We start from the raw sequence: 58,186 nt of genomic DNA, 5'->3' as shown, positions 1-58,186 counted from the left end.
GTCCCCCTGTAACACCCCCTTTCAACAGGTCTGATGCTAAATCCCAACACAACTAAGGAATTTGGTTTCTTTTAATGGCCGTTTTTTTTAAACACTTGTTCAGTTAAACAATGTAGGTTTTTCTTTTCTGATAAACTCACATATTTTAGTTATTTTCTGCTACCAAAATACTTTTAGATACACTTAGATGTATGCAACACTTAACAAAAGGGTATAATATGAACAAATGTATTTTCTTAAAGACTGTGACTCTTAAAGGCACTTGGGGATTTTAAGACAATCAAGTTTTCTGGAAATAACTTAAATGATTTTGGTTTTTTCTCCTACAAAGATACTTATAGTTACACTTTTTTGGATGCAAAACATTTTAACTTGGTAAAGTATTCTTTGATTTGTAATGAATTGAGTTTTCTTAAAGAATCAAACAATTGAGCTTCTTAAAGAATCAAACTAAATGGAGAGTTTGTGATTTTAACACTGTTTTCGATGAAACAATGCAGTTTTTGATAACTTGACTTGACTAACATTTCTTTTTTAAATATATGTTTTTTACATGACTTTACTGCTTTTTGCTTTTTTTCGGCTACCAAGATACTTTTAGACAGTTTGTTATCTGAAAACTTTACAACTGGTAGAATGTCAGTCACTGTCTAACACTTTTATTTTGTTAAAGACTGTGATTCTAAAAGGCAAGTTTATGATTTTAACACTTATTAACTGACACTAGGCAGATTTTGGCTTTTTTCTCATTCTTGTGTTACTAAGATACTTTTAGATACACTTTGATGTATGCAACACTTAACAACTGGTAGAATATGAAGTACTTTGTAAGGAGTTCGGTGTCTTTTAATGGCAAGGGCAGATTTTGGCTTTTTTCTCTTGCCAAGATTAGGGCTGTCAGTCGATTAAAATATTTAATCGCATGATTGTCCATAGTTAATTGCGATTAATCGCAAATTAATCGCACATTTTTGATCTTTTCTAAATGTATCTTAGAGGAATATTTTTCAAGTTTGTAATACTCTTATCAACATATGAGTGGACAAATATGCTTTATGCTAATGTTTAATATCATTTGAACAATGACAAATATTCTCATGTGTATGTGTGTGTGAGTGTGTGTGTGTGTGTGTGTGTGATGGATCGTTGGAGCTATGTGTAACTCAAGGCATATGCTCGAACGGGAGCTGCCTGGACGCTGCAATCATGTTGCGCGCACTATCCCTGCTGAGTGTGCCGACCTTTCGTACAATGTCCCCCACTGTCTGGCTACCTGCATAAAGTCAAGTGCTCGGCGCAGTTGTGGCGAAATGTCGCTCCTCTGTTTTAATTTAAACAGCTCCTTATATCCGTTAGCGCAGCTAGATAGCACCAGATGCTAACAACAACAACAACAATACACGTAAGGTCTCTCTCTCGCGCCACACATACACACACCCTCCCGGTCCTCCCGATGGCCAGTCGGTGCCTGCCGGTGAGCGTGGAAGTGTGGTCTGCCCATAGAGGGTCTGCCACAAGCGGGCGGCAGGAGCGGGGCTGTCAGCACAGAGTCCTGCATCGGGTCGGGTACCCGCGGGTACCCGACGGGTGACCCGCAAAAAAGATGATTCGCGGGTGGTATTTTTTCAAACACTTTTTTCCGGGTTCGGTTCTGGGTAAAACAAAGATGATGCGGGTCGGGTCGCGGGTGTTGCATAATAAATATATTTAAATAATAATAATTTAGTTTAAATCCTCAGACCTCTCCCCCGCGGGACCGTGCATAATCATAACCTCTGCAGCGCATCAATCTGCTTCTGAGCGCGCCACATTCTGAATGGCTGAGGTGAAGCTCTCTATAGCGGAGAATACAGCATTTTCCAACACTTCCTCAAGAGCGAAATTCAACGTCTGGGAGGCTTTTGGTGTCCTTCTAGATGGAGAGAATAACCAACATCCCACGCTTTTTGAGAGAAATATGCAACTGCGTGTGTTAATAATTGCACGTTTTCACTGCTCATATATTCGGGTTCGGGTCGGGTTGCGGATCCTGTGCCGACGGGTCGGGTCGGGTTGCGGAACTAATTGGTAATATGTGCGGGTAGCGGGGCGGGTTCGGTATTGCACGTCGCGGGTGCGGGGCGGGAGCGGGTCTTGAAAATCAGACCCGTGCAGGACTCTGTGTCAGCATCAGCTTGTAGATGGTATTTTAAACTTGATATGCTCTGAAACTATGTGGCGGCCGAGGAAAAAAATACACATTCGTTAATCGCGTTAAAATAATTAGTGGCGTTAATTTTGCGTTAACCTCTTAAGCCCTGAGCCTGTTTTTCAGGTTTCAGGCTCCAAAATGCCACTAACACAGCAAAGACTATATCTTCACTTCTAAAAGGGGTAGAATAATCTTTTCTCTCAAAGCAAGGTTACATCTGTGAGTTGGATGTAGAAATGTCAGAATCAATCTAGATGTTTTTATTTTAAAGTCAATTCAGATGGAACATAGTAAAAACATGTAAATTATAATGTCCGCCTAAAAGAAAACCATTACTTATAGTGAAAACCACTCTTGAATGATGGGTTAGTAGACTAAAAGCTTTAGGAATCCAAACTATAACATATAATAAGTACCCTGTATCAAGATTGATGCAAAACAAGTGAAATTTGACCTTTTTAGAGAGGTTTAGAAAAATAAAGTCCAGGCGGACTCACCTCTGGGTAATTTGGGAACCATCGGTTCCATTTGACCTTTTTCACTGTAAAAATAATTGTATTACTTTGAATTATCACTATAGGTATTTATTCCATTCAAATACAACTGTTGTGAAAAAATTAAAAAATTAAAAATTTCAAAAACATAATCTGTTATCCTCTTAGGCCCCACAATGCTAACAGTGAGCCTCTAGATTAGCCCCGAGCAAAAAATGCTAACCTATTACTTCACCGGAAATCACTCCTAGCTCCCTTATTACATATCCCAGCTGCACATCCAACACATCGTTTATGATCGTAAAGACACAGAATCTAACGGTGTCCACCTCAACACTGAAAGATACACACTTGCAACGTTATCAACAAAAACGTAAATCAAAAGAAGTGGCGCTAGGTAGCTACACAATGCTAACGTGGCTTACCTTTGTCTTTGTCTGGTCTAAACTGGTCTTCAATGGCATTAAAACAATAAAAACGATGATGTAGTTAATCCATAGGTTAATATCCAATGTGGCTGTGTCCCCTTTGAAATGTTCTGATAATCTATAAGCAATAAAACTGAAATTCCGTTAATTGCTGTCCGCTCTGTGCTCCGTGCACTCTGGGTCCTGCAATTCCTGCTTCCTTACGGTAGTAAACAATAAATGAAGTCGGCTGCGTAATGTTCTTACGCTGGCTGGCATTCTTCATACTTTACGCAGGACCATATCTCTGGAACCCATTGGTCGATTTGGGTGATTTACACCTTTTTCTTAACCAAAATATCCAATAGAATTGAGGGGCAGTTCCTAAATCCACGTAAACATTACCATAGAACCATATAATAGAGAAGCAAACAAAGCACATCTGAAAGTACAAGCCTGGACGGCAAAACTTTATACCCAGTTGTATATTGCCATAAATATGATGGTGGATTATCAGTAAAACATTCTACGTGACACAAAGACATTGGATTAACCTTGAGCGGCGTTTTTATTCCGGTGAACACAACTTTTGATCACAAATCCAAAAAGGTAAGACGTAATTATTGTAATATATTTTTAACCGGATGTTGTTTACTGTCCCTTTTCTGGCTGATAGCTCCGCAATTCGGGGTTCTACAGTGATGACATTACATGTGTGGAATCTGTGGAGTCTCAGCTTTAATCGGATATCTTGTTTGTGCAGTGACGATAAGTAATAAGCGCATTGCTACCGTGAGTGCTGTGCAAAAGTCTGTTATCATTAGTTAGCATTTTTTCGCTCCATGCTAATTCAAAGGCTTGCTATTACTCTTGTGTTTCTTTTAGCTAAAAATGGTTCATATTGTTAGTTAGCTGAGTTTCTTATCGTTAAAAGGGTATGGAACATTAATAGTTTCATAAATGTTAAGAAGTCTAGTGGACCCTCCCCAAAAAACGGTGGGGGGGGGGGTCCACTGGGGGGACCCTAGAGCTTAAGAGGTTAACGCGTTATTAACGCGACATCTCTAGCCAAGATACTTTTAGACACACTTTTGAGGTATTCAAAACCTTAAAACTAGAAAATGAAGTACATTGTCTGGTTAGAATTTTTTCTTAAAGACTGATTCTCTAAAAGGCAAGTTTGTGATTTTAACACTTTTTTACTGACACTCGGCATATTTGTGTGTAATTTTCTCACAAAGGAACAGTAAGATACACTTTTTATGTATGCAAAACCTTTAACATTTTTGAAAATAAAATACTTTGTCTGAATACATTTTCTTTAAAGGCACTTTTGATTTTAACGCTATTTCAGTGGAACAACCCATTTTTGCTAACATCAATGCTTTTTTCTCTTTTCTTGTGTTACCAAGATACTTTTAGATACAGTTTGGTGTCTGAAAACGTTACAACTGGTAGAATGTCAGTCACTGTGTAACACTTATATTTTCTTAAAGACTGTGACTCTAAAAGGCAAGTTTGTGATTTTAACAATTTTTTACTGACACTAGGCAGATTTTGGCTTTCTTTTCTCTTGCCAAGATACTTTTAGACACACTTTGAGGTATGCAAAACCTTAAAACTACAAAATGAAGTACATTGTCTGATTAGATTTTTTCTTAAAGATTGTTTCTCTAAAAAGCAAGTTTGTGATTTTAACACTTTGTTACTGACACTCGGCAGATTTGTGTGTAATTCTCTCACAAAGGAACAGTAAGATACACTTTTTATGTATGAAAAACCTTACACATTTTTGAAAATAAAATACTTTGTATGAATACATTTTCTTTAAAGGCACTTTTGTTTTAACGCTATTTCAGTGGAACCAGCTTTGTTAACATCAATGCTTTTTTTCTCTTTTCTTGTGTTACTATGATACTTTTAAATACACTTTGATGTATGCAACACTTAACAAAGGGTATAATATGAAGTACTTTGTAAGGATTGGGGTTTTCTTTAATGGATGCAAAACTTTATAACTTGGTAAAATATTCATTAATCTTTAATGAATTGAGTTTCTTTTTTTGATTTTCAACATACTATTGTACACAATGACTTTTCCGTATATATATATTTTTTCTGACAAACTATATATAGACATTTTTATTCATTGGGATAAACCCCTTGAGATGCACCATCTCGTTTTCAAGGGGGTCCCGACAATAGCAACAACTTACAGACATACATAAAAAAAAATACAAAATGCAAAGCATGACACACAAGACAAACCACATACAGTCTGTTCAGTGAAATTCAAGCAATGCACACAATCATTACAATTTGAGACGGTTGAGCAAATCAGTTTCATCAATATCAGTTAATAACAAGTACAGACCAGTTGAAAGTGAGATAACAATGCATGTTTAAATATACCCAATGTTGCAAGAGATCAAATAGCAGCAGGTAAAGTATTCCAGTCAGTTGGGGCTTTGAACATGAACGCTCTTCTGCCAATCAATTTTTTAGCAGAGGGGACAGAGAAATAAATCTGAACAGAATGTCTAACTTGATGATTTGGTGAGTAGGGTACAAAATACTGCTTTAAATAAGGGGGATAGTTAAGATAAATGCATTTAAATATCAGCTGAAGCCAATGCGTGTGTCTTCTTACATTTAAAGAAGGCCATTTAAGTTGGTTATACATTGTGCAGTGATGTGTACGAAAAGGACAACCAAGAACAAATCTGCATAGTCTGTTGTAGGCTATGTTGAGTGGAGCAAGAACTGATTTATGTGCATTTTGGTAGACAACATCACAATAGTCCATAATCGGAAGAATAAGTTGAGAAGCAATTCTCTTTCGGACACTGAGCGTAAAACAATTGCGAGAGCGGTGTAAAACACCGATTCCGTAATTGACTTTTTGTATTACATGCTTTATATGTAGTTTAAATGAAAGTTCAGAGTCTAGCAATACACCACGATATTTAAAGTTATCAACTCTATGCAGAGAAGTGCCATCCTTACATGTTATTACTACATCAGGTTTGGATTTGAGCTTCTGCCTGGTACCAAAGACCATGGTATAAGATTTTGTTTTGTTAAGCAGTAGTTTATTGTGTGATAGCCAGTCCTGTAATATATTAAAATCCGATTGAAGAGAGATCTGAATTTGTGAAGAATCTGATTTGGATGTTTATATGACAGTGTCATCCGCATAAAGGTGAGTACAACAATTAATGAGACATGAAGATAAATCATTTATGTAAATAGAGAACAGAAGTGGGCCCAGAGTTGATCCTTGGGGTACACCCTTTTTTTGGATCAACAGGTCAGACTGTTTTCCATTAACAACCACACATTGCTTTCTACTGTGAAGGTACGAGTTAAACCATAACACTGTATTATTAGAAAGGCCAATGCCGTGAAGTTTATCCAAGAGCAGATATCGATCAACGAAATCAAAGGCTTTTGTCAAGTCAATAAAAATGGCACCTGTAAGTTCACCATCATCTGCAGCAGAGTACAAGTCATTCGTAAATTTAAGTAGGGCAGTTGTTGTGGAGTGATTAGGCCTAAAACCAGATTGAACCGGAGATAAAATATTATAAGTATTGAGATAATGTGACAGTTGATTATAAATTATTTTCTCCAAAACTTTGGAAATAGAACAGATTATAGAGATTGGTCTATATATCAAGTAAATCACCACCTTTATGCAGTGGAATGATGCGTGCATATTTCCAAATAGTCGGCAACTCACAGGTGGACAAAGACAGGTTGAACAAATCAGCAAGTGGGTACATGAGAATATGGGACGTCAATTTTATGAACCTGTTTTCTATACCATCGATTCCTGCACTGCCATCCACTTTTAATTCTGTGATAGCATTATGAACTTCGTGTGGTAGAATCTTCTTAAAAGAAAAATAACTGTTGCCGTATGAGTTACTATTAGAAATACCAGTCGTCAAATAGGAGTCAGATAGTAGTGTGGAACATACATTAGCGAAATGCTGATTAAATATTTGGGCAATGGATAATGGGTCATGAATTATTGTATCAGCAGTTCTTATTTTATTAATAGAATGTTTACCTGATTTATTTAAAATAGATTCAATTTTAGTCCAAAATTGCTTGGGATTCTTAAAGTCCGATGTGAGAGATTCTTTATAGTAGTTCGATTTAAAATTTCGGGTTTTGGTTTTGCTCGGATTTCGAAGATGCCTGTATACTTCCCAATCAACTATAGTTCTTGAATGACGATATATCGACCATGCTTTATCTCTTTCCCTAAAGAGACTGATTAGTTCAGAATTGATCCAAGGGAGATGTTAACCTTTGACCTTAACCGTTCTCACAGGTGCATGTTTGTTCATGACATCAGTGAGCTCTTTATGCAGAAAATCCCAAGCATCTTGTACAAAAGGTATTAGCTGAAATCTGTCCCCATTAAGGGCAACAACATCATTAATAAATAAATCAACATTCAATTTTTTATATTGTCTGATTTGGACTAGTTTTGGAGGTAGTTTAATTAATTTGATTTTCCATACACAATAAACAATTGAATGACCGCTGAAGCAATCCGACATGACACCAGCTTTTAAGATTCTGTCAGGGTGTGACACCAGTATCCAGTCAAGCAGAGATTGGGTTCTGAGAGTGATACGAGTTGGCTCATTAATTAGCTGTTTAACATTTAGACTACTGAAAAGTTTTTTCTCTCTATCAGATGATTTATCCAACCAATTTTGGTTGAAATCACCAAGCAAGATTATTTCATTTCCGCAGGAAATGGAGTTGATAATGTCAATTATATGGTTAAAAGACTCTGCAGGTGAAGAAGGTGGCCTACCAATAGTTAAGCATTTATTTTCATGAAAAATAATTTTAAGAAAAATGCATTCAAAATGTAGAGGCTCTATAGAAGTAGCAATTAGCTCAGTCACAAGGTCAGAGGAGACATAAATAGCCACACCTCCACCCCTGCTGCATCTATCAGATCTGTAAAGCAAATAATTTGTGATTTCTAATTCACTATCGGAAATGATACTACTAAGCCAAGTTTCAGAGAGTGTGATGATTTTAGGTTTATGTAGAGCAACCCAAATCCGAAGTAAATCAATTTTGGGCAATAGACTCCTGATATTCAAATGAATTATTTGTATACCCTTTAATTCATCCAGTCTGGAAATAATAGCAAATAATGTTCCTGTCACTTGTTACACATACATGTGATTCATGATTGTAAAGATTGCAAGATACAACCATTAATGTAAAACAGACATACAAAACATTCAAACACAAAAAGAAAAATACAGAAAAACACAAAACAACCTTTAAGAAGACCCAGCAGCCCTGGACACCAAATCCCAGAGCATTACCATGAATAAACTTAAACATAATAAATAATTACACAGAGCTCAGTCTGCTTTACGAAGAGGATAAAGAAGTCATAGCTCAAAGAAATTCATCCGGACGAACCGGAACGAACACAAACATTATTTAGCAATAACAGCCACTCAGGGCAGTATTGCAATAGTAGTAGTGGGCTCTAACGTGCCAAAGAAGAAGAAGTGACGTCAATGTCAATGTAAAATATAAACAAACAACACAACTGAAAGAGCCAGGCGGGTGCCCACCTGTTATATTAAGTTATAATAAACACAAAAGAGAGTGTCAACAACATCTCAGCAGTCATGACACGTCACGTAAACAGGTCTCTGTTTTTAGAGAAGATGAGAAAAATAAAAGAGAAGAGAAGAGAGGAAACCGAGGAGAAAGTCAGTTAGCTGCACCATCGAAGTGGATCAACATGCTACCATTAGCAGCAGCCTCATCTCTGGGGATGTTCGTCACCCAGGAGAGTTTGAAGTAGACATGAAGATTGCCTCCGCGTCTTTGTGGGTAGAGAAGCGTTGTTGTGTGCCATCAACAACAACGCAGAGGGAGCACGGGTAGAGGAGAAAGTACTTCATGTTGAGTTCACGGAGCTTGCCTTTGACTGGATCGAAGCTCCGGCGTCTTCTGGTAAGCTCGGGACTGAAATTGGGATATATGCTGATGTGTTTCCCGTTGTAGTCCAGAGACTTTTTCTCCCTGGCAAGACGAAGGATGTTCACTTTGTCCTGGAAGTTCAGCAGCTCGATCATGATGGCTCGCGGGCTGGCACGGGAGTTTTGCCTGGCAGTCGGTGAGCGGTGTGCCCTCTCAATGATCGGCAGGGTAGGGAAGGCATCTGACCCCAGGAGCTGCGAGATGAACCGAGACATGAAGCCGATAATGTCACTGCCTTCAGCGGACTCCTGGATTCCTACGAAGCGAAGGTTAGAACGTCGGCTCCGGTTCTCCAAGTCATCAACTTTAGACATTAGGAAGGAGTTGTCTTTCTCAAGTTGCTTGACTCAAGCGACATACTCGTGTACATTATCCTCATTAGCCCCGACACGCTGCTCTAACAAATTGACCTGGTCTCCCAAACTAGACAGGGAATTGTGTATCCTGCTCAAGCTATTTTGAATGGGATCCATTTTTGAGTCAATGTGAGTCAGCATGTCGGTCTTGATTTGCTGAATCGCGTCCCACAAAGTTTGCAGAGACATGTTTCCCTCCATAGTTGCAAATGCAAAAAATACTATAATCCAGAGACCGTAGTGAGCCGCTTTACTATGTTATTAAAATGTTCATGGGTTCAGATCATGTGGATCAATGATATGAGCTTTAAAGAGTTAATTTAACAGCGACACACAGACGAGCTTGAGATGCGCTTACTCACGCTGCGACCATCTTCGAGATGTGCAATACGAAAAAGCGATTCAAGGTACTATACTTTGACTTTTTCCGTAAAATCATGACAAACTATTACTTATTCTTAAATTTCACCTCTTGCTGCTTGGTTGGAAATTATAAATGAAAAAGCTACAAAGCTTAAAGGACTTTTTAAAAACTCTCAATTCTACAGATGACTCCCCCCATTCAACGCAATAAGTCCCACCCTCCACTCAGTAAATCATCTAAAACGAAGGACCCCACTAAGACGACCGTTGAAAACTAGCCATGGATCTGAGAAAAACCAAGTCTCTCCCCGTGAGTTGCAGCCAGGAACAAACTCCTGGACTACCATCATCACCACCATTTTGGACACCAGAATCTTGCAGTACTACTGCTGCTGATGTTGCTCCTTGGGCCAAGACCTCTCTGTTTATGGACACAGTGAAATCGGTGTTGGTTGATATTGTGGAGAGGGTGATGCATCGGTACAGAGAAGAAATCTGCAACGGATGCCGAGTCAGTCACCCCGGCCAGAGGCAACACGATTTTCTGAATGACATGCCCGATTTTTTACAACGCATGAATGAAAAGACTTTGGCTCGCCGACTTCATTACTGAGATTGACCAGACTCTTAATGATAAAGACATTTACACAAATGAATGGAGGATCCAAGGCGCTTCGGAGGCTTTTCTGCACAATCTCAAAAACTGCAGACGCCTCAAGGAGGGACTTGAAAAGATCCATGCCGAGTTGGATGGAAAAGAAGAAGACTAATAACCAGTGGTTGATTGAAGCCAGGGATTTTTTTTTTCAATACATTGACTTTTTAAAATAAAAAGTAAAATAAAAATGGGGAACTACTATGCAAAACGCTCTGTATGTATTGATCAGAATGTAGTCAATACGCTTTTAATAAGTGTGGTGATGAGGACGATTGAAAACAGAATGAGTAGTGATCCCCGTGTAAACAGAATGGCTGAAGTTTGTAAACTGGAAGACATTTTGGATATTGTTCGTTCTGGCAGTACTATTCCGGGTAATTGGGAAACGATTGTAAACTAAACACTTTAATTTAAAGTGGTCCTGGAATCTTAATTTTCCGAAACATTCTGTAACATTACCGAAGAAATGAAACAAACATCAAAAGTGTATCATGTGCTCTCATTGTATGCTCTGTTTGTAGATGTAATGCATATTTGTGTCAAAAACAGCATACACATTAATATTTTGACTGAAGTGAAAAAACTCCATCATGGTATTTCCAGTAATCTGGGGAATTCTAAGCTGGATACGGTCCTGGGGATGTTACAGTATAACTATTGATTTTCTGTGTGAAAAAATAAAAACTTAAATAGGACATTTTTAAAGGATTTAAAAAAAAAGTGTTTTTCACATTTTAAAACTGTTGTCTTCATTATAGCAAGGGGAGCGTGTCTGATACATGTGTATTACAGTCCTTCACATGCACTGTTGTCTTCATTATAACAAGCGGAGTGTAACAGGGAAGATGTATGATAAATGTGTATTGAAACGTGCGTATGAAACACAAAAACACAGAAACACAGAAACACAGAAAACACAGAAACAAAAAACACAAAAACACTGAAACACTGAAACACAGACACACAGAAACACCGAAACACTGAAACACAGAAACACTGAAACACTGAAACACAGAAACACAGAAACACTGAAAAACTAAAACACAGAAGCACAGAAACACAGAAAACAATAAAAACACAAAAAACAGGCGTGTGTGCTAGTATGGTTTTTGAATAAACACATCAGTATTTAAAAAATCGATGGGAGACTGATGCAATTTGACTTTTTTAAATGAAATGAAGATACAGGAGGGCAAAGTACAAACACTCTGTTTCTGACTAAATTAATCCTGGCTGGTTTATGTAAAGTATAAGCGTCTTGTTCAGATAAGAAATCTTTAACTGCAGACACTTATACTAAAAGATATATATATATATATTTAAGCAATAGCTCACGACAGGCCGTGGTATATGCTCATTATATCACAGCTAAGGGGGTTGTCGACCCTCCGCTTCGCGTCGGGCCGAACCACGCCCCTTAGCTGTGATATAATGAGCATATACCACGGCCTGAAGTGAGCTATTGCTTTTATAAAACGGTTACCAAGTATGGCAATATGAAAGAAAAATACACACTCTAATTTAAATAGTTTTTATTAGTAAATGATGATGTTCAAAATAAAATAGTCCCTCCGTGGCCTTCTGCACAAAAGGTGGTTGCTATGCAACAACACTAACAGCAAGCGAACATATTAGACAGAGAGCGTTGATCCATTATTTGGCTGTTTATTTACATTAATGTGTATGTTGCTGTTTATTGTGCATCCACTGAAAAACTGTCCAGCATCAGTAGCATGGCTTACGTGGTCACTTGTATAGGTTGAGGTTGTTCGAGGCTGTTGCTTGGCATGGCGAGAATATTGCTCCACTTTCTCCGGTCCCCGAGATTAGGCTTCCAGTAGCTCTGGAGAGAGCTTTCGCACCTGTGGCCACTAACGGTCATAATTTCTCTGCTTTGTTTCAAGACCCGCATCAGAAAGCTTTTGAATGGTGGTACTTTTCCAGTTGGTCTACCTGCTCTTCACGTAGCTCTGCATGTCGTAGTTTAGGTGCTTTTTTTTCTGGAGATAGGCACTGCTCAATCCACTCCTCCATAGTAAGACCCCCCCGGAGTTCAAAGTTAATCTTAAATGTTTCAATTTTATGCTTTGTACGTTTGTTTCTTAACGGAAGAAATTTAAATATATTTATAAAACTGACAAGTCAAATCAAGCAATCTGATTGGTCGATAGCGTTTTTGCGGACCTCTTTGATTACAGATTTGAAAACATCGTTGCTTGCTTTAAAAGTAGCACAATTCATTATGTTAAACCTTCAAAAGTATCTAGATATCCCTGCCCTAATGCCAAAGGAACTGCACACTGAATATCTTTTGCTGTTTGATGTCTATGTCTGGACCGCTGCGTCAAAAAGGAGGGCTTCTGCCCCGTTACTTCTCCGCTGCTTTCTTGTTGCAGTATGAAAAGCAAACTGCAGGCAGTTTGCTTTTCAGCCCAACGGTATACTGTTTTTCTCAGACGCGGAGGGATACTGACTTGTTGTGAAAAGTAACTTACAATTCTACCCGTGGTATACGCTCAGTATATCACGGCTAAGAACCAATCAGATGCTTGATTTGACTTGTCCGTTTTATAAATATATATATACTGTATATGGAAAAGTCGTTGTGTACGTATGTTGAAAATCAAAAAAAGAAACTCAATTCATTACAGATTAATGAATATTTTACCAAGTTATAAAGTTTTGCATCAATTAAAGAAAACCCCATTACTTTCAAAGTACTACATATTATACCCTTTGTTAAGTTTTGCATACATCAAAGTGTATCTAACAGTATCTTGGTAGCAGAAAATAACTAAAATATGTAAGGTTATCAACAAAAAAAAAACTACATTGTTTAACTGAACAAGTGTTTAAAAACAAAAACGGCCATTAAAAGAAACCGAATTCCTTCCAAAGTACTTCATATTCTACCAGTTGTTAAGTGTTGCATACATCAAAGTGTATCTAAAAGTATCATACAGATGTAGCACTGAATTTCAGACTCCAGTTTACAGCTTCCTGCCTACGAACTGCCTAAGACCAGTATAGAGGAATGTTAAGCCCTCCCACTATTTTCCAAGAGGGCGTTGCCAGATTTTCAATTTCAGGTTTTAACCAGGAGATGGCGCTTCATTCACAAATATAGAAAGACAAGTTTCATGGACTTTCAGTTGTGTTTTGAAGAGCATTTGAACACATCAATATTTTAGATCAACTAAAGTATATCTAATCTTGTAATTCAATAATATATAGTCTTTATATATTAAATAATCATAATTATAATGTAAATGTTTACATTACACTTCTTCATTTGTTATGCTCATACTTTTACCTTTACAATCGTTTGCTTTAATATGCAGTATATTTTTGTGTTTGCTTCCTCCTGCTCTCTTTCGGACACATACTGTATGATTTATTATTATTATTAATATGAAGATATTATTAAGATAAGATGTTACTTTATTGATTGAACATTTTAGTTTAGAATGTGCTGTCCCACGGTAATTCAGCAGGCTCACAGGTCACATTCCGACCATTATTTAAAACAATAGGTGCTTTCACACCGTCCACAGTTTGATTTGTATAGAGGGCAGAGGCGCGGGAAGGTATTTTGAGTGGGGGTGCTGAGGTGCTGGACTCCAGTGAACACTATTACGGGCACTATAGAGCACGCACAAAAAAACTCCCCACACGCAAACACACAGTAAACCCGCGACTGTTACAATGAAGGCTCGATAATCAGCTCACGGCATATAGGCAGGGGTAAAGTACTATTTTTTACGAGTGGGGAGCGGACCTCACCTCCTCTAGGGGGGTCCGGGGGGATGCTCCCCCGGGAAGATATTTTTTAAATATTGAAGTTAAAAGCATCAATCTGGTGCACTTTGAGAGCAACATTAAGAGATCTATGGATACATCTCTCAACACCCAGATGAAACACAACTGTAAGCAGATGTTCTTTTTCTTTATGGATATTTTACAAATCACTCCCCTTTCAAACTGTATTCTTGTTTTACTGCCATATAGTATTTCATAACTGTTTTTCCTTTATTCTCTTATTTTTTTTATAACTATAATGATCATATGAAGGTGTGCCGTGGAAATAATCTTTTGAATGATTTTTTACCAAACCGTTTGAGACCCACTGAGATAACTTAGACTAAAGTTAACTATCTAAACACTCAGAGAGTCCTTTAGCTCACCTGAGCCTCTCAGTCTGAGAGGAGAGCTCTCCTCCAGCTTGTTGTGGAACAAACAGCTCCGTATGTCCGTTAGTGCAGCTAGCTAACCAGATGCTAACAACACGGTCCCTGCTGCTGGCACCGGTCCCTCTCTCTCTCCCCCTCCCTCACATACACTAAATGCGCTATTTCCGCACACACACAGAGCCGCGAGCTTGAATGACACAAGCACACTTTTATTTCCATGCAACTCTCTGATTGGTCTGGTGTCTTGCCTCTGTTGCATTCACTGAACACGGGAAATTACAGTCCTGTCGTCCTTTCTAGTGTCTTGATGAGGTTCACGTAAAGCACGGTTAATGTATTATATTATTGAGGTAGAATTGTCCGGGGCTACAGAAAAAACATTCGGGGCAGGCCAAAATATTATTTTACCAACAATGTAGAATTTATTGGCTACATATTACACAGATTATGCACAGCGGGAGCAACAATAACCGTCAAATAATAATTCAGACAGGGGAGCTCCGCATCCCCTGCCTGCCGCCAGGGGGTGCTGCAGCGCCCTCAGCACCCCCCTTCCCGCGCCCATGATAGAGGGACCTCTGTGGCTGAATGGCCAGATTAGGTGTGGCGCATTTATCATAGGTGATCAGAGCTAACTGCCTGCCGTCAGATTTCATTTAAAAAACAGATCTGATTTTAAGACTACTTCAGTGCTCATAAAGAATGATAAGAATAAGAATAATGCGTATTGAACTGGTTTCATTCATTAGTGAGTGTATTTAACACTAGAACCGCCAATCGGGTCAATTTGTGTGATGTGTGTTGTGTGTGTGCAATGTAACTTTTTTTCAATAAAATATTAAAGTCTCCCAGTCCGTGACTTTTACTGAAAGCACCCTATGTTGTTAAAAATAGCATTCTAATAGCGGGATTTGACAGGTTTAGGTAGGCCTACAAAAACCTCTGGCGGTTCTAGTGTTAAGGTAATTAGGTACAGTAGAAGCCCTTTTTTATCAGTAACGAATTTAGCAGTTGAACATAAAAGTCAACTAACTGAGGATCACTTGCAATGACAGTGTTGTGTCTAACTGTAAGCTTGTCACTCAGAGTAACTTACAGTTAATTTAGCTGCTGGAGAAGAAAGATCAGGGGGGCAGGGGGGGAGAGAGCTGTGGTTGATGGGCCATTAGTTGTGTAAATACACAGCTGAGAGCTGCCGTTTCATTCAGACTGTTTAAAAAATGGTAACAACGGACTATTTTTCTTAGCGGATGCATGTCAATTTAAATCAATACATACAACTATTTTTTAAATCAATACAACTATTTTTTAAATCAATAAAAACATTTTCTAAATCCATAAAAGCATTTAAATTAATATTGGGAGTCATGTCGTTACTTTGTTGAGAATGTGGCCGTGTAATAAGCGGGATAATTTGCAGCGACTTGTTCCTTATGGGGAAAATAACACCCGTCATGTGTTTGTAGAGGTGTGTGTGGTTAAAACACTTTCATGAAGTGAAGGAGGTTTTCCTTCTATAAAACGGCTGTGGGCAGCAGTGAGTGTCACGGACATGAATTCATAGATCAAGGCAGACTGGTGCACACACTCTCCTGTCCTGCCAGGCGACACGCCCGTTCTAAGCCGTGTCCCTCACTCCTCACATCCCAAGCATCCCCACAAGTGTATTATGTTGTTATATCGTTTCAGATGTTATGTTTCAGTTGTGCTCTGTCTATGTTCAGTGATGCAAACTTGTCACCTTTCGGCGAAATTCGCCGTTTTGAATCCAAAATAGGTCGTTTGTGTGATTCATGTAGATCTGCAATACAAATATTTTTGGGGTATGGGGGGGTCTGGGACCCGGAGTAATCTGCGGCCGTGAGCTGTTATGTGCCATCATGACACGCATGGTGTTCTTTTTTATATATATTATAATGAAGTGCGAGCTGTGTGCTCGAGTCTTCCTGCCTGTCGGCTCTGCTCATGGTGGATGTATAATAAGGCTCTGCTGCTCCGACATGATGGTCTAGCTTCAGCAGCTACATTACCTACGGGTGCGTTCGTTAATATTAACTGCGCGTCCGGAGTCACTGTGGCACAGACTGGACCGCTGGTGAACAGCTGTTAGAACGGGCCGTTCAGGTGTTCAGAGCAGAGCTCCCTGTCGGAGCGGCAGAGCGTGATGTGAACTGAAAAGTTTTTCTGTGGCGATAATATTTAAGGAATCGTTGAGCTAGCTAGCTAGCATACATTGTCACTATCTGCTAACGTTAGCTTTAGCCTTCTATTTCTAATAGTTTTTTTCTTAGGCTATAAACAGAGGTGGTATAAGTATATATATATATTGTACTTGAGTAAAAGTAGAAGTACTCAGATCTTGTACTTGAGTAAAAGTAGAAGCACATAGATCTTGTACTTGAGTAAAAGTAGAAGCACTCAGGTCTTGTACTTGAGTAAAAGTAGAAGCACACAGATCTTGTACTTGAGTAAAAGGAGAAGTACTCAGATCTTGTACTTGAGTAAAAGTAGAAGTACTCAGATCTTGTACTTGAGTAAAAGTAAAAGTACTCCGATCTTGTACTTGAGTAAAAGTAGAAGTACCAGAGTGTAGGAATACTCCTGCATTCAAAATGTTCCTCAAGTAAAAGTAGAAAAGTATTCTCATCAAAATATAGTGAAAGTAGCGACAGTAAAAGTAGTCATTGTGCAGATTGGTCCATTTCAGAATAATATATATGATATGTTTTATAATGATTGATCATGAAAGTGTTCTCAAAGCTGGTAAAGGTGCAGCTAGTTTGAATGACTTTTCATACTGCAGGGTAGCTTGTGGATTTACTCCAGGTGGAACTAAAGTCTGATTTAACACTTGATTATATTTACCATCATTCATCCACATCTGTAAAGTAACTAAAGGTATTAAATACATGTAGTGGAGTAGAAGTACACCATGTACCTCTGAACTGTAGTGGAGTAGAAGAACAAAGTAGCAAAACATTGAAATACTTAAATAAAGTACAAGTATCTCAAAATTGTGCCCAAGTATAGTACTTGTTGAGTTTATGAACTTAGTTACTTTACACCATGTGGCTATAAAGATAGAAAGACTAAGCCTTGCACAGAGGCATGAAAATACATTTTCAAAATGCTCAACAGTGCTGCCAAAATTATAAACTGACTGCTACACAATTAAAATAAATGCTTTTATATATTTCTATTAGATGTGACTCTTTGCCGTTTCTGTTATTATTAACACTGCTGCTTTAGTTGTTCTGCTAATATCCTCTGTTATTCCTCATTTTAAAGCCGATATTCCGTGGGGTGGGGGAGCCGGGCGCTCGGATCATTGTCACCTTTTTCATACCTGATGAGTTTGCATCCCTGTATGTTAAAAAGCCTCAGTCACCTTAATTCATGTAATAAAAACATCTCAGGTCAGTAACACTCAAAGCTAAATGTGCAATACCATGTTCAGCCATGTTACTATTTATAATGTTATTGTTGTTACATCAGAAGATGTACATATTGGAATGATTTCTTAACTTACAGTAGGCTATTTTTTACAATGTTTGTTGGAAGGATTTATTAAATTACTATGAATATTGTCATTGTTGAAGGCTTTTAGAGAAGGGTGAATTATAAGCCTGAATTACATAACATTTTATACCTAAAAACATAAAAGCCACAATAAACGAATCACAATTATTCTAGTTATTTTTACCTCCCGTATTGCTTTCAACCCACCAGCTTTTATGGTGTTGTTACGTCACTAACTGTAAGCTTGTCACATACAGTCTATGGTCACTCAGAGTAACTTACAGTTAATTTAGCTGCTGGAGAAGAAAGATCAGGGGGGAGGGGGGCGAGAGAGCTGTGGTTGATGGGCCATTAGTTGTGTAAATACACAGCTGAGAGCTGCCGTTTCATTCAGACTGTTTAAAAAACGGTAACAACGGACTATTTTTCTTAGCGGATGCATGTCAATTTAAATCAATACATACAACTATTTTTTAAATCAATAAAAAAAAATTCTAAATCCATAAAAGCATTTCAATTAATATTGGGAGTCATGTCGTTACTTTGTTGAGAATGTGGCCGTGTAATAAGCGGGATAATGTGCAGCGACTTGTTCCTTATGGGGAAAATACCACCCGTCATGCAGACCAAGATCCCTCCGCCACGCTTTGGGATCCTGATCTGCCGACGAGGCTCCATTCAAATATAAATATTTTTTGTGAATTACTGAGTTTAGGCACGTTAATAACGTTTTAATGAAGTTGAATACAGTATATTCATATGTGTCAGTGATTTCATGTCAATTCAGCGAACATAAACATAAATGATCGTGGTGAAGATGATGATTAAATTAGGATTAAAAATCGAGAGCCGGGCTGCATTTCCTCCCGTTCCTTTTTATCGACTAAACAACATTATTTTGTTAAATAACAACATGGTGATGTTTTGTAAATGATTACATGTCTCTTATTTAGCACAGAGTAAGATATTCGTGACATATGGATCTTAACAAAGTTCCGCTGTACATCCAGCGTACTGTATCTGACTTTATTTCACATGAGCTCCAGTGTGGAACCCCACTGCACCCCCTGGTGGATCAATGATCCATTGCAGCTGGCTTCATTATAATTACATTTATCTATCACAGGGGCGGTCTCAAGTCAAGCTGGAGGTTTTCCCTTGAGCGAGGGCAGATCACGTACCAATCACGGCCCTCGAGTTTCAAACTGTCTGAAATGAATCGCTACATCTGTAGTAACACAAAAAAAGAGAAAAAAAGCATTGATGTTAACAAAGCTGGATTGTTCCACTGAAATAGCGTTAAAATTAATGCTGTCAAAATTAATGCTGTCAAAATTATCGCGTTAACGGCGGTAATACATTTTTTGAATTAATTCCGTTAAAATATTTAACGCATTTAACGCATGTGCAGAATGGCCCGCCCCATACATCCCACCAGTGGCAGCGCCAGGGTATGGCTGGGGTAAGCTACACCCATACCAAGAAATGGCTTAGCCCCACCATGAACAATTATGTTAAGGTAAGCAAAATAAAGTACGCCAACTTGCGCCGAGAATTGCACAGACAGCAGTTAGTAAGATTGATTTCAGTAGCCACTTTTCTGGAAATACCGAAGACTATAAACGGTTTTGAAAACTTTTGTCACGTTGTGATCGTCTTCTCAATAGAACATCTTTGATAATGTCTTCTGGCCAATCAGAATCAAGATAACGGCGTGGGCAGGAAGTCCCGACGGAGAATACTTTTGCTGTAGTACAGGGGTGCACATAACTGGTATGCAGGTTATGTGCGTAATCTGAAATGCGTACCGTCACTTGTGTCACAAAGCGCATTTGAGTACCGACGTACTTGTGAAGCTTTTCCAAAAGGCGGTTAGATCACCGGACGACAGAATCGGTCTCTGTGTGCACAGACAGGGCTGCTGTTAACGTCGGTCTGTACAACGGAATTGTGCCAAAACTACGCCAACGAGCTGCGGAGGGAGACTCCCCCCCCTTCACTGGAGAACTGCGCTAAAACAGCTGATCACAACGTTCACACTCTGTGGTTACCAAGTACTCCACTCCCCCCTGTCGACTTTCCTGAAGTACTCCCCCGTTGATAGAAAACAACACGAAATGAATTAAGACCCCACGGTTTGATGATTGATAGGTGTGTGGGCTGTTTTTCATTTTTTTTTGTATGTTAAATGGATATATCCGCCTTCTTTCATTTACCTTTTCATTCCCACAACAATATACATAAAGAAATGGCATATTTTGGACATAGTTCGAATGGTGATTAATCATAATTAATTAATTTTTAAGCTGTGATTAATCTGATTAAACATTTTAATAGTTTGACAGCCCTAGTTAAAATCAAAGTGCCTTTAAAGAAAATGTATTCATACAAAGTATTTTATATTCAAAAATGTTTAAGGTTTTGCATACATAACAAGTGTATCTTATAGTTCCTTTGTGAGAGAATTACACACAAATCTGCCGAGTGTCAGTAAAAAAAGTGTTAAAATCACAAACTTGCCATTTAGAGAAACAGTCTTTTAGAAAAAACCTAATGTACTTTATTTTCTAGTTTTAAGGTTTTGCATACCTCAGTGTGTCTAAAAGTATCTTGGCAAGAGAAAAGAAAGCCAAAATCTGCCTAGTGTCAGTAAAAAAGTGTTACAATCACAAACTTGCCTTTTAGAGTCACAGTCTTTAAGAAAATAGAAGTTTTACACAGTGACTGACATTCTACCAGTTGTAACGTTTTCAGACACCAAACTGTATCTAAAAGTATCTTGGTAACACAAGAAAAGAGAAAAAAGCATTGATGTTAGCAAAACTGGATTGTTCCGCTGAAATAGCGTAAAAATCAAAAGTGCCTTTAAAAAAAATGTATTCAGACAAAGTATTTTATTTTCAAAGATGTTAAAGGTTTTGCATACATAAAAAGTGTATCTTACTGTTCCTTTGTGAGACAATTAGACACAAATCTGCCGAGTGTCAGTAAAAAAGTGTTAAAATCACAAACTTGCCATTTAGAGAAACAGTCTTTAAGAAAAAATTCTAATCAGACAATGTACTTCATTTTCTAGTTTTAAGGTTTTGCATACCTCAAAAGTGTGTCTAAAAGTATCTTGGCAAGAGAAAAAAGCCTAAATCTGCGTAGGCCATTAAAAGATACAGAATTCCTTACAAAGTACTTCATATTCTACCAGTTGTTAAGAGTTGCATACATCAAATTGTATCTCAAAGGATCTTAGTAACACAAGAAAAGAGAAAAAAGTCTAAATCTGCCTAGTGTCAGTTAATAAGTGTTAAAATCACAAACTTGCCTTTTAGAGTCACAGTCTTTAAGAAAATAAAAGTGTTACACAGTGACTGACATGCTACCAGTTGTAAAGTTTTCAGACAACAAACTGTGTCCAAAAGTATCTTGGTAGCTGAAAAAAAGCAAAAAGCAGTAAAGTCATCTAAAAATCATATATTTAAAAAAGTAATGTTAGTGTTAAAATCACAAACTCTCCATTTAGTCTTTAAAAAGCTTAATTGTTTGATTCTTTAAGAAAACTCAATTTATTACAAATCAATGAATATTTTACAGTTAAAATGTTTTGCATCCAATAAAGTGTAACTATAAGTATCTTTGTAGGAGAAAAAACAAAAATCATTTAAGTTATTTCCAGAAAACTGGATTGTCTTAAAACCCCCAAGTGCCTTTAAGAGTCACAGTCTTTAAGAAAATACATTTGTTACAAAGTACTTCATATTATACCCTTTTGTTAAGTGTTGTATACACCAAAGTGTATCTAAAAGTATCTTGGAAGCAGAAAATAACTAAAATATGTGAATTATCAGAAAAGAAAAACCTACATTGTTTCACTGAACAAGTGTTTTAAAAAAAAAAAAAACAGCCATTAAAAGAAACCGAATTCCTTAGTTGTGTTGGCGTTTAGCATCAGACCTGTTGAAAGGGGGCGTTAGAGGGGGACAAGTCTGTCTGGCTCTCTGAGGGATGGTGTGTGAGAGGATCACTGAAGATCAAACTTAGATCAACAGTTGTCGCAGAAGGTAGGATGTGTGTAAACTCCAAAGAGGGGAGGTTTTCACGCTCTATAGATAGGTTGCCATGATGGTACACTGATGGCTGGCTTACGCTGCAAACTTCATCACCTTTTAACAAGAGAGTAAGTATATAAAACGTTATTTTGGATATTTTACACATCATTTGATTTGTAAAATAAGCTAGATACCAACACATACAGTTTTAAATATATATATACTCACTTTCCACAGGGAATGAATCATATGGGGTTCCACCAAAAGAGTTAATCCTCTCTAATATTCCCATTCGTATTTGGTTCAGACTTTCCTGAACTGAGACACACACAAAAAAAGATTTGATTAAAAATCTACATCACATTATTTCTACATAGAGGGGTACTTTCCCAAAGCTTCTAAATCATTACGAGCCATAGTGCTGTTACAAAATAAATACAACAGATGCACAGAGGTTGTTTAACACACACCAAGCAACATAACATAATTACATGATTTTATAAAATAAAATAAAAAGTACTTACCAGAGTTTTTCAAGATCAGATCCAGGTCAAGAAAACGCAGAGAGGAAGTATGGTGCTGCCTCTTTAGCCCTCTCATTCTTCTTAGAATGATCCTGTGCATGTTTACAGTTGAACTCCTATCCCCTTATAAACCAAAATAACAATAGCCCTTAATTAACACTAATCATTTTAAAAACCTTAAACCTAATTTAGAGAGGACAACTAAAGTGTAAGGTGACTGTTTTAAACTAATTCCACCACTCTGTCTACTGGCATTAAAACAGCAGAAACAGAGAGATGGCAGGAAGGGGGAGACAGTCTCCAACAACTTTACAGACACTGTGTTTTAGAGAGGACAATACAAGTGTAAGGTAACTGTTTTTAAATTCTATCTCCCCTCTGTCTACTGATAAGATGGCAGGAAGAGGGGAGGAGGGGGTAGGGACAGGCTCACACAGTGTCACACACACACACACACACACACACACTCACACACACACACACACACACACACACACACACACACACACACACACACACACACACACACACACACACACACACACACACACACACACACACACACACACACACACACACACACACCTTCACAGACACTGTTTGAGACTCCAGCCCTTTATAAAGTAAAGTACTTCAACATTAGTTAACAGTCCCCCCACAACTTAAAAACCATTATGAATCATAGTGGTAATAGACAATAAATACAATATATACACAGAGGTTGTTTAACACACAACATTCAACATTTAATAATTATATGAAGTACTTACCCGAGTTTTTCAGGATCCAGGTCAGGAAAACGCAGAGAAGAAGTGCTGGGGTGGTTCATTATCTCCTTTCTCTTGCTGGAGAAACTAGATCTCCTTATAAACCCTGACAGGTCAATTGCTCAAAAAATGACAACCAATTTGTCTAATCTTTGCAATGTAGACAGAGACTTCCTCATAGCTAGTAAACTAATTAATTAGTTAACACAAATCATATTAAAACCTTAATCTAATTTAGATAGGACAATAAAGTTTGTATGGTGACTTTTAGTATAGTAGAGAGGGGGTGGCAGGGGGTAGACATATCACACACCGTCTACCTGCATCACCGCAGAAGGAAGGAGGCTTTGAAACAAGAGTAGATGTTAGCTTAGGTTCCCGTTAGAAAGGGCTGTCTGATGAAGAAGGAAAGTGGTAACATACATCAATACTATTTTTTATTATTATGTTTATGGTGGGCCTTTCTTTAGGGGGCTAAAATAAGATTTGATGTAGCCCCGGTTCACAGCAGGGAGGTAGGAGGAGACAGTCTCACACACACTATCTTCTGGCCTCACAGCAAAAGGAAGGGGGGTGTGACAGGAAGGGGTGACAGGCAGGGGCAAGAGGGGGACGGGGTGCTAGACAGTCTCCCACGCACACACACACACTATCTTCTGGCACAACTTCATAGAGACTGTCTACATAGATTGACATCAAAGGCTAATTTGATTGACAACAGTAGGTAGACTACAGTGAGGCATATCAGAGCGGCATGTTATAACACCTCGAACAGTGGGTTCATTATAGATAACACATCGAACAATGGGTCAATATGGGGGTCGTTATAGATAACACCTCGAACAGTGGGGTCATTATCGAGGTCATTAGCATACAAATGGGTCATTAGCATAAGTAGTAGCAGTTTCCGGCACCTGTCACTGTATAAGTAGTAGCAGATGTGTCCTTCTCGTCGCCTGTGCTTGTCGGGGCAACACATGACTGGTGAGAGGGGGGGGGCTGTGGGTCAGTAGTCTGCTGACCCCCCCTGGGATAGAGTGCACCTATGTTTTTCCCATGCTCCTTAGGGACCTGGGGAACATGATGCGCAGTAAGCTCCATACAGAGTCTTCCGCACAATATTTTCCATGCACACTCTACACGAGGTAAGCGTTTGTGAGTGTGGGAGGAAGTGGGGGTGCGGTGGCTGTTAACCAAAGGCCGGTCAGGGGCAGTGTGATGGGTCAATGTTGTTGGACGAAAGGGCGTTTATACATCAGGGCTCCACCCATTTCTTTAGGGGGCTAAAATAAGATTTAATGTAGCCCCGGTTCACAGCAGGGAGGTAGGAGGAGACAGTCTCACACACACTATCTTCTGGCCTCACAGCAAAAGAAAGGGGGGGTGTGACAGGAAGGGGTGACAGGCAGGGGCAAGAGGGGGACGGGGTGCTAGACAGTCTCACACGCACACACACACACTATCTTCTGGCACAACTTCATAGAGACTGTCTACATAGATTGACATCAAAGGCTAATTTGATTGAGAACAGTAGGTAGACTACAGTGAGGCATATCAGAGCGGCATGTTATAACACCTCGAACAGTGGGTTCATTATAGATAACACATCGAACAATGGGTCAATATGGGGGTCGTTATAGATAACAACTCGAACAATGGGTCAATATGGGGGTCATTATAGATAACACCTCGAACAGTGGGGTCATTATCGAGGTCATTAGCATACAAATGGGTCATTAGCATAAGTAGTAGCAGTTTCCGGCACCTGTCACTGTATAAGTAGTAGCAGATGTGTCCTTCTCGTCGTCTGTGCTTGTCGGGGCAAAACATTACTGGTGAGAGGGGGGGGGCAGTGGGTCAGTAGTCTGCTGACCCCCCCTGGGATAGAGTGCACTTATGTTTTTCCCATGCTCCTTAGGGACCTGGGGAACATGATGCGCAGTAAGCTCCATACAGAGTCTTCCGCACAATTTTTTCCATGCACACTCTACACGAGGTAAGCGTTTGTGAGTGTGGGAGGAAGTGGGGGTGCGGTGGCTGTTAACCAAAGGCCGGTCAGGGGCAGTGTGATGGGTCAATGTTGTTGGACGAAAGGGCGTTTATACATCAGGGCTCCACCCACTGTACCCATAGAGTCCAGTAGAGGGTGGAGCCTGTCTGATACATAATGGGGGGTTATGTATTGTAACCCTAGTTATATAAGCACAGTCGGAGCCCTCTCCCTGGCGGCCCTGTCTTTCCTATGCCGCTCGCTGAAGAGGGTGTAGGATGACAGTCGGGAGGCGTAGCCCCCTTATATGCTTTGGGCCTGCGTGCGCATTCAGGTAGGCTCGCCCCGATTGGCCGGCTACGTTTATGCAACTCAGTAGGTGAATGCCCGCATAGCATGATAGAGAGTAGTACCCATAGAGTCCAGTAGAGGGCTCCGCCTGTGCTTATATAACTAGGGTTGCAATACGTAACCCCCCGTTTCATATAAACCAGTGGTTTTCAAAGTGTGAGGCGCGCCCGAGAGAGCTTCAGGGGAGGCGCAGCGTGAGAAAAAAATAACGAGAAACAGTGAAATCTAGCTAGTTAACTTCAGCTAACTTTGTGCGAGCGGCAACATGGATAAATTTTTTGTGAAGTTACCTAAAGTGAAAGAGGAGACAGCGTCTGGCAGAAAACGTCACTTGCACACTTTTGGCTGTCTGTGGAGACCGAGTTCCCCTACCTCGCCAAAAAGGCTGTAAAAGTGCTCATTCCCTTCACCTCCGCCTACCTGTGTGAATGCGGGTTTTCCGCATTGACTTTGATAAAAAGCAAGTACCGGTCAAGCAGGGCAGGATCTACCGGGGTGGCATGGGGTGGCAACTGCCACCCTAAAAATACCCCAGTTGGCAGCTTTGTTTTGAAATAAAGGTTGTGGCTCATCGGACATTTATGAGAGAAAATCCCTAATGTCCGAGTGCAAGTGAATGCAGCACAAGACGCGAGCCTTGTAACCCCTCCCCAGGCCCTGGCGCGAACGAGGAAATGTGATTGGCGACGATTTCATTTCCAAGTAGACGGAAGGAATGAGCAGTGGCGTTTAACTTTTTATACGTACAAAAGTGGTGGAGCACAAAAAACGTAGATGTCTATATATAAGCTACAAAAGTCTATCATTAATCTAATCGATAGATTTATGATTAGAAAATTATAAAAGTAGGGTAGACATGTGGATATTATCCGGCTGAACAAAGTGTGCATTTATCTAACAGGTACGTTTCCCACAGATCTTATTTCGAGCTATTTTCTAAAATCCTATGGAGAAATCTCATTGCTTTTTTGTGGAGGTAAGCCATGCTTACTTCCGGGTTTTAGGACGCGTCACTGCAGCTCTCTGGTCTCCTCTTCACACACCACACTTTTCGCGGCACAAGTACTTACAGCCAATCAGCTCTGAATTATGTGAGATGACGTATGGTGGGGATGGCAGCTCAGTGCCCTTATGGTCATTATTTTTTTGCCACACACATTAAATAGGAAAATATTCGGAGCATGCACAGTGTAGTTCTATTTCGTATATGGCTTCGCCCTCTAAGGCTATCACTATTGGGTAATCCCCCTGCGCCCCCGCGCAGCACTGAAACACTTGTAATCCACGCCCACCCGCAAGGTGGGCCCCACCCTCGGGCTTCCTTCCGGTATAAATAGGAAGGAGGCCCGACAATCTGCTCCCTCTTTTCTTCAGCAAACCACGGCAGTTACTGAAGCACAGAACCTTTAAACATCATGAGCAACAACTGCGTCCGAAATTGTCCCTCATGTGGCTCAGGATATATCATGAGCTATGATCAGCACGCAATGTGCGAATCCTGCCTGGGGCCAGAGCACGCGGACGCAGCTCTCAGCCAGCAGGTCGCTTGCTCACATTGTGCCCGTCTCCCATCAGCCGACAGGAAGCGAAGAGCGGACGCTCTCGCTGCTGCGTCCGACGAGGACGATTGGCCCGTCCAGGAGCACATGGACGGCAGCATGTCCCTGGAGCCGAGTGCCGGGCAGGAGTCGGACGACTCCTACCCCGTCTCCCTCCATGGTTCACCGTGCGGTTCTCCCCTTCCTCATCTCCCCCGGACGGGGGAGACAGAGTCGGAGCAGGGGGCTGGTTTGGCGGCCGAGCATGCGGTCCCCGTGTCCGTCGCCACAGGACGGCGCCCTACGTTGAGCTCCCCCAGAGAGTATGTCGACCGCCAGGCCGACCGGGTGCACCAGTGTGCCAGTGGCGGCGAATATCATCGTGCTGCTCTCCAACTCGGTGGTGACACTGGTAGAGCGGTCCACTAACGAGGCAGAGGAAATCAGCAAGGCGGCCAGCACGGCGCTCACTCTGTGCGCGTCCGTCTGTTAACATTGAGGTAAAATGTGTTACCAATTTGTGTTATTTGTTGTGTATGACCGGAAGCCAATAGCGTCACAGGTTAAAGGTCATGATGGGTATAAATAAAGTCACGTCTCCAATGGGAGAGCCGTTGAATGAAATGCCACTGTCTCTGATGTGTCGTTATTCCTCTGCTTATTTGGATGCTAAACAGCAATGATGCTTACTCTGCTAACACCGTCGCTGTCTCCCAGGCGAGGATTTCCGCGTGGGTGACACAGATCCAGCGCCACCTCTGGCTGCAGCAGGCGTCTGTTACGGAGACGGCCAGAAAAGTGCTACTGGACGCTCCAATCAGCCCGTACGGGCTGTTCGGACCCCAGTTCCACGCCATGGTGGAGTCCATGAAGACCGCCGCATTCGCCAGCATGTCAGCTGACTCCAGCCTGCTGAGCCCCACAGCGGCACCAACGCCCGCAGCAGCCGCAGCAGCTGTGGCGTCCACGCCGGCCACAGGAGGCCGCAAGCGGAGAGACGCCCACAGCAACCGCCTCGGCGTCAGACTCGCCCTTCGGCGGCTGCAGGGGCTCCGTCCCACGTCTCCGCTCCCCCGCCACCCCAGAGACAGGGTCTCCCGGTGGCGAGTCAAAGGGGAGTGAGGCTCCCCCGCTCCTGGTCTGCTCCATGAGAGCCTCCGAGGAAGCAGAGCCGGTAATTAAGCCGGCTGCCACTAATCTGTTAATTAAGTAGACAGCAGGGCTCCCTGCAAAAGCCTGCTGGCTTTAACCTATCGGTTAATAACCTGCAGAGCTTGCGGCATTCCTCCGTCCGAGATACGCCTCCTACACACGGTCATAATAACCCATGAGCGCCGTTATAACGCCTCATGTGGACAGCACTGCACACACCTCCACTCATCCCCTGAGCGTGTACACTCCTCATGATGACAGCCGGAGTGAAACGCAGCGTGTGGAGGCTTCCTCGCAGCTCTTTCGCCTCACGGGCAGCGGCGGCGAGGGCAATGGTGTGGCTCGTCACCATGACGACCATTACAGCACATCACAGAGAAGCCAGAACGGGGGAATGAGCAGTATTCCAGGCTGAGTGCCCCCAGCGGCAGCGCCCGCAGCGCCACGGCGCCTAGGGCTCGCTGCAGAAGCCTGCTGGTTTTAACCTATCGGTTAATAAACTGCAGAGCTCGCTAATTAAGCCGGCTGCCACTAATCTTTTGATTAGTAGACAGCAGGGCTCGCTGCAGAAGCCTGGTTTTAACCTGTTGGTTAATAAACTACAGAGCTCGTGGCATTCCTCTGTCCGACATACGCCACATACAGACGGCCTTAATAAACCCATGAGCGCCGTTAACGCCCCATGTGGGCAGCGCTGCACACACCTCCATCCATCCTCTGAGCGTGTACGCGCCTCATGATGAGAGTCGGAGTGAGACGCAACGTGTGGAGGCCCCCGCGCAGCCCTTTCGGTTCACGGGTAGCTGCGGTGATGGCGTGGCTCGTCACCGTGACGACCATTCAAACATCACAGAGAAGCCTCTCCCCCCCAGCAGTTCCATGGGATACAAGAAACACACCTGTCATCCCAGGAACAGTGTCTTCCGCGGTTTTTACTCCGCTATTTCTATAAATCTCGGGAAAAAACGGGGGAGTCGCCCCGTTGCTGTACAATCAATGTGTTGATTTGCGCAGACAACAGTCCACGGCTATGGAAGCAGCCTACCTCAATCGCCAGGGAGGAGTACGATCTGCGCAGCTTCTGAACGCAGCCAGGCGGCAGCTGTTCTGGGCGCGCACACACGTTGCTCTCATCAGAGCAATGTATAATCCCGGCGAATTGAACAGAGGGGCTCGCAGAGCGCAGCAGCCATTTTATGCGAGGAGTACGGAGACTCAGACCTGTGTCACGCGCACTGGCGCCTCAGTGGGATTTGGCTTTGGTGTTACGCGCACTAAGCAAAGCCCCATTTGAACCTTTAGACCAGGTTCCCCTTAAACTGTTGTCAGCCAAAGTAGTATTACTTTTGGCTCTATCAGCGAAAAGGGTGAGTGATTTGTCTGCTCTCTCTGTGGCTCCGTCATGCCTCCGGATCCTAGGAGATGGCAGTTCAGCTGTTTTACGCCCTAACCCGGCTTTTATGCCAAAGGTCATAACAAGCTCTTTTAGAGTCGAGAGTGATCACCTTGGATGGCTTCTTTCCCCCTCCTCACAGGTCGGAGGAAGAAGCCGCGTCTCATCTCCTCTATCCTGCTAGTGGCGCGCACGGCTGCCTTCGCCATTCTCAGCGCCTGTTTGTGCATTATAGAGAGCGCTCGATCGGGCAGCCTCTGTCTGCACAACGGCTGTCACACTGGTTGTGTGAAGATGTGTCACAGGCATATGTCTCCTCTGGGGTGGATCCCCCGGAGAACATCCATGCGCACTCCACCAGAGGAATGTCCTCCTCCACGACTTTGCGCGGAGGAATGTCAGTGGAAGACATTTGCACTGCTGCATCTTGGTCTTCCCCTGTTCATTTATTCACTTGTATTTGAGGGATATCTCCCATTCCTCTCTGACACACCCTGTACGGAGTGTCTTGTCAGAGTGAGTGACGTCAGGGATCCAGCTGTGCGCCTCTCTCCTGCCTCTCGGCACGCAGAGAGCGCCCCTTTTTCCCTCTTATGAGAAGGATGTTTCCTTTTTTTCCTCTGACACATTTTGTACGGAGTGTCTTGTCAGAGTGCCTTATCCAGAATTCTTATCAGAATTCTCTGAGTTTTTATCAGCTTTGGTACTTAAAACAGATAAAGTAATTATCGTAGGTGACTTTAATATTCATGTTGACGATGATAAAAATAGCCTTACTGTTGCATTTAACTCTATATTAGATTCTGTTGGTTTCTGTCAGAGTGTAAATAAACCAACCCACTGCTATAATCACACTCTTGACCTTGTTCTGACTTATGGTATTGAAATTGAGCAACTATTAGTCGAACCGCATAATCCTGCTTTATCCGACCATTTCTTAGTAACTTTTGAAGTACTGTTACTAGACTACAAAGCATTAGCCAAAAGCTCCTGCAGCAGAAACCTATCTGTTAGTGCTATAGCCAAAATTAAGGAAGAGATTCCACCAATACTTAACTCGATAGCATGTCTGCATGTAGGGGAGGAAACTTATACAAAATGTACACCACCCCAAATTGATCATGTTGTTGATAGTGCTACAGATGCGCTGCGAATAAAATTAGACTCTGTTGCTCCTTTGAAAAAGAAGAAAATAAAACAACATAGATTAGCTCCATGGCATAATGCCGAAACTCGCAAAATAAAGCAAAAGTCGAGACAACTTGAAAGGATATGGCGTTCCACTAAACTTGAAGAATCTCGTTTAATTTGGCATATTACTCTCAATGAATATAAGAAAGCACTGCGTAAAGCGAGAGCAGCATACTACTCTTCATTAATAGATGAGAATAAGAATAATGCAAGATTTCTTTTCAGCACTGTAGCCAGGCTGACAGAGAGCCACAGCTCGACTGAGCCTTCTATTCCCATAGCACTCAGTAGTAATGATTTTATGTGCTTTTTTAATGATAAAATTGTTACTCTTAGAAACAAAATCAATGACCTCTTGCCTTTGACCAGTATAGTGTTATCAACAGCTCCCGGAAACGTAAGTTCTAATAATATTACACTAGATAGTAAACTAGAATGCTTTTCAGCCATAAACCTTGAACAATTAAATTCAATGATTCTCTCTTCTAAACCATCAACGTGTATTTTAGACCCGATTCCAACTAAGCTGTTAAAAGAAGTTTTTCCATTAATTAGCACTTCTTTATTAAATATTATGAATATGTCTTTATTATCAGGCTATGTTCCAAAATCATTCAAAGTAGCAGTGATAAAACCGCTTCTTAAAAAGCACAACCTCGATCCAGAGGTTTTAGCCAACTATAGACCTATTTCTAATCTTCCGTTCCTCTCAAAAATTCTTGAGAAAGCAGTCGCAAAACAGCTGTGTGATTACTTAAGAAACTATGATTTATTTGAAGATTTTCAGTCTGGCTTTAGAACACAACATAGCACAGAGACAGCTCTGGTTAAAGTCACAAATGACATTCTAATAGCCTCTGACAAGGGACTTGTCTCTATTCTTGTCTTGCTCGATCTTAGTGCTGCATTTGATACTATCGACCATGATATCCTATTGCAAAGACTAGAGCACTTAGTTGGCATACAGGGAACTGCTTTAGGCTGGTTTAGGTCTTATCTATCTGAACGCTCTCAGTTTGTACGTGTCAACGATGAATCTTCCATGCAAACCAAAGTTAGCCATGGAGTGCCACAGGGCTCAGTGCTTGGACCTATTTTGTTCACCCTATATATGCTTCCGTTAGGCAATATTATAAGGAATCATTCTGTAAACTTTCATTGTTATGCGGATGATACTCAACTATATTTATCAATCAAGCCTGATGAAATTAATCATCTAAATAAAATTCAAGACTGCCTCAAGGACTTAAAAACGTGGATGACCTTAAATTTTTTGATGTTAAACACGACCAAAACTGAAGTTATTGTACTTGGCCCGAAGAATCTACGAAACAAATTATCTAAAGATATATTAACTATGGATGGCATTAATTTGGCCTCCAGTGAGACTGTAAGGAATCTTGGTGTTATATTTGATCAGGATTTATCCTTTAACACCCACATAAAATCCATTTCAAGGACCGCCTACTTCCATCTACGTAACATTGCAAAAATCAGGCATATCTTGCCTCAAAACGATGCAGAGAAACTAGTCCATGCATTTGTTACTTCAAGGCTGGATTATTGTAACTCCTTATTATCAGGGTGTACCAAGAAGTCAGTCAAGTCGCTTCAGCTGATTCAAAATGCTGCAGCTCGTGTACTAACCAGAGTTAGGAAAAGGGACCACATTACTCCTGTTCTGGCTGCCTTACACTGGCTCCCTATAGAACACAGGATAGAATTTAAAATTCTTCTTCTCGCCTACAAAGCCCTTAATGGGCAGGCGCCATCTTACCTTAAAGAACTCATTATACCCTATTGTCCTACTAGGGCATTGCGTTCCAAGAATGCAGGGTTGTTGGTTGTTCCTAGAGTCTCTAAAAGTACAATGGGAGCCAGAGCCTTTTCTTATCAAGCTCCACTTTTGTGGAATCAGCTTCCAGTTTGTGTTCGGAAGGCAGACACCCTATCCGTTTTTAAGAGTGCGCTTAAGACCTTCCTTTTTGATAAAGCTTATAGTTAGGGCTGATTAGATGCAGCCCCTAGTTTTGCTGATATAGGCTTAGTTTGTCGGGGGACATCTTACTTCTTCCTTCTCTCTGTCTATACCTGTGTACTCTCATGTTCCGATTAACCCAGCTTCCCCAAATTTCTTTCTTTTTGGTGTCTATATACGCCGGGATCCGGAGTCATGGATGATCCTGCGGTCCTGTGTCATGGATTGCGAGTCCTGGATCTTGAGTCGTGGCTGCGGTCCTGGATCATAAGTCCTGGATGGATATCCTCGTGGATTCATCTTCTTATTATACACACATGCATTTCAAAACATTTGGACTACCTATGTTGCAAATGTATTATCTTTTCAATTTACACACGGCATCTATTGCACGTCTGTCCGTCCTGGGAGAGGGATCCCTCCTCTGTTGCTCTCCCTGAGGTTTCTCCCATTTTTCCCTTTAAACTGTGGGGTTTTCTCTGGAAGTTTTTCCTTGTACGATGTGAGGGTCTAAGGACAGAGGGTGTCGTATTGTCATACTGATATTCTGTACAAACTGTGAAGTCCACTGAGACAAATGTAACATTTGTGATATTGGGCTATATAAATAAACATTGATTGATTGATTGATTGATTGAGAGTGAGTGACGTCAGGGATCCAGCCGTGCGCTCTCCTGCCTGTCTGCACGCAGAGAGCTGCTGTTCTCCCTCTTTTTGTCACTGGGCAAAGTATGACCTTCGTCTCTACTCTTCACAGCGGCAGGTATGTATTGTTCCCAGCCTTCGTCCCCTCATGGAAAATATTCATGTTATGCTATATTCCAGGGACGGTGATGCGCCATTACGCATGGCACAACAGGCATGGGGTGTTATTGAGCAGGTGTGTCTGTGCTTCTAGTGCCGGGCGGACCCAGTGGGGCGCAGACTACATCATGCTTCGCCCTTAACCCAATAGCGGTAGCCTTAGAGGGCGAAGCCATATACGAAATAGAACTGTATAGTTACCTACTGTAACTCCAGCTTCTATTCGTAAATGGCGTAGCCCTCTAAGTGATGGGCCCCACTGGCTCTACGAATAGCTGAAGAAAAGTTATTTTGTATGGGAGCAGATTGTCGGGGCTCCTTCCTATTTATACCGGAAGGAAGCCCGAGGGTCACCTTGCGGGTGAGCGTGGACTACAAGTGTTTCAGTGCTGCGCGGGGGCGCAGGGGGATTACCCAATAGCGATAGCCTTAGAGGGCTACGCCATTTACTCATAGAAGCTGGAGTTACAGTAGGTAACTACAGTTTTTACACTCACCATTCAGTTTGACAGTGAGAGGGAGGGGCATGATCGGGTTTTGTCCCACATGGCTCTAAAGAGCTCAATAGGCACACACTGTAGACACTAATTAGAAGAACACAGACTAAAACAGCAATGTACAGACGAATCAGATGATTAAACATGATTTTAAAATATATTTTATATATATTTAATTTTTTTTGCATTTTTTTGTAATCATTATTTTTAATACTTTCTGCTGACACTAATGATCCATCGCCACTGGGAATGAGGTACTTGCAGTCTACAATGACAGAGAAGAGACTGTCAATGTTACGATTATTGTGTTATGTCACATTTTGTGTGTCTTGTTTTGGGTGTTTTGCTGTTCTCCCTGTCATGTTTTCCTCTTGGTATATTGTCTGGTCCTTCTTCCTGTGTTTTTCCCCTGTCGTTAGCTTCCCTGGTGTGTCCCTTGTGTTTCTCCTCCCCTGCCCAGCTGTTTCTCGTCTTGTGATTACCCCTCCCTGTATTTGGTCTTGTCTCTTCCTGTGTTCAGTGTTGGTTCGTCTTTTGTTTGTGACTGAGTTCACCGGTGAGTGTTCTGTTTTGTCCAAGTTATTATTTTATCCTTGAAATAAAGGCAATATCAGTGTAATCTGCATTTGGTTCCTGCTTGCTTCACCCACCGTAACAATACGAACCAACCAAATATGGGCCAAGCAGATCCTTTTGAGCAGGAATCGTTGGATTTGACCTTTTCTTTGGCTTACTGCTCTGATCGATGGATGGGAGTGTCCGGGTTCAGCAGTGAGAGGCTGCTCTGGCAGAGGCACGTCAGATAACTATGGAGAAACCAGGCTTGGTGAGATTCTTACCTGGTTGGATTTTGGAGTTCCTCTCGGTGTGTTATCCCCTGCCTGCTAGCCTCAGGCATGCTAGCTCTCTGCCTCCCAATTCCCTTTATGACACCACACGCATCGGTGTGGTCCGTTTGGAGTCAACCCTTGCTTCTGCCCCAGCTCCTGCTCCTGTCCAGGAGCCGTTCTCTGGAACTCGTCTGGCTTTTGGAGGTCCACGAAGCCTCCAAACGGCTATTAAAAGAAGGAGTCACAAGGCCAGGCCAAGCCCCCAGGAAGTGTGCCGGACTCTGAGTAGAATATTCGTTGTGGCCAAACTGCAGTACTACACTTCCTTTAGGTTGCTGGGCCCGGAAACACTTTTTCCCATTGACTTACATGGGAAAGAATGGTCTGTAAATCGTTGGATAATTTTTTTTAAACTAAATAAACCACCCAGTATGAACACTTGTATAGCCCTTATTAAAAACATTCGTTCCTCAAGTTGTAAAAATGTGCTAATAACGTTATTCTGAGAGTTATATCCATGTATCATTATGAACGCACATCTAACCCACGGGACCGCGCCACCCGGCACGTTCATGTTACGTGTTCAGCAGGTTCAGCACTACATGCGTTTATCTTTACCCATGGATGCACAATAATAACGGACCCATATCGTCTCACTGCCATCCCACGGAGCTGTAATAATGGATATATTGCACATGTTTGCTGTAATTCATCATTTGTAAAATATTATACTACATGGGCTGTATGATTAAATATTGTAACGTAAATGTTGTATTAAATAAAGTTAATATTACCGACGTTAGATTAACGTCCCTGTAGCTTCTTATTGCACTAAGAAGCTTATTGCACTGTATATATATATATATATATATATACAGCGCAATAATTATTTCATGCTAAATGAAGCTCTGTTGCTTGGATATCACTAGATCCTGTTACAGCGTAATATAAGTACATAACGATTGATGTGCACATTAGCATAATTATTAAATAGCCGCTAGCTGCTAACTGCCGCCTCGTTAATATCAAATCCATCATAAAAACAAGCCATTACCATGCTGTCATGAACGTGCGGTGCTGTTACGTGTACGCTATGAGCGCACATACGGGTACTTCTCAGGCATGCCGGTTAATCTGTGACGTTTCGCTTTCTCAAAAGTTGGGCCATTTTATCATCATGCGCCAATGAGCAACTCTCATAGGAATGAATGAGGCCCCGCCTCCCACGCTGTATCCAGTTCTTATTATAAATCCATGGGCCAGGCTAGCAGCCCGAGCCCCAAGAGCCATGGTTCCGGCCCAAGTTCTGGCCCCAGCAGCCATGGTTCCGGACCCAGTTCTGGCCCCAGCAGCCATGGTCCCGGCCCCAGTTCCTACTCAAGTCCCTACTGAAGTGCCGGTGGAGGTTCCGCTGGGGGTCCTGCCAACTCCATGTCCTGTCCCGTTGGGGCTCCCGCCGACTACTCTTCTGTCGGGGGTCCTGCCAACCCTATGTCCTGTCCCGTTGGGGGTCCCGCCGACTGCTCCTCTGCCGGGGGTCCTGCCAACCCTGTGTCCTGTGCCGTTGGAGGCCCCGCCGACTACTCTTCTGCCGGGGGTCCTGCCAACCCTATGTCCCGTGACGTTGGAGGTCCTGCCGGGGGTCCTGCCAATCCTGTGTCCTGTCCCGTTGGGGGTCCCGCCGACTACTCTCCTGCCGGGGGTCCTGCCAACCATATCTCCTGTCCCGTTGGGGGTCCTGCTGGGGGTCCTGCCAGCTCCATGTCCAGTCCCGTTGGAGGTCCCGCCGACTACTCTCCTGCCGGGGGTCCTGCCAATCCCATGTCCTGTCCCGTTGGGGGTCCCGCCGACGACTCTTCTGCCGGGGGTCCTGCCAACCCATTTTCCTGTTCCGTTGGAGGCCCCGCCATCACCTGTCTCACCGGAGGTCCTGCCAACTCCTGGTCCTCTTCCGTGGTGGATCCTGCCGAAGCCTGTCCCACCGGCTCCGGTTCCTTTTCGGCCGACACCGGGTCCTGCCCGGCCTCCGGAGCTGTCTGGTCTTCGCCCTCGAGCCCGGCCCCCTGAGAGCCGCGGTCCTCGCCCTGGGGCCCGGCCCCCTGACTCTTCCTGCCGCGGTCCCCGCCCTGGGGCCCGGCCCCCTGACTCTTCCTGCCGCTGCCTTCACCCTCATGCTCGGCCCCCTGAGTTTGCCCGCTGTGGCCTTCGCCCCACCATGGACTCTGCCTTGCCCCCGGGCCGTCCGCCCGAGGCCCCCACCTTGGTCTCTGCCTTGCCCCCGGGCCGTCCGCCCGAGTCCCCCACCTTGGACTCTGCCTTGCCCCCGGGCCGTCCTCCCAAGTCCCCCTTCTCAGCTTCTGCCTTGCCCCCGGGCCGTCCGCCCGAGATCCCTTCCGGGTCCTCCGCTGTGCTCCTGGGCTGTCAGCCCAAAATCCCGTCCTCCTGACCCCCCTTCACCCAGAAAAAACTGTTTTAGGTCCTGAGAAAGTCAAATAAGACGGTGTGTAAAACTACACTGCCCAGCCAAAAAAAAGTAACCACTTTGATTTAACTAGGCCAGTAGGTAAGGACATTCAACTGGATAATAATACCCCTGCATTATAGCAACAACAGCAATAATAATAATAATAATAATAATAATAATAATAATAATAATAATAATAATAATAATTAAAGCTGCAAGCAGTGTTGAGCGGGTCTTCGACGTTCCGCAGGCTATAAAACAACAGGGTAACTGCCAGACAAATCTGCCACATTAACATCCAATCTTTGAGTAATCAACTATTCTGGGTTTATCCGGAGCTGGAAAATAAATGCTATCTCTGTTATATTTATTTATTCTTGTTTACTTTTCTTTTCCTCTTTATGTATTCAAGTTAGAAATATGATTTTGTTCCATTCAGCAACATTTTACAGAGTTTAAGGTTGCACTCCAATTTCAAATTAACAAACAAATGAAGTACCCCGGACAAAGAAATTAACAGAAAATTATACAGCAAATAAATAATGTCATCATTACATTGCCTGTAAATCTGGTTTGATATGCATGCCCTGCCCTTACACTACTGCCTGTGCCCTGATGGGCGGTGTGAAACTATGACGAAAACCAGCATGACCAAAGACATGACTTAGCCCTACTTATAAAATTAGGTAACATTGCATGAAACCAAATGGGTGTAGGAAGGAGGGCCATTATGGGGGCATTTCTTGAGACATTTCTGTTCTTGATTTGGTTCTTGTCTGAGTCTTCCTCTCTTTTCTCCTCCTGTAAATTAAGGAAACAGTTTAATTTTAATGAGATGCACAAGGCTGGTGATGTGATCCTCGGTGGTCTGTTTGAGGTCCACTACACCTCTGTCTTCCATGAGCCGACATTCACGTCAGAGCCAAATCAGCTCAGCTGCCAAGGGTAAGTTTCAAACACATGAAGTAGATAACATTTGCTGATGATTATATATTGATTTTTCAATCTGTGGTTAATCTAGAATTGTTTTTGTTAGTTTTGACCCTCCAGCATTTAGGCATGCCATGACCATGGCCTATGCTATTGATGAGATCAACAAAAACCCCAACCTGCTACAGAATGTGTCTCTGGGATACAGTCTTTATGACAACTGTGCCACACTTGTAATTGGATTCAGTGCTGCATTGTCACTAGCCAGTGGTCGAGAGGAGCAGTTTCTGCTTCAAGAGACCTGTTTAGGGACCCCCCCAGTCCTTGGGATTGTGGGAGATTCCTTTTCAACCTTTTCTATCGCCACATCTGATGTGATAGGTTTATTCAAATTGCCCATGGTAAGTTTACTGTCTTCGGTTTTAGCTGTTCTTTTGATGCACCAAATTTGTATATACTTCACATTTTAAAATGAAAGGATGGTAAATATTACATTGAATATCAGGCTTTATTTGGTAGAAGTTACCTTTTTAATGCATATTTTAAAACAGTTCATTTGTAATAGCTGACATTATTTATTTATTTACCCTGATTTGAAGTAATATTTTAAAAGTCACATTTTTGTGAATACTGTATGTCTTTATAGGTGAGTTACTTTGCCACATGTTCCTGCCTGAGTGATAGGCGGAGGTTTCCATCCTTCTTCAGAACAATCCCAAGTGATGCTTTCCAGGTCAAATAAACTATGTTCTAGAAATGCAATACATATGTTTTACAAAGAGTTTACTGAGCTTTAATTGTGTGTAAATGTACTGTGTTGGCGTTCTGTATCCTTAATGAAACTACGTTGATATAGAAAATAAGTGTAGTGGTAAAAATCTTCTTATTTTATTGTGAGACATGAACAGGTATCCCTATGCTCTATATTTCTTTAGGTGCGTGCTATGATTCAGATTATGAAACACTTTGGCTGGACTTGGACCGGTCTGCTGGTCAGTGATGATGATTATGGCCGCCATGTTGCCCGATCCTTCCAATCTGACTTAACTGAGTCTATTGGAGGTTGTCTGGCCTACTCTGAGATTTTGCCCTGGGGTGACAACCCAACTGAACTTAAGAGGATTGTCCATTTAATGAAGAAATCAACCGCTCGTGTGGTCATTGTGTTTGCACATCAGATCCACATGATTCAACTAATGGAAGAGGTATTTACAGTATCAATCTATATCTCTATCTATTTTTCATCTACCCATCTAAAATATCTGCTTTAAATGTAATTTGTAGTAGTTTAAGTATTCATTCCTATTAAATAAGTTATGTTATTTATACGTCAGTCTGAAAAATGTGATTAAATAAGATATATATATATATTACAGGTGGTGAGGCAGAATATTACAGGCCTGCAGTGGATGGCCAGTGAAGCCTGGACTACAGCAGCTGTGCTCCAGACCCCCCGCCTCATGCCGTACCTGGGTGGCACCCTGGGCATTGCCATCCGTCGAGGGGAAATATCAGGGCTCAGGGATTTTCTATTAAAAACAAGTCCTGACAAGTCAAACAATCATAGGAATAGAATGGTAAGAGTGTTATCTTACTATCATTTCTGTAAATTCCATATTTATAATTGCTATTTCTGTTAATATTTTGTTTTTATTACATTTCAGGTAAGTCAGTTTTGGGAATACACATTTCGGTGTAAATTTGCACCACCTCCAGCAGGTTGGGTGGAAGCTGGGGGAGCTCTATGCACTGGGCAGGAAGATCTAGCAAGTGTGGAGTCTGAGTTTTTGGATGTTTCAAACCTCAGGCCAGAATACAATATTTACAAGGCTGTGTATTCCCTGGCATATGCCCTTGATGATATGCTGCGCTGTGTGCCAGGGAGAGGGCCTTTCAGTGGGCACAGCTGTGCTGCTTTGCAAACACTGGAGCCATGGCAGGTGTGATATCAGTTTGCACTACACCTGTTTAGTTTTTTTAATCTCCTGCTTCATCTAGAGTTACTTAATGAAATACATGTGTGGGAAAGAAGACATACTCTCCAGATTGTCTTTGAGTAAAAGACAACATATTTAATCATAGAAGTTACAAGACAAAATAAAAATCTATTTCTTATGACAAACGTAATTATTTAATCGCAAAGGTGGTTGATGTTTTTGACTATAATACTTGTAGACCAGAATGACTAAATCCACAATATATCATACAGAACATCACAATACTAATGCAAAATCAACAACAGTAAATATTTTTTCTCACCTTCTCAAATTGTATGTCTGTGTTGTATCCCTGTGTAGCTTATACATTACTTGGAAAAGGTCAACTTTACAACAACATTTGGGGATCAAGTATCATTTGATGAGAATGGTGATGCCTTACCAATATATGACATCATGAACTGGCAGTGGCTCCCTGATGGAAAAATAAATGTTCAGAATGTGGGTGTTGTTAAGAAGTCTGCCTCCAAGGGTGAAGAACTCACACTTGATGAAGAAAACATCTTCTGGAGCTTTGTCTTCAAACAGGTTATTCCTGTTTATTGTTTTTTCTTTTGATTTCTGTACTTTATGACACACAATAACACAATCAAAAAGTGTTGAATAACTGTTCTATAACTTTTACAATCCTGACAGCCACCCCAGTCCAAGTGCAGTGAGAGCTGTTCTCCAGGTAGCCGCATGACCAGAAAAAAAGGACAGCCTGTTTGCTGTTATGACTGTGTCGCTTGTTCTGAGGGAAAGTACAGCAATGAAACTGGTTGGTATCATTATAAAACGGCATCCTAAACCAGCGATTATACATTTGTCTCTTTCTTGATGCCCAGGTGTAAAAAAAAGCACAAGTCCACCACTGCATGGCGAGCAATAAAGTTTTGGGCATTAGTGGCCCATTCAACTTAACTGTCAGTGTTCTCTCTTTTCCCTTATTTTAACAGACTCCATGGAGTGCAGCATTTGTCCAGAGGACTTCTGGTCCAGCCCCCAGCGTGACCACTGTGTTCCTAAAAAAACAGAGTTCCTCACTTATGAAGAGCCTCTTGGTATCTGCTTGACAACCGCCTCTTTACTCGGCACATTTATCTGTGCTGTTGTCCTAGGAATCTTTATCCATCACCGTAGCACACCCATGGTACGTGCCAACAATTCAGAACTAAGTTTCCTGCTCTTAGCATCACTTAAGCTATGTTTCCTGTGTTCACTGCTGTTTATCGGCCATCCCAGACTGTGGACATGTCAATTGAGACATGCAGCATTTGGGATAAGCTTTGTACTTTGTATCTCTTGTATTCTTGTTAAAACCATGGTGGTTCTGGCTGTGTTCAAAGCCTCCAAGCCAGGAGGTGGAGCCAGTCTGAAGTGGTTTGGTGCTGGACAGCAGAGAGGGACAGTTTTGCTTCTTACATCCATTCAGGCAGTGATTTGTACTGCTTGGCTTGTCTCTTCCTCACCAGTGCCTCAAAAAAACACTCAATACTACAATGACAAAATAGTGTATGAGTGTGTAGTCGGTTCCACAGTTGGATTTGCAGTGTTAATGGGTTATATTGGCTTACTGGCTATACTTAGTTTCCTGTTAGCATTTATGGCAAGGAATCTTCCAGATAGCTTCAATGAGGCCAAACTCATCACTTTTAGCATGCTGATCTTCTGTGCTGTGTGGGTGGCATTTGTTCCTGCTTACATAAACTCCCCAGGCAAATATGCAGATGCCGTAGAAGTATTTGCCATCCTGGCCTCCAGTTTTGGCCTCTTGATGGCACTGTTTGGTCCCAAATGTTACATTATACTGCTGAGACCAGAGAGGAACACAAAGAAAGCTATCATGGGTCGTTGAATAACCAAGATGGAAATGTAGCACAAACAATAAATATATAAAATGGTCTGAGGCCTGGCTAACATATAAACAGGTTTAACGTTTTCTTTCCTTTGTCGAAAAAGAAATCTTGTTCACAAAGCACACTAAGTGACAACACAATGAAGCGGTAATTAGGGTTTGACAACACAACGGATCAAAAACACAACGGGTCAATAACCAATGGCATTGGCAGCCACATTTGTGTATTGGCCATGTGACATCAGTGTACAATGTATCAGTGACCCCACTGTTTCTCAATTTATTGAAATAGACACTGTGCATGTATGTGTTGACATCTATGGTTGACATGTTAAAAAAAATAACAAGGTTAGAACCAGCTCTATTATGGCTTTATCAGCTATTAAATTAAATGTTGCCTCATTTGTGACACCTCAAGGGAGGCAATAAATGACATTACAAGCCAAAACTCTGTTCTCCTTGTCCACACATTTACATTGAAAATGAAGTTCCTGAACATTGTCACCTTGGTAGTTTTACATAAGCTTAATGTTCAATGGACTTCGAAGCTGTTTGGGTGTGAACCAAAGGCCATGGTAATTGGTATGTTATTGAAAATACCCATGTGGTGTTGCCTGAGGACTTAAATATGTTATCTATTTCTAGAATGAATAATGAAATGTCTGGGTAAAACTGATTATTCCTTTATTATTCCCTTTTTTCTCTGTGTTTTAATACAATAACACAAGCAAATATATGACAGTTTGATGTGAAGATGCTATTGTCTAAGCAAATAATCATAGCTCAGCCTAGGTTGCTCTTACTGAATTGTACATCTTTAATCATATTTTGCATTTTTGCACTTGAGAAAACATAATAAATATCATGTGCATATACACAAATGTTTTTTTCTTATTATTCCTACATTGATACCCTATATATTATTGCGTGTTCTAGCTTCTCTATGTGGCTTTCATAAACAAACATGAATATCCTTGGTGTGTTCATTATTCCAATGAGAAAATGTAAGAAATCAAAATATGGTTGTAGACTTATTTACTGAAGCAAATCATGTTTTTAATGATATGACATAGCATTTATTCTATAGTTTACCATTTTAAACTAACATAATTAATTAAAATGTATACTTTGTCCTGCCCCCAGTCTGTTCCCTGATGGGTGGCAAAACATACAATATCCGTGCCTATACAATTAAGTATTTTATAAAGACTGCATGAAAATTAAGATCAAAATGTAGTCCTATTTGAAAAATCATCTCCTTGTTGTCTAATTGTTGTCAGAGGTTTGATGCAACAGGCCTATATTGTAATTATAATTACAATGCTTATTTCTGGGTTTTCTGTTGTGAATTACACAGAGATGGAAAAAGTACACACATCCTTACTCAAGTCGAAGTACAGATACGTGTTTTAAAAATACTTTGGTAAAAGTAGAAGTACTGACTAAACTTCTTTACTCAAGTAAAAGTAAAAAAGGGATGGGCTTCGAAATGTACTTAAGTGAAAAGACCCCCTTAACTACCAGCCGTTTCATAGAGTAACTGGTAACTGGACCTCACTTTATATTAATAGAACACTAAAGCTCTTCTATTTCAAATTGTAGTTATGTCATTGTTAGCTGTGAATGTTTTCAACACTGAACAACAACCATTTAGAACACAAGCAAAGAAAAACAAAGTGGGGAAATAAATTGTAGATTTGAGGGTGACTACCTCTTCCTTGGAAACAACATAACAATTATTATGGTAATGCTTTAAAAAAAAAACTGAATTGAAGTTATATGGTGAACTTTACTTTATTTAAAATGTTGGGATCAATTAATGAACAACCCAACTAATATGTACACAATAATTTGTGTAATACCTGTCAAATTCTTTTTTTGCCATAGATATAGCTGTTTGGTTTTAGGAGATTATTTAACAGTCTATTGTGAAACAATTAGCAGATCATACTGGTCAGTTTATGCAATAATCCCTTTACTGTACATTTACCTATAGGTGCATGCTATGATTCAGATTCTCAGGCGCTTTGGATGGACTTGGACCGGTCTGCTGGTCAGTGATGATGATTATGGACTCCACGCTGCCCGATCCTTCCAATCTCACCTGGCTCAGTCTGGTGGAGGTTGTCTGGCCTACTTGGAGGTTCTGCCCTGGGGCAATAATCCATTTGAACTAAATAAGGATTGTGGATGTGATAAAGAAATCTACTGCTCGTGTGGTCATTGTGTTTGCACATGAGTCACATTATAAATCTGATGGAAGAGGTTCGGTGTGATTACAACTTAATTATACTGGTGTCGTGTGTGTGTGTGTGTGTGTGTGTGTGTGTGTGTGTGTGTGTGTGTGTGTGTGTGTGTGTGTGTGTGTGTGTGTGTGTGTGTGTGTGTGTGTGTGTGTGTGTGTGTGTGTGTGTGTGTGTGTGTGTGTTTGTGCTTGTGTTGTCGAAAACAAAATGCCCAAAAGGCATCCGCAGGAACTCAAACAACCCAAATGGCGTTATCACCGCCGTTTTGGAAATGTCCAGGGGATGCATGGGCACCTGGTGTTATGCACTCACCAGGTCAACCTTAGAAAATACCAGAGTACCCGCCAGGTGCGCTGAAAAGTCCTGAATATGCGGCACCGGGTAGCGGTCGGGCGTCGTGGCGCCGTTGAGGCAGCAGTAGTCCCCACATGGGTGCCAACCGCTATAGGCTTGGGGACGATGTGCAGAGGAGAGGCCCAAGCACTGTCAGACCGGCGGATGATACCCAGGCGTTCCATGGTGCCGCCAACGCTCAGGGCCACTACCGAGCGCCAGCCCTCTCGTTTGCCGGAGGTTTGTAGCTGCAGGGAACGATGCACTTCTTCGCCTTGGCCCCGAACTGCACGTGGTAAAAACACTCTCCCGTGTCCCCACGCCGACCTGGAGCTGCTGCGGCCTGCTCCCCCCAAGCCCTCCTAACTGGTGAGGGGGCACTGAGCGTCGCAGCCAGCACATCTGCACCGGGCTGCTGGGTCGCCAGGAAGAAACGGTCAGCCTCTTCAGCCAGGGCGCGGGGTTCAGTAATGGTCGTGTTGGCCAGCGCCGTCTGAACCCGGGGCGGCAAGTGGTGCAGGAACGTCTCCACAAACAAAATCTGGGGATCTTCCCCCCACAGCAGATTCAGCATCTTCTCCATGAGCTGGGACAGCATGCTGTCCCCCAGATCCTGAATCTCAAAAATCTGGCGAGCCCTCACCTTAGCAGATAAGCTAAATGTCTTAAGGAGAAGGGCTTTACGCAATCGCCTCATATTTGCCATAGCGTGGGGGATCTGCGATAAATCCAACCAACCTGGACGACGTGGAGCACCCCAGCGCCGCCACCACGTGAAAATACTTCAGGTCCTCGTCATGGACCTGGCGGCAGGCAAAGTGCGCCTCCACATGTGCGAACCACGCCGCAGCGACATGTTCCCAAAATTCCGGCAGTTTACGTAAACATTGCGATCAGCCATGTTCACTAGGTTTTCGGAATCTATCTCGAAAACGTCAGGGTCACCAGTGTGGAGCCGATGAATGGGAGTCGGAGGCGGCGTGTTGAGTATGGAACTCCACACTTTATTTTCCATTAGTTTACACAGAGAGGTAGGAACAACTTCATTACATGCTACTCAATCTAGAATGATAACAAACCATTGGTGCGCAACCTAACAGGTCCGTGGCGCAACACACTCTATATAACACAGTGAATTATGTCCCGTAATGTTCCACCACACCGTAAACTTTAAATTAATAACACTGTTTTATTCTGTAACCGGATGTTCACGACATTGTCGACACACTCAACTTCCTGTCTAGGCAGACAGTGTTTTTAGCATTAGCATGTAGCAGCACCGTATAGATAGAATTATATATTATAGATAGAATATTATAGGACTCAGGGCTTTGGATAAAAGCGTCTAACAAGTAACATGTAATGTTAGTGCCCCAGGGCACTAAGTACCAAGAGTATTTTTTCCGGAGGGAAGATTACGCAAATGAAGCCGATGACGTCACTTCTTCTTCTTCTTCTGCTTCTGCTTTGGGTTCACTGGCAGGCCGCAAACAACTTCACGGCGTATAGTGCCACCCGAAGTCCCTGGGCGGAAGTCCCCGGAGTTGGGGACTGGCTTCAGTAGAAGCTGCTGGGAGTCCCAGCAGCTTCTACTGAAGCCTTCCGAGTAAGACACCTCCTCATCACTACACCGCTCCCATGTCTTTTTTTTGTGTTGCCATAGTTATACTCTCTCCGTAGGTGCGCGGGGCTAATGCTACTAATGCTAATGCCAGCAAATACAATGGCGGCTTCAAAAAACTTTTCTGAGTTTTACGGGGCATGGTTTGCAATTCGCCTAGCCAATATAAATTGGTACTTTTTTGGTACTTTTTTGGTACCACCTCTCTAGCAGGCACTAAAAAAGGGGGTAAAAGTTCCCGGCACTAAGTACTCTTTTTGGTGTGAACGCGACATAAGTGGTACTAACGGAACTAAACGGGAAAAGTACTCCTGTGTGAACGCGCCTATGGATGGAGCAAGCTCGGCCGGCCTACCCATTTGCAAATTCATTGTATCATTGTACCATTGTTTTTATTAAACGCTGTTAACTTGTAAATAAACTTCCTGGACTCTTTTCAGCTAATCCTAAACTCAGATCGTATAAACTCCAACAGTACTGATACCAGAAAAATACCTACTTAAGTAAAGTAACAAAGTATTTTTACTCTACTACTTCCCACCTTTGGAATTACAACATATTTTGCACCCCTATTAGATGCTTTCTTGGGTTTGGGCCAGAACAAGTCAAATCATTAACCAGATGTGGGAGAGTTACTCAGATCTTGTACTTGGGTAAAAGTAGAAGTACCAGAATGTATGAATATTCTGTTACTGTACAAGTAAAAATCCTGTATTCCAAATGTTACTCAAGTAAAAGTACAAAAGTGTTAGCATCAAAATATACTTAAAGTACTCCAAGTAAAACTAAAGTCTTATATAAGTATTGATTATATTTCACATTATTGATCCAAATCTGTAGAGTAACTAAAGGTACAGAATAAATGTAGTGGAGTAAAAGTAAACGATTTACCTCTGGATTGTAGTGGAGTAAAAGTACAAAGTAGCAGTATCTCAAAATTGTACTTAAGTACAGTACTTGAGTAAATGTACTTAGTTACTTCCCACCTGTGCCTATAACAATACAAATTGTACAGACAGTTTCAATAGGGATACCTGTCTTACACATGATTCTGCAAAAGGTAGTGCAAGGTAAAATTTCACTAAATATCTTGGTGTGATGGTACCATCTAGTGGACATTCCTGAGGCTGATTTGAGCTTTGATGAGTGTAATTTGGTGTGCGTATCACACAAATGTGGGATTATACACAGTATGAAGTAGCTCTTCTGATACATACAATATACACACATTATTACTGATGTCAAGCTGCAGAGCTGTCTGGAAGACATTTTGACTTTTACAGCAAGGCAAGTAGATGTTTTTTTGGAAGGCATCAATCCGCATTATCACTTTAATGTATATATATATATAGACGGCAAACAATTATGACATAATAATTCTAATAAAAAATGAATCTAAAATCAAATGTGTGTTAGGCCCTGCCCCTACCTTTGCTTATGCTCCGATGGGTGGTGTGCAATATTAAACAATAATGCAAGTCAATAAAAAGGGTTGATATAGCAATAACACTTTATGACCTGGCTCAGAGAAGGGGTATACAGGAGGAAAGTCATGTTGCCTTTTTCAGATTTCAAGTTACTTGTGTATTTCATGTTTTATTTCTACTTTTCTTCTGCTTTGGCCTCCCCTCTTTATTCAACCACCTGCCACTTACAGGGACAATTCCGACTAAATGGGATGCACAAGGCTGGGGATGTGGTTCTGGGTGGTCTGTTTGAGATCCACTTCTTTTCTGTTTTTCCTGACCTGTCTTTTACCTCAAAGCCACAACAACCTATCTGCCATGGGTAAGTGTGTCAGGGATACGACAAAAAGCAGAAACATGGGGATAGCAATCCCATTATTACAATGTAATACTAAGAGATTACTGTAATTTACGACATTGTTTATTCATGCCATTGTAGACATGTCACTCTATTGTCTACTTTTATACGTGTTCAGGTATTGTTGGAACTGTTGCTATTCAACTGGCTTAACTGTTTGTGAAAAGTATAAGTAGTTATGCAAAAAAGTTTCAGGCTGTACTTTCCAAAAGTGTTTTTTTTTGTCTCAGTTTTGATGTTCTAGGATTTAGGCAGGCCCAGGCCATGGCCTTTGCTGTTGATGAGATCAACAGAAACTCTGACCTGCTGCCTAATGTGACACTGGGATACAGTCTTTATGACAACTGTGTCAAACTAGGAATTGGGTTTCGTGCAGCTTTATCACTAGCCAGTGGTCAAGAGGAGCAGTTCATGTTAAACAAGACCTGTGTAGGAAACCCTCCAGTCATAGGCATTGTCGGGGATTCTTCCTCTACACGTTCTATTGCCATCTCCGCCGTCTTAGGTTTGTATAGAGTACCTATGGTAAGTTTTCCACCATAATAACCTTTAATCATTTTGTTTTCATTTCAATTTATTGTGAATTGTGACTATGCAATAATAAACCTTTAAACAGTTGAGAGAGCTTGTAAAGGCTTGTTTTTAGAATGTAAATGTGTCTTTTACAGGTGAGTTATTTTGCCACATGTTCGTGCCTGAGTAACCGGCAAAAGTTTCCGTCCTTTTTTAGGACGATCCCAAGTGATGCTTTCCAGGTAAACATCAATTAGCAAAAAAGGAAATGTATACTAAAGCATCTGCACACAGAAATAAACTTCTCGCTGAAAATATATTCCTTTTGTGTTATACCTGTCAAATTCTTTTTTTGCCATATATATAGCTGTTTGGTTTTAGGAGATTATTTAACACAGTCTATTGTGAAACAATTAGCAGATCATACCAGTTTATGCAATAATCCCTTTACTGTGCATTTACCTATAGGTGCATGCTATGATTCAGATTCTCAGGCGCTTTGGATGGACTTGGACCGGTCTGCTGGTCAGTGATGATGATTATGGACTCCACGCTGCCCGATCCTTCCAATCTCACCTGGCTCAGTCTGGTGGAGGTTGTCTGGCCTACTTGGAGGTTCTGCCCTGGGGCAATAATCCATTTGAACTAAAAAGGATTGTGGATGTGATGAAGAAATCTACTGCTCGTGTGGTCATTGTGTTTGCACATGAGAGTCACATGATAAATCTGATGGAAGAGGTTTGGTTTGATTACAACTTAATTATGCTTGTGTGTGTGTGTGTGTGTGTGTGTGTGTGTGTGTGTGTGTGTGTGTGTGTGTGTGTGTGTGTGTGTGTGTGTGTGTGTGTGTGTGTGTGTGTGTGTGTGTGTGTGTGTGTGTGTGTGTGTGTGTGTGTGTGTGTGTGTGTGTGTGTGTGTGGGGGGGGGGGGCTTTGGGAGGAAAAACTGTAGGTTAACAAAATTATATAAATGTAATCATGCAATTCAATGTTTTAATTGTGAAACATTGTTTGTAATGACTAGATTGAAGTGATTTTATCACACAACTTATTTGTTAAAAGCACTTTGAGTAGTGTTTTAGCATGAGGTCTTTAACTCAAACAACACTAACCCACAGCTATGAAAAGTACAAAACACTGGATTTCACGTATGTATGAATTAGTAGGACATCAACTCTGTCATGCTAGTAAATGTGTCTATTATAAATAATGCAATGCACAGGTGGTGAGGCAGAATATGACAGGCCTGCAGTGGATGGCCAGTGAAGCCTGGACTGCAGCAGCTGTGCTCCAGACCCCCCAATTCATGCCGTACCTGGGTGGCACCATGGGCATTGCCATCCGTCGAGGAGAAATACCAGGGTTCCGGGACTTCCTCTTACAAATACGTCCTGACCTAAACCACAAAAACAGCTATGGAAATAACATGGTAAGTCTAACATTGCAATCAGATCTGGTATTTGTAAGGAAAATCAAGTATGTTGACATTATTTATAACACATGTATATGTTTCAGGTAAATCAGTTTTGGGAATACACATTTCACTGTAGATTCGCACCACCTCCAGCAGGTTGGGTGGAAGCTGGGGGAGCACTATGCACTGGGAAGGAAGATCTAACAAGTGTGGAGACTGAGTTTTTGGATGTTTCAAACCTAAGACCAGAGTATAACGTGTATAAGGCTGTGTATGCCCTGGTGTATGCTCTTGATAACATGCTGCAGTGTGAGCCTGGGAGAGGGCCTTTCAGTGGGCACAGCTGTGGAAATTTGCAAAGAATGGAGCCATGGCAGGTGTGATATCAGTTTACACTCCACTTCTTTATGTGACTAAATCCTATGCTTCAGTATTTCTTGCAGAGAGCGTTTAGGGTATAGGATTACATACAAAGCTATTCAATTCCTAATAATAAAGGTCACAGCAGAAAGCTGACTAGTCTTTCTTTACCGGTAGACACTAAAGGATAATTTTGTAAACTCAGAGCCAAACATGTCTTAAAACTGTCAATTTCTATCGATTGAACTGCATCCCGTTATGTTAATATCTTGACATATACATAGGTGTAAAATGCAGTTTGATTATTGAATATGAGGTACAGCTGCGTTTACCATGGTAATGTAGAATTTCCTCTCCCTGTTTCTGATACAGCTTGTGAATTACTTGCAAAAGGTCAACTTCACCACACCATTTGGGGATCAAGTGTCATTTGATGAGAATGGTGATGCCTTACCAATATATGATATCATGAACTGGCAGTGGCTCACTAATGGAAAAACTAAAGTTCAGAGTGTGGGCGAGGTCAAAGAGTCAGACAGAGGTGGAGAACTCACACTTGATGAAGAAAAAATCTTCTGGAACTTTGAAGCAAAAAAGGTTACTTTTGAATTTGATATATTTTTGTTTCCCATAGATACAGTGTAAAGAAGAAATAACAGATATGTGTGTTGCTCCCTCCAGCCACCCCAGTCAGTGTGCAGTGAGAGCTGTCCTCCAGGTACCTGGATGGTAAGGAAGAAGGGGCAACCTGAGTGCTGTTTTGACTGCATCCCTTGTTCTGAGGGAAAGATCAGTAATACCACTGGTTGGTATTTTGCTTAAAACATTGTTTGTTTGTTTGTTTGTTTGTTTGTTTGTAGCCTTTATTTAACCAGGTGAAAGCCCCTTGAGATCAAAAGATCTCTTTTTCAAGGGTGACCTGCAGAAATTGCACTTTGGAGATACCATTTTAGCATGTACACCTATCTTATCACTTTCCAATTTTTTAACAGACTCCATGGAGTGCAGCAGTTGTGCAGAGGACTTCTGGTCCAGCCCCCAGCAGGACCACTGTGTTCCTAAAGAAACAGAGTTCCTCTCTTATGAAGAGCCACTGGGTATCTGTTTGACAACCACGTCTTTACTCGGCACATGTGTCTGTGCTATTGTCCTAGGAATCTTCATATACCATCGTAGCACACCCATGGTACGCGCAAACAATTCAGAACTAAGTTTCCTGCTCTTAGCATCACTTAAGCTATGTTTCCTGTGTTCACTACTATTCATCGGCCGTCCCAGACTGTGGACATGTCAATTGAGACATGCAGCATTTGGGATAAGTTTTGTACTTTGTGTCTCTTGTATTCTTGTTAAAACCATGGTGGTTCTGGCTGTGTTCAAGGCCTCCAAGCCAGGAGGTGGAGCCAGTCTGAAGTGGTTTGGTATTTTGCAGCAGAGAGGGACAGTTGTGCTTCTTACATCCATTCAGGCAGTGATTTGTACTGCTTGGCTTGTCTCTTCCTCACCTGCTCCTCATAAAAACACTCAATACCACAATGACAAAATAGTGTATGAGTGTTTAGTCGGGTCCACAGTTGGATTTGCAGTGTTAATGGGTTATATTGGCTTACTGGCTATACTTAGTTTCCTGTTAGCATTTATGGCAAGGAATCTTCCAGATAGCTTCAATGAGGCCAAACTCATCACTTTTAGCATGCTGATCTTCTGTGCTGTGTGGGTGGCATTTGTCCCTGCTTATATCAGTTCCCCAGGCAAATATGCAGATGTTGTTGAGGTATTTGCCATCCTGGCCTCCAGTTTTGGCCTCTTGATGGCACTGTTTGGTCCCAAATGTTACATTATACTGCTGAGACCAGAGAGGAACACAAAGAAAGCTATCATGGGTCGTTGAATAACCAAGATGGAAATGTAGCACAAACAATAAATATATAAAATGGTCTGAGGCCTGGCTAACATATAAACAGTTTTTTTTTTAATGTTTTCTTTCCTTTTTTCCAAAAAGAAATATTGTTCACACAAGCACTTTAAAAGGGACAACACAATGAAGCGGTAATTAGGGTCAATGGGCAGGTTTGACAACACAACGGGTCAATAACCAATAACGTTGGCAGCCACCTTTGTGTACTTGCCATGTGACATGTACAATGCATCAGTGACCCCACTGTTTCTCAATTTGTTGGAATAGACACTGTGCATTTATGTGTTGAGATGTTAAAAAATAACAAGGTTAGAACCAGCTCTATTATGGCTTATCAGCTATAACATGAAATGCCGCCTCCTTTGTGACACCTCAAAGGAGGGAATAAATGACATGCCAAAAACTCTGTTCTCCTTGTCCACACATTTACATTGAAAATGAAGTTCCTGAACATCGTCACCTTGGTAGTTTTACATAAGCTTAATGTTCAATGGACTTAGAAGCTGTTTGGGTGTGGACCAAAGGCCATAGTAATTGGTACGTTATTGAAAATACCCATGTGGTGTTGCCTGAGGACTTAAATATGTAATCTATTTCTAGAATAAATAATGAAATGTCTGGGTAAAACTGATTATTCCTTTATTATTCCCTTCATTCCCTGTGTTTTAATAGCATACAATAACACAAGCAAATATATGACAGTTTGATGTAAAGATACCATTGTCTAGACTCTAAGCAAAGAATCATAATTCAGCCTAGGTTGCTCTTACTTTACCATCTGAATTGTACAGCTTTCCTTTATCATATTTAGCATTTTTGCATTTGAGACGAACAGATTAAATCATGTGCATATACACAAATGGATTGTTCAACTATTATTCCTAGATTGAAACCCTTTACATTATTGCATGTTCTATAGCTTCTTTATGTGGCTTTCATAAAAAAAACACTAATGTCCATTGTGTGTTCATTATTCCATGGAGAACACTTAAGAATGAAAAAATATATGGTTATCGACTTATTTGTTGAAACAAATAATGTATTGGCTGATATGACATTTATCTATAGTTTACTTTATTAAACTAACATAATTAATTAAAATGTGGACTTTTTCCTGCCCCCAGTCTGAGGTTGGATGCCAGGTGCCCTCGACCCCAATGTTGGGTCACTGATGACCTGCTCACTAAGGCTTATGATACAGCGGCGCTCATGTGCCGTATAGGCAATTCCCTCTCTCACTTCATGCTCGCCCTCTCAGCTTCCCTGCAGCAGGATGCTTTCAACGCTTCCTCCACCAGCCTCAATGACGCCTCATTAAAAGCGTTCACTCCATAGCCGTGGGAACATGTTTCAAATGGGGGGTGCTGTGGGGATGACACCAGGGCAGGTTCTGACCAATTTCCTGCTAGGCAAGATTTTAGCTGGCAATGAAAAACCTCTACAAAAGAGCAATACAGCTACACAAAGAGATACGTATTGACATGGTGGACAGCTTATATAAAAATGGTTAAAATGTATTTAGTATTGCATGAACATGTTTGTTACAGCCGCCGACGTCCCGCCCTCGCTGCATCCGAAGAGGTGATTGGATGAGATGTTATCCAGTCCCCGCCCTTTCCGGCACATTCCCCGGGGGGAGGAGTACAAAGGCTGGGAACGGAGATCATTCGGGAGACTCTGTGTTGGGAGACAGACGCCTCTAGCATTGCGATACTTATTGTGTGTGTTATACTGTTAGCTCCCCCTGTAATCCGCAGATACTTAACCGAGTGCAAGTAAAGTGTTGTACCTTCCTATTGTGTAACGTTGTGTAGGTGTATTAGCTTAGACCCAGGTGAGTAGCACCTGTTGACCAGCTGTTGTGATCTGTTTAAAACGCATTAGCTTAGACCCAGGTGATTAGTACCTGTTGACCAGCTGTTATCTGTGCAAACCATATTAGCTTAGACCCAGGTGATTAGTACCTGTTGACCAGCTGTTATCTGTGCAAACCATATTAGCTTAGACCCAGGTGATTAGCACCTGTAGACCAGCTACAGCTGTGTGTGTGTGCAGCTTCTTGAGTCACCATTTGTACCCCGTGTAACGGGAGGGTTTTGTTGTGTTTATAAACTTCCTTTTGAAGTTCTCTCTTGGTGTAATAAAACCACTTATAATTATTACCAATACCACTCTGGTCGTGTTATTTCCCCTTTGGCTCTCCTAGCCCAATAGGGAACATAACACGTGGGGGCTCGTGTCCGGGATACTTTTAATAGAATCCCTGGGGTTATAGGTGGTTTTGTTATAGCAACAAACACTTTTGTAAATACGGGTGGGCAGTACACCCGAGAATGGCGGCCTTCGCCTTAGAGTCGTTCTTAGTTTGGCCGTCCTATGAGGAGCTGGACCGGTGTAAAAAGGACGACTTGATAGAAATAGCGCGGCACTTCAGTCTTGTGGTGAGTCGGCAGATGTTAAAGGAAGAGTTGAAAGCATTGGTGGGGGATGAGATGGTGAGAAGGGAATTACTAGTACTGGCTGTGCCCGCTGAGTTCCCAGGGTCTAACGCCTTAACTGAAGACCCATTAAATCAGAGGCAGGCGGCGGAGTTTACATTTAGCCAAGAGAAGAGTGATGGCAGCGAGGGGGGCGAGCCGTGTGAAGCACTGCTCAGGCCGCCTCGTAAATGTCCACCCTCTCCGGTTGCTAGTACAGATTCCCGGGAAGGGAATAAACTCAAAGTCCGCCTCGCCCGACTTCAGTTGGAAGCAAAAGACAGGCAACTTCAGTTAGAGGCAAAAGACAGGGAGCAAGACAGGCAGTTTCAGTTGGAGGCAAAAATAATCGAAGCAGATAAGGAAGTCCGGATCCGGATACGGCAGATGGAGCTAGACTCCGAACTGCGCGCATCTGGTGTTATTTGCAATCCTAGAGAAAGCTTTTCACTTCCTTCTCGTCCACCTGCTTTCAATGTAGGGAAAAATGTAGCATTAGTGCCGGTTTTCCTCGAGACTGAAGTGGATGCGTATTTTTGTGCGTTTGAACACCTTGCAGTGGCACTACAGTGGCCGGCTGAAGCCTGGGCGCTGTTAGTACGGTGTAGGCTTCACGGGAGAGCTCAAGAGGCAGTTTCTGCTCTTTCGTTAGAGGACAGCTTAAGTTACGACCTGGTGAAGCGTGCCATACTTAGGGTGTACGAGCTAGTTCCCGAAGCCTACCGGCAGAAGTTCAGGAACCATAGAAAGGGTTCTAATCAAACCCATGTTGAGTTTGCCAGGGAGAAAGGGATGTTATTTACGAAGTGGATTGACTCGTGTAACGCTGCAGAGTACTCTGTTCTGAAATAATTAATTCTCATGGAAGAATTTAAAAGGGGGTTGCCTGACCGCATTGTGGGATACATAAACGAACAGAGAGTACAGTCTCTCTCCGCAGCTGCTGTACTGGCTGACGAATATGTGTTGATGCATAAAACTGTGTTTTCCCCTGTCGCTACTGAGAGGGCACCCACTGAGTCTGCTGCACCCTCTGAGCCGGGGAATGTGTATAGGGTAACAAGAGAGGAGTGAGAGTGCCACTATTGTCATCAGTTTGGACATGTTATTGCTAACTGCATGATTCGTAAACGTAAGGAGCAACCACCAAGTCTGACCCGGCCGAAAGGCATTGGTTTAATTAATGCGGAGTCACCCAATATTCCTCCCTCCGACCATGATGAAGAAATAGATCCCTGCTTTAAGCCTTTTATGTTTGAGGGATTGATATTGTTAACAGGTGAGTCGGATGATCAGAGACCCATCCGCATCCTACGAGACACTGGAGGTTCCCAGTCGGTGATTGTTGCATCTGCCCTGCCATTCTCCGACCAATCAGCGTGTGAGTATGGATCAATATTATGTGGCATTGAAATGGGTTATGTGCCCCGGCCCGTACACAATGTACATGTACAATCTAGATTAATTACTGGATTCTTCCCTGTTGCTGTGTGTCCAGCATTACCCATACGTGGTATAGTTTTCTTAATGGGAAATGACATTGCAGGAGGTAAGGTAACTCCTGCGCTTGAAAGATTGGATTCTCCGCAGGCTGTACTGCCTGAGGTAACAAATGCCCACATTTTCCCCATTTGTGCTGTCACCCGTGCGCAGGCGCGTAAGAGTGACTCAGATGTGTCTCTAAATGATACTATGTTTGGGACACTGTTTACAGATGACAAGATGCCGGAGAAAAGATCAGAAGTTGTGGTTTCTCTTTCCCCTGCCGTGGCCACTGCGCCAGCGCAACCTGCCAGCCCAGTTGTTGACGGTTCGACACTCCCGGTAACCCGAGAGCGTTTACTCGCTGCGCAGAGGGCTGATCCGACGCTTGCGAAGTGTTTCGAGCAGGTGGTGAGTAATAGCAAAGCAAGGGGTGAGAAGGTAGCTTATGTGCTGGATAAGGAGATATTAGTGCGCCAATGGTCCCTCACTGCTACGGCTGAGGCTGACTGGAGTGTAGCGCATCAGGTAGTTGTGCCGGCGCCCTACCGTCAACATGTACTATCTGTAGCGCATGAGAGTAAATGGTCGGGACACTTGGGCGTGACTAAAACTTATCAGATCGTTCTCAAACATTTATTTTTGCCAAGTTTAAAGAAGGATTTCTCTAGCTTTTGCCGCTGCTGTCATGTGTGCCAGGTTGTCGGTAAGCCTAACCAAAAAATTCCGCAAGCTCCGTTACATCCCATACCGGCTATAGGTGAGCCCTTTGACAGGGTGTTGATAGATTGGGTTGGCCCTTTACCGCGTACAAAAACGGGTCAACAGTATTTGCTCACCATTATGTGTACGTCTACTCGTTTCCCTGAAGCTATTCCGCTGCGTAGTATTACTTCCGCCGCTATAGTTAAGGCGTTGACAAAATTATTTTCCACATTTGGAATACCGCGGGTAATTCAGAGTGACCAAGGGACACATTTTAAATCCAAGTTGTTCAAACAGGTCCTCCAAACACTACAAGTGAAACATGTTATTTCCAGCGCGTATCACCCAGAGTCGCAGGGTGCGTTGGAACGGTGGCATCAGACCCTAAAAAGCATGCTGCGGAAGTACTGTATGGAAACGGAAAAAAACTGGGATGAGGGAATTCCCTTCGTCTTGTTCGCAGCTCGTGAAGCTGTTCAGGAATCATTAGGATTCAGCCCCGCGGAACTCGTTTTCGGCCATACGCCCCGCGGCCCCCTTAAAATCTTACATGATGAGTTTCTCTCGGCTGATACTCCTCCAGATAAGAACGTATTGGATTACGTTAGTCAGTTTCGTGAGTGCCTGCACCGGGCAAATTCACTCGCTAGAGAGTCGCTCTCCGCTTCACAGGCTGTCATGAAGCGTAATTATGACCGTGCCGCTGTTCCTAGGCATTTTGAGATAGGGGGAAAGGTTCTTGCATTATTGCCTATCCCTGGCGCTGCGCTCTCCGCTAAATTCCTCGGGCCGTA

The 58,186-nt window shown here is 42.1% G+C and overlaps 3 protein-coding genes across 5 annotated transcripts; 2 read left to right on the top strand and 1 right to left on the bottom strand.

Moving 5' to 3' along the window:
- The first annotated feature begins 3,266 nt into the window (after nt 1-3,266).
- Nucleotides 3,267-43,999, top strand: LOC307037449 (extracellular calcium-sensing receptor-like). 3 transcript variants are annotated; one of them, XM_079678325.1, is made up of 10 exons: nt 3,267-3,701; nt 38,550-38,681; nt 38,773-39,067; nt 39,313-39,399; nt 39,602-39,871; nt 40,043-40,243; nt 40,331-40,606; nt 40,964-41,191; nt 41,300-41,423; nt 41,602-43,999. In XM_079678325.1, the coding sequence occupies exons 2-10, from the start codon at nt 38,572-38,574 to the stop codon at nt 42,498-42,500; spliced, it is 2,490 nt and encodes an 829-aa protein (XP_079534451.1). In that variant the 5' UTR covers nt 3,267-3,701; nt 38,550-38,571; the 3' UTR covers nt 42,501-43,999. The 3 variants fall into 3 exon arrangements, with proteins under 3 accessions (XP_079534451.1, XP_079534450.1, XP_079534452.1); XM_079678324.1 differs by lacking the exon at nt 3,267-3,701 and having other exon boundaries at nt 38,450-38,681; XM_079678326.1 differs by lacking the exons at nt 3,267-3,701; nt 40,331-40,606 and having other exon boundaries at nt 38,450-38,681.
- On the bottom strand, nt 42,338-46,317 carry LOC307037479 (uncharacterized protein). The gene is made up of 2 exons (XM_079678368.1): nt 45,059-46,317; nt 42,338-42,455 (listed from the first exon to the last, which is right to left on the bottom strand). The coding sequence occupies exon 1, from the start codon at nt 45,783-45,785 to the stop codon at nt 45,288-45,290; it is 498 nt and encodes a 165-aa protein (XP_079534494.1). The 5' UTR covers nt 45,786-46,317; the 3' UTR covers nt 42,338-42,455; nt 45,059-45,287.
- Nucleotides 46,318-48,345: 2,028 nt separating this feature from the next.
- LOC307036869 (extracellular calcium-sensing receptor-like) lies at nt 48,346-52,819 on the top strand. Its single transcript, XM_079677481.1, has 9 exons — nt 48,346-48,488; nt 48,755-49,049; nt 49,193-49,279; nt 49,506-49,775; nt 50,259-50,465; nt 50,552-50,827; nt 51,183-51,407; nt 51,492-51,615; nt 51,803-52,819. Exons 1-9 carry the CDS (start codon nt 48,379-48,381, stop codon nt 52,699-52,701), a joined length of 2,493 nt encoding a protein of 830 aa, XP_079533607.1. The 5' UTR covers nt 48,346-48,378; the 3' UTR covers nt 52,702-52,819.
- Nucleotides 52,820-58,186: the final 5,367 nt, after the last annotated feature.

Source organism: Notothenia rossii (genome assembly GCF_949606895.1).
Source record: "Notothenia rossii genome assembly, chromosome: 4".
NCBI classification, from domain to species: domain Eukaryota; kingdom Metazoa; phylum Chordata; class Actinopteri; order Perciformes; family Nototheniidae; genus Notothenia; species Notothenia rossii.
This window is presented reverse-complemented; position numbering and strand designations above follow the sequence as displayed.

Excerpts from the sequence above, each read along its gene's own strand:
- LOC307037449 (XM_079678324.1), top strand. The coding sequence starts at position 38,467 with ATGGGGGCATTTCTTGAGACATTTCTGTTCTTGATTTGGTTCTTGTCT. Across the intron at positions 38,682-38,772 it reads AATCAGCTCAGCTGCCAAGG|TTTTGACCCTCCAGCATTTA; the intron begins GTAAGTTTCAAA and ends TGTTTTTGTTAG. Across the intron at positions 39,400-39,601 it reads TCCCAAGTGATGCTTTCCAG|GTGCGTGCTATGATTCAGAT; the intron begins GTCAAATAAACT and ends ATATTTCTTTAG.
- LOC307036869 (XM_079677481.1), top strand. The coding sequence starts at position 48,379 with ATGCACAAGGCTGGGGATGTGGTTCTGGGTGGTCTGTTTGAGATCCAC. Across the intron at positions 49,050-49,192 it reads GTTTGTATAGAGTACCTATG|GTGAGTTATTTTGCCACATG; the intron begins GTAAGTTTTCCA and ends TGTCTTTTACAG. Across the intron at positions 51,408-51,491 it reads GGAACTTTGAAGCAAAAAAG|CCACCCCAGTCAGTGTGCAG; the intron begins GTTACTTTTGAA and ends TGCTCCCTCCAG.
- LOC307037479 (XM_079678368.1), bottom strand. The coding sequence starts at position 45,785 with ATGGCAAATATGAGGCGATTGCGTAAAGCCCTTCTCCTTAAGACATTT.